Source organism: Balaenoptera musculus, chromosome 1, assembly GCF_009873245.2.
Source record: "Balaenoptera musculus isolate JJ_BM4_2016_0621 chromosome 1, mBalMus1.pri.v3, whole genome shotgun sequence".
NCBI classification, from domain to species: Eukaryota; Metazoa; Chordata; class Mammalia; order Artiodactyla; family Balaenopteridae; genus Balaenoptera; species Balaenoptera musculus.
Window position 1 is genome coordinate 33,494 of NC_045785.1, and position 65,094 is coordinate 98,587.

The 65,094-nt window shown below is 63.0% G+C and overlaps 5 protein-coding genes across 18 annotated transcripts; 3 read left to right on the plus strand and 2 right to left on the minus strand.

Moving 5' to 3' along the window:
- The first annotated feature begins 5,087 nt into the window (after positions 1-5,087).
- Positions 5,088-24,803, plus strand: SAMD11 (sterile alpha motif domain containing 11). Of its 3 annotated transcripts, none has more exons than XM_036871451.1 (14): positions 5,089-6,022; positions 7,123-7,214; positions 10,204-10,382; positions 11,715-11,765; positions 16,121-16,245; positions 19,353-19,442; positions 19,619-19,753; positions 21,478-21,640; positions 22,581-22,696; positions 22,916-22,994; positions 23,083-23,597; positions 23,803-23,927; positions 24,241-24,351; positions 24,467-24,803. In XM_036871451.1, exons 1-14 carry the CDS (start codon positions 5,506-5,508, stop codon positions 24,710-24,712), a joined length of 2,544 nt encoding a protein of 847 aa, XP_036727346.1. In that variant the 5' UTR covers positions 5,089-5,505; the 3' UTR covers positions 24,713-24,803. The 3 variants fall into 3 exon arrangements, with proteins under 3 accessions (XP_036727367.1, XP_036727346.1, XP_036727356.1); XM_036871461.1 differs by having other exon boundaries at positions 19,643-19,753; XM_036871472.1 differs by lacking the exon at positions 19,353-19,442 and having other exon boundaries at positions 5,088-6,022; positions 19,643-19,753.
- On the minus strand, positions 24,804-37,302 carry NOC2L (NOC2 like nucleolar associated transcriptional repressor). Of its 3 annotated transcripts, none has more exons than XM_036871533.1 (19): positions 37,221-37,302; positions 36,925-37,077; positions 35,574-35,748; positions 35,367-35,486; positions 34,635-34,755; positions 34,458-34,548; positions 32,713-32,791; positions 32,492-32,602; positions 32,046-32,159; positions 31,183-31,371; positions 30,859-30,998; positions 29,875-29,986; positions 28,965-29,078; positions 28,611-28,712; positions 27,279-27,422; positions 27,060-27,173; positions 26,104-26,251; positions 25,719-25,784; positions 24,804-25,427 (listed from the first exon to the last, which is right to left on the minus strand). In XM_036871533.1, the coding sequence occupies exons 1-19, from the start codon at positions 37,244-37,246 to the stop codon at positions 25,321-25,323; spliced, it is 2,226 nt and encodes a 741-aa protein (XP_036727428.1). In that variant the 5' UTR covers positions 37,247-37,302; the 3' UTR covers positions 24,804-25,320. The 3 variants fall into 3 exon arrangements, with proteins under 3 accessions (XP_036727428.1, XP_036727436.1, XP_036727447.1); XM_036871541.1 differs by having other exon boundaries at positions 24,836-25,427; positions 34,635-34,752; XM_036871552.1 differs by lacking the exon at positions 32,492-32,602 and having other exon boundaries at positions 24,838-25,427.
- A 1,319-nt stretch (positions 37,303-38,621) lies between these two features.
- On the plus strand, positions 38,622-48,246 carry KLHL17 (kelch like family member 17). Of its 3 annotated transcripts, XM_036871568.1 has the most exons (14): positions 38,622-38,950; positions 39,807-40,066; positions 40,154-40,275; positions 40,436-40,657; positions 41,131-41,247; positions 41,428-41,641; positions 41,922-42,066; positions 42,151-42,318; positions 42,738-42,826; positions 42,909-42,982; positions 43,182-43,363; positions 43,711-45,274; positions 45,618-45,717; positions 48,205-48,246. In XM_036871568.1, exons 1-12 carry the CDS (start codon positions 38,640-38,642, stop codon positions 43,937-43,939), a joined length of 2,133 nt encoding a protein of 710 aa, XP_036727463.1. In that variant the 5' UTR covers positions 38,622-38,639; the 3' UTR covers positions 43,940-45,274; positions 45,618-45,717; positions 48,205-48,246. The 3 variants fall into 3 exon arrangements, with proteins under 3 accessions (XP_036727463.1, XP_036727474.1, XP_036727485.1); XM_036871579.1 differs by lacking the exons at positions 43,711-45,274; positions 45,618-45,717; positions 48,205-48,246 and having other exon boundaries at positions 43,096-43,320; XM_036871590.1 differs by lacking the exons at positions 43,711-45,274; positions 45,618-45,717; positions 48,205-48,246 and having other exon boundaries at positions 42,909-42,969; positions 43,182-43,255.
- On the plus strand, positions 45,311-52,764 carry PLEKHN1 (pleckstrin homology domain containing N1). Of its 4 annotated transcripts, none has more exons than XM_036871604.1 (16): positions 45,311-45,518; positions 45,618-45,717; positions 48,205-48,351; positions 48,438-48,518; positions 48,639-48,711; positions 49,011-49,138; positions 49,211-49,342; positions 49,457-49,537; positions 50,304-50,379; positions 50,498-50,646; positions 50,782-50,910; positions 51,106-51,246; positions 51,414-51,545; positions 51,729-51,938; positions 52,172-52,241; positions 52,323-52,764. In XM_036871604.1, the coding sequence occupies exons 1-16, from the start codon at positions 45,436-45,438 to the stop codon at positions 52,433-52,435; spliced, it is 1,845 nt and encodes a 614-aa protein (XP_036727499.1). In that variant the 5' UTR covers positions 45,311-45,435; the 3' UTR covers positions 52,436-52,764. The 4 variants fall into 4 exon arrangements, with proteins under 4 accessions (XP_036727499.1, XP_036727508.1, XP_036727520.1 ...); XM_036871613.1 differs by having other exon boundaries at positions 45,312-45,518; positions 49,247-49,342; XM_036871625.1 differs by having other exon boundaries at positions 45,314-45,518; positions 52,193-52,241.
- Positions 52,765-52,905: 141 nt separating this feature from the next.
- Positions 52,906-58,609, minus strand: PERM1 (PPARGC1 and ESRR induced regulator, muscle 1). Of its 5 annotated transcripts, none has more exons than XM_036871520.1 (3): positions 54,916-58,443; positions 54,216-54,275; positions 52,906-53,954 (listed from the first exon to the last, which is right to left on the minus strand). In XM_036871520.1, exons 1-3 carry the CDS (start codon positions 56,930-56,932, stop codon positions 53,869-53,871), a joined length of 2,163 nt encoding a protein of 720 aa, XP_036727415.1. In that variant the 5' UTR covers positions 56,933-58,443; the 3' UTR covers positions 52,906-53,868. The 5 variants fall into 5 exon arrangements, with proteins under 5 accessions (XP_036727415.1, XP_036727408.1, XP_036727389.1 ...); XM_036871513.1 differs by having other exon boundaries at positions 54,216-54,341; positions 54,916-58,440; XM_036871494.1 differs by lacking the exons at positions 52,906-53,954; positions 54,216-54,275 and adding an exon at positions 54,348-54,674 and having other exon boundaries at positions 54,916-57,080; positions 58,059-58,609.
- Between the last annotated feature and the right edge of the window lie 6,485 nt (positions 58,610-65,094).

Sequence of the window (65,094 nt, forward strand, 5' to 3'; positions counted from 1 at the left end):
GGTCCCTGAGGGCAGTCCTCAAACACTGACACATGAGTTTGTCGGAGGACAAACCAAAGCCCTGCTCGCAGGGAGCTCACATTCGGCAGGAAGTCCAACATATAAACGGTCACTGCTGGGCCAGCCTGGACTCCCTGCACAGCCTGGGAGCCCCTCAGAGCTGGGCCTGGGGGCAGTGACTTCCGCCCCCAACCAGCGCCTCAGCTCCAGCTTCCCTCGGTCTCGAGGGTCCCTGCCTGGATGTCCTCTCTTCTTCAACTTGCGCCCAGCGGCCTGGCAGAGAGCCCGCCTGAGCCCCCTCTTCCACAACCCCCTCCTACTGCCCCCAGGGTCCCTGACTGGTGCCCTGTGGCTGAGGACAGCACAGTGGTGTCTCTGGGGGCCCTGGAGGACTCTATTCCTTCCCTTTGCTTGGCCCCACTTTTGGGGGGAGCCCTCCAGCTTCTGCACCCTGAGATCATTTATGGAGGAAGCATGTAGGGTATGCCAGGCCCCCTCACCGTACGGCCCAGGGACCCTGCAGCCACGTTTCACCCTGACCGCTCTGCTCCAAGCCAAAGGGGACCCCACAGATTTTGAGGCCCTCTCTCATTTTCAGATGGGGAAACCAAGGTCACGATAAGGGCAGAGGGGGCTATGTCGCACAGCGGCCAGCCAGGACCCAAGTCTCAGGCCACTGCAGGGTCTGCTCTCTCCACCGCCTGCTTCAGCCTCCCCAGCACAGCTCAGGCCCAGGCAGGGCCACAGCGCCGAGCAGGCTGCCCTGAGGCAGAGCCTGCTCTCTGCCCCCAGTGACGCCAGTAAGGGGGTATTTTCACTCCTACAGAGGGACCAGGCATGCAGAGCCAGTGGCAGCCAAGAGTCCCACCCATGTGAGCAGACAGCTTCCTCTGTGCTGACGTCAGTGGACCCAGGGCACCCCGTGGTGTGTCAAGCACGTGTGTCACTGCTCGTGTCTGGGGTCACTGCATCTGTCTGAGAAGGTGTGTATATGTCAGCATGTGTAACATAGCCGGTGAATATCATGGCATATGTAACCGACAGTGTGTGCCCTGTGGGTGCCCCAAGTCTGGACACCAGGCCCTAACTCTTTGCTTCTTTAAATGACATAAGTTAAGGTCAGTGGACAGACCAGCCTCAGAAACACCTCATTTCCTGAGGGAGAGGTGGCATGGCCTGCAGCCAGCTCACAGTTGGCCAAAAGCAAAGCATGTCCCAGCAGGGCAGCCCCTCCTGTGTCTGACCTGGAGCCAAGAACAGACACATTCCTGGAGGCTCTGACCACTCTTGCAGGGGTGTCTGACGGAGCCCCAGCCAAAGTACCACGAACCTCTGACCTCCCAGGCTAACCCTTCCTGGTGGAACGGTGCTACACACCAGACCCTTGCACCAGACAAGCTGTCTTGGACATGACAACTCTATCCATCTGGCATTCATGCTGCAGGCCCGTGTGTCTATGTGTGTTTTGTGCACAGGTCTTGGTGGTGTCTTCGATCTTGGCTGCCGTGTAAGTTAGCACACACACTGTCTGTGCATGTTTGTGGCTAGGATGTCAGCATCTATGCCTGCACCTGTCCCGTGAGAGCAGCTTTGGGAGCTGCTGTGCATGCATGTGGGTGTGAGCACACGTGTGGGCTGCTGTCTGTGTGCTTTGAGAAGGCATGCATGTGTTGGTTGCCGTGGGTGCTGTGTGGGCATGTGTGTGTGTGCTGTGCCCACACCCGTGGGGCCCCTGTGATCTGTCCCTGCATGCCTTCCTGTGTCTGGGCAGGTCTCGGCCTCCGCTCCCAGCCCTTCAGGCACCCGGGCTGAGCACAGGAAAATGGAGGCTGAGGGGGACAGGCCCGGCCCTGCACCTGTGGTCTCAGGGACACACTGCTTTCCTCTGCATCTCTCTTCTTCCAACCTCACCTCTGGGTTTCTCTTCCTGGGGTTTTACCACATCTGGTGCTCAATAAATGATTGATTGGTGAACGAATGGATGAGAAGGGGGCTCCAAGGGGGCGGTCTGGCGAGGAGGTAGGCGGGCACTCCCGGATGGGAGGGAGCACCAGCTCTGGACAGGCCGGGCAGCGCCAGAGGGGCGGTCAAGGCTGGCCGAGCCTGGGTTGGGGGCAGCAGGGTCTGTGGGCCGCCCCCGCGCTCCCCGAGGACGTCTCGGGTCACCGTCTGCACCGCCGGCCGCGCCGGCCCGCGGGTTATTTATGACCCCCTCTCCCTCCCTGGCGGCGGCTGCGGCGGCGGCGGCGGCGGCGGGCCCCGCGCGGGGGGACCGCGAGCAGCGATGGCGCCGCGGAGGCCGGCGGGCGGCCAGGGGCGGAGCTCCGCCGGCCGGAAGAGGGGCTGCAGCCACCGACCCGACCTGTGTTCTCCGCGGGGCCGCCAGGCCTGAGGGCCAAGCAGCGGTGATCCTACCTCCAAAATTCTGTCCCTCTTACCTCTGGTTCCAGTCTGAGAAGTACAGAGGAACGTGCGGGCTCAGGTGCCAGACCTGGACACCAATGGACAGGCGGGAGGAAGTGAGCAGATCCTCCTGCGAAGAGTATGATGTCCAAGGGTGAGGATGCCTGGTCCCGTCAGCGTGGGAATGTCGCTCTGAGCCCCGTGGGCAGAGGGCGCTCTTTCCCAAGGACAGGGGAAACGTGGGGGTGGCGGTGAACTGCCCTGATCAGCCAGACCCCCGACAGCCCCTGGAAGGAGGTCTCCTTGGAGTCAGCGAGTGGCCCTAGAAGGAGAGAGCGTCCTGCAGAGGGCTTTGGACCCAGTCACGGTCCTTTCAGGAGGGAACCCTGGTCCTCCAAAGAGGGCTGGAGCCAGACGGTGGCGTGGAGGTTAGGCTGGGTGAGCTAGGTCCGCCACCACACCTTGCCAGCTGGACCCCTCCCCTGAAAGCCAGAGTTGGGGCCCCCCCATAACCATTGTGGGCCAGTGTGTGATGAAAGAGGCCAGGGGTGAGTGAGGGGTGGTCCTGCAGAAGGGACGGGAGGCCCCCCTTCTCAGGCTCAGGACAGAGGAGAGGCCTGGCCTGACAGCTGCCTGGTACCTTCTCACATCTAGAGACGTGCTTTGCCAGCCTCCCCTCCCCAAACCGCAGTGGGAAGGTCAGGGGTTAGGAGGCCTAAGGCGCAACAGACAGGTGCAGGCAAACATTAGAAGGGCTGGGTGGAGGCTGTCTTTTGGCAGCAGGGTCAGGGCTGTGGCCAAACAGTGGGCACACAGGCCCACGTGGCCTCCAGCTGAGCCCTGGTGGCCTCTCCACGCTGAGCTATGACCACGGATTAACATGAAGGCTCCTCCGCGGGCCTTGGCTCTCAGGCGAGGACAGCCTCCTGCATCCATTTGACATGGAGGCGTCACACCTGAGAGCAAGACGTAGGCCACAGAGGCTGGGTGTGGGGGGAGCTCCCTAGCTATCACTCCTGGGGCCAGGTATGTGCAGGTGTCCGGGTTACAGAGAGGGCAGTGGGGCTGAGAGTGGTGAAGTAAGGAGGGGTCACTCACATTCACACCCATATTCCCACCTGCCCCTTAAACTCCCACAGACAGACAGACATACAAGGAGTAAAGGGGCAGAGGTTCCCAGACACATTCCTGGTCTGAGCCCAGACCTCACTCCCCAGGTTGGTCTTGGGGCTGGCTGGTACCTTAGCTGAGGATGCGGTGGGCAGCATGCATTAGCACACGAAAGCAGAGTGGTCCTCGGCAGTCAGCCACATGCCCAGGTGGTGCTGGCGTCTGGTAGGAGAGGGGTGAGGTGGATTGTTCCCTCACTCCCAGCCCCTCCCTTGCAGAAGGTGCGAGCGCTCCTATGATCCAGCTCAGCAGCCCCCCGCCCAAGCCTGGTCAGGAAGATGCCCACGTGGGTGCCCTGCCAGGTGCATCTCAGAGGGGCAGGGGCAGGGGTCTGGGAGCTGGGTTGGGATCAGAGGCTACTCTCTAGCTTGTCCAAAATGGCACACCAGAGAAATACAAGGTCTCGCCAGCTACTATCAAAACCACCGAGGTTCTCAGTTTCTCTTCCTAGTTATCCCACTGCAAGGCCACCATGCTGACCTGCAGGGAGGTGTGGGTTGATCCCAGGGGACAGCTGCCCTCATACCTGGCCTAGACCAAAGCTGACCTGCTCCCCCCAAGGCACGGAGGTGGACGTGGATGCGTAGGTCCCTCGTCCCCAGACTTGCACATGGCAAGGAACAGCAATATGCTCAGGTGCACAACCCCCCATTCAGCTGCCCCTCCTCCTCCCCACGTCCCCCACCCCTCACCCAGATTGGATCTAGCCCACTTTCTTGCCCCATCCTATGGCTCAGATACTGTTTGTCGTGGAGGCAGACAGCCTGGATTTGAAACGTCAGTACAGTTACTTGGCCTCTTTGTATCTCACCTTCCTCATCTGTAAAATGGGGATAATAAAGGAAAACTCGTGTTGGGATGATCAGGTGAACTAAGTTGTGTGAAGTGTATGGTGAGGGGGCAATGGTTGATGGAACTGTTATCGTTGTTATTCACAGACCACGAGCCCTCCCCAACACCTTTGCCGAGGCCACACAGCGCACACCCTGTAGAGCAGAGGAGACCACGCATGCCCTCCCCACTGATGCCCACCACCTACCCAGAGCTGCCGGCTCACACACACCCGCCAGGCAAGCGGCGATTCCGATCCCGGATCCGCTCCTTCGCAAGGAGCCAGCCCCTGCCCCACGTGCAGTCCAGGACTCCGGCTGGGGCGCCCAAACAGTGACTCCCTCAGCATCGGCGCGGTCCATGCGCGCCGCGTCTCGCTGGCATCCGTCCCCCGCACCACCACCCCCCCCCCCGCACACACACACACCAGTCTCCTTTCCTCCTGTTCTCTCCCACTCGGGAATAGGGCAGAGGGTGCAGCCGGGGCCCGTCGGGTGCCCCGCGTGAGCCCAGTCGGCCGTCACGCACCCCCTGCTGGAGCCCATGCCGCCCGCCCGCCGCGCCGGGGCCGTTTAAATGGGCCAAGTTGTGGCGGCGGCGGCGGCGGTGGCGGCGCGAGTCTCCCAAGTCCCCGCCGGGCGGGCGCGCGCTGGAGTACGCGGGTGCGCGGCTGGGACGGCGGGGCGGGGGCCTGGGACCCTCCGGCGGGGCGGGGCAGGGCACGCGGCCGGAGGCTCCACAACTCCTCACTGCCCGGCTCGGCCCGGCGGGCGCAGCAGCAAGCCGGGCGCGGGGCCGCCCCGGGGGGCGCGGGCGCAGGTGGCCCAGCGCCCTGTGGAGCCCCAGGGTCCTGGAGCTGCGGCGCTGGGCAGGTCGATCGGGGATCGATACAGCTCCGGCAGCACCATGTCTCAGGCAGCAGAGGCCCCGCCAGCCGGCCGGGCAGCGGTCCGAGGTGGCCCGGCTGGGGCGCAGTAGCGGCGAGGACGGGTGCGCGGCCAGGAGCCTCCCAGGCCCCAGCCCTCGAGACCCAACTCCAGCCCGGGCCGGAACTAGTTGGGCCGGCTGCGGAGAGCCAGGCTGCAGGACCACCCACCCACCATGCCGGCGGTCAAGAAGGAGCTACCCGGCCGCGAAGACCTCGCCCTGGCTCTGGCCACCTTCCACCCGACCCTGGCCGCGCTGCCACTGCCACCGCTGCCCGGCTACCTGGCGCCACTGCCCGCCGCGGCCGCCCTGCCCCCGGCCGCCTCGCTACCAGCCGCGACCGCGGGCTACGAGGCGCTCTTGGCCCCGCCGCTCCGCGCCCCGCGCGCCTACCTGAGCCTGCACGAGGCCGCCCCGCACCTCCACCTGCCCAGAGACCCTCTGGCCCTCGAGCGCTTCTCGGCCACTGCGGCCGCGGCACCGGATTTCCAGCCGCTGCTGGACAACGGCGAGCCGTGCATCGAGGTGGAGTGCGGCGCCAACCGCGCGCTGCTCTACGTGCGCAAACTCTGCCAGGGCAGCAAGGGTCCGTCCATCCGCCACCGCGGCGAGTGGCTCACACCCAACGAGTTCCAGTTCGTCAGCGGCCGCGAGACGGCCAAGGACTGGAAGCGCAGCATCCGCCACAAAGGTGCGGCCGCCGTGGGGGCGCGGGCCTCTCCGGTCCCTCCCCTCTGCTCCCCGAGGACCCGTGGGTCCGGACCCCCCTCGTCCTGCCACCTGGGAGACTCCATCTCTGCCTAGAGAGGGCGCTGCGACTCCGGGGCCACCGCAGAGACGCCCCCTCCCCCCGAGCACGGTCGCCTTGTGGACCCGGGCAGAGCGCCCTCGGCCTCCGCGGTCCCCCCAGCGCTGGCCGCACGAGCCGGCGGCTCCTTCCGTCCGGAAGGTCTTTGCGGGATTCCTGGGCCTGAGGCTCCGGGGAAGTTTACGGGAACTCCGGAGAGCGGGCGGGAGGCCGACTGGGCGGGATACTCCCCTGCGGGGTCGAGGAGCCACCGGTTCTGGCGGGAGTGGAGGGGCACACGTGCGGCCGGGTGCGGACGCGCGCTGGTAAAGCGAACGGCAAGGTGCAGGGGTGGCGCAGGCAGGTGGGGGGCGCGGGGGCGCGCGTCGGGGCGGGAGCGCGCGCGGAGCCGAGCGGCGGCGGGGCTGGGAGCAGCCGCTGGGGCTCCCGCAGGAGTCTGGCTCCGAGGGCGCGACGTGCGGGCGCCAGAGCGGGCATGCGGTGGGGGAGGGGGGGTGAGCGCCAGGCCGGGGGTGGGGGGTGGTTAGAAAGTTAGGGACCCAGTCACGCTCGTCGACTTTGGGGCTCCCGGCTCCACGAGGTCAAGCGCAGTCCCGGGTCCTGACCGCGCCGCTCACCTGCGCCGGGCCCGACCCTCCTCCGCCCAGCTCCGGGTTCCGGCGGACCGGCTTGGAGAGGGTGGAGCGCGGGAGGAGTGGCGCAGAGTTGGGGGAGAAAGCCGCCCTTCGTCAGGGGAGGGCGCTCGCCGGATCTTGAGTTTCTGAGCTCTGCAGATCCCCGCGGCGTCCGCGAGGGTGGGGTGAGCGGCGAGGCCTGGCGGTGGGTTCGGAAGTTGGTCGGAGGCGGGTGTTCATAGTCGTGGTGGGAGAGAACCTGGCCTTGACCCTGACAGCGCCCCGGAAGCGTGCCCGCGTGCCCGCGTGCCCGGCCCCACCTGTGCCCGCCCCGCTGCCTCACTGGTCCTGCCTCGGCTCTCCTCGCAGGGAAAAGTCTGAAGACGCTTATGTCCAAGGGGATCCTGCAGGTGCATCCTCCGATCTGCGACTGTCCCGGCTGTCGAATATCCTCCCCGGTGGTGAGATGCGGGAGAAAAGCTGGGGCTTCGGGGTCTTGTTTCTCCGCTGCGGAGCTTGTGCCTGTATTTTCTAGGATCAGTCCTAACCTCGACCCTGCCGATGGGCAGGAGGGAGCCCCCAGGGACTAACAGAGGAGATGGCTTTGGGTGGGAATCCCGGGGCACAAGAGCCCTCGCTCCCTTGATGCAGGGCAGGGTCCTGCCTATCCTGGAACCTCTCCTTGGGAGTCTGGGAGCTGCTTCTCCTGAGGTCCTGGGGACAGCCCACGGTGTGAAGGATTCCTCCCTGGACAGTGTCACCTGACTGGGGCTTGGGGACTTTGCCTTGTCACAGGTCGGGAGGGGGTCACCATGTCAGCTGGCCCAGCCTGGGAGAGGGACCGGTCCTAAGGGAATGCTTGTTCTGGGATGTGACAGTGTGACAGTGTTGTCTGGCCTGGATGTACATTCTGGGGTGGCCACAGGCTTGGATGTGAGTGACGTGCATCTCTGGGTGCCCAGGGTTGGAGCCCTACAGGGCAAGGTTCTAGATGTCCAGGAGTGTCTGAGGATACAACCCGGCTGGGGGCACAGGAGGTGCAGTGTGGGCCTTGGGTGTCAAGAGAACTGCAGCTGGGAGCTGGTGTGGGGCCTCTAACCCAGTGTAGACGTCTCTTGACCCCTCATTAGTCTAGGGGAGCAAGAGAGATGGGGCCTGTGCCTGCCCCTGCAGCACTGCCTTCCCCATCGCATGCCCGCCAGGCAGCAGTGGTTGGAGGGTGGACCTGAAAAGGAAATTTCGCCTTGAGGGGGAAAGTTTGAGCTCCTGGGGGAGAGCCCATTAGGGCCATGGCTCCTGGCACCATTCAGTAGCCCCCTCTGCCAGGAAGGCCTGAGAGGACCCTGCAGGCCGCCTTCAGCTTGTTTACTTTGGACTGGCGGTAGGGTGGGGGAGGGGATGTCCTGGATTCCTTGTGGGCCCTGGGGGTGGGCAAGCTGGGAAGCCACACACAGTCCTGTAAAGACACACGAGTTGTGCAGGGGAAGAGGACACAGCTGAACCTCCCCACGTGCCCACCCCACACACTGTCTGGCATGAGCTCGCCATACTCACAGGCATGCCCGCCCACAGAGCCCCCCAGACAGAGCATGCACACAGGCAGCCCCCCTTCGCCCGCTGCCACCATACCTGCCTGGGGCAGGAGGCTGAGCTCTCGCTCCCCTTCTCAAGCAGCTGGTGCCCAAGAGGACACTCTCCAGGCTGGTCTGGGTTTTCTGCTCGGGTGGGAGGAGCCCTGCCTCTCCCATCATCCCCTTTTGAAGGTCTCCCACAGGAGGGGGGTGGGCAGGTGGCCTGAGCACAGCATCAGTCCCCTCTAGGACATTGCTTGGCAGGGCTGCCTACCTGTCAGGGGCTCCCAGGTCCCTGCCCTGCATGAGGGATGGCTCAGACCTGGGCCTGCCTCTTCTGAGCCTGGTGCCTCCCAGGCCCATCCCTGCACCCCTTCCTTAGGAAGGAAGGAGCTTCATGGACCCCCTTGTCTTTCCAGGCCCCACCTTTTCCACAGAGAGACTGTTTTCCCCTACTCCCCATGGCCAGGTCCACAGGTATGTGCACACTTCATGGTCACAGAATATGGGTGTGCACACGGTGCAGGGGTCACGCAGCCGGCCTCCACACACCCCCCCTTGCTGGCTGAGGAGCCAGGGCTTGGCTGGGGCAGGGGCTTAGCACCCAGTTCTTAAATTTGTGCACTGAGCAGGGGCGAGCAGCTGAGGTCTCGGGTGTGCGTGGGAGGCACGTGTGTCCCCTGTCCTTGGCCGGGGTCAGCAGGGCTGCCCATCCTGGTCCCTCTTCCTCAGCACCCCCCCCCCCACTGGAGCCATCCCAGGCCACCCTAGCTGGTCTGGCCTCACCCCAGGTGGCAGTCGTACTGCTCTGTTTCCCTCTCATCTTCCTTGTCCCACAGATGAGAAGCAGAGAGAAATACATTTACTTTTTTTGTAAGAGAATAGTTTAATTAGAGCGGAAAGGCAGGAGAGGAGGTCCTTTTGCTTGGGCTACAGCAGGCTAGAGGAGGGCACAGCTGAGGGGACTTGCAGCTGAGCACGCACCTGACAGGCCAGGGCTGTTGGGAACCCTCCCCCAGAGCCTGGCCTGAAGAGGCAGGGGGCCCAGATGGGCAGTCACCCCCCTCCCGCCATCCCGCCTGGCCCGAGCTCTGCTGTCGCTGGTGTAGCACCGAGCCAAGGCCAGGGTCTTACAAGCACAGGGCGAACCACCTCGTCTTGCAGGCCTACCCCGGCTCCTGCCGCCTCCACGCCACCCGTCCCCAGCGCCGCCCACCACGCCACCCGTCCCCAGGGCTGCCCATTCCATCTTGCTGAGTGTGTGTTGCAGAGCCGACCACGGGGGGCCTCCTGGGTGGTTGTGTGAGGGCAGGTGTGGCAGAGACTGTGGCTCCCAGACCCTGTCAGGGGCACTGCCCAAATCTGGGGCCGGGGTGGGCCGTGTGTCTGGAGGTGGGTGGTCTGGGTCTGAAGAGAACCTCTCCTCTGGAGGATAGCTGCCCTACAGATCCAGGGCGACGCTGTGCGGGGAGGGGCGAGAGCCCCCTGGACACCTTCTTCCCCAGGCCCCTGCGTGTGGCGGGGACACGTTGTCCTGGCAACAGGAGGGAGGGGCCCTAGCGTCCCGCGGGTACTCGCAGCCCCTCGGGGCTCCCTGGAGCTGGGAAAGCCGCGTTGGTCTCCAGCAGACGAGTGCCTGTGGAGGGGCCTGGGCTGAGTGTGGAGTCCCAACAAGGCACTGCCCACACCCCAGCCCCCCAGGGTGGAGTGGAAGGCAGTCTCTGGAGGGGTTCCTGGTGGAGGCCTTGCCTCGCTGCTCTTGTCTTGGCCTCTGGCCGCTTGTGACGGTCCTGGAGGCTGGAGGCCCCTCTTCTGTAGGCACCCAGGAAGCTGGGCGACCCGATTTGGCCTAACCTTCCTCTCCCCCCTCCCTGTCCAGAACCGGGGGCGGCTGGCGGACAAGAGGACAGTTGCCTTGCCCCCTGCCCGCGTCCTGAAGAAGGAGCTGACCCCAAGCTTCTCAGCCAGTGGTGACAGTGACAGGAGTGGCCCGGCCTGTGGGCAGCGGCTGGGCTTGAAGCAGGAGGACGACCCACATGTCCGTATCATGAAAAGAAGGTGCTTCAAGGGCCAGGGTGGGAGGGCACGCGGGCAGAATGGGGACATCAGAACTGGGGTCTCCAGGCAGCTGAAGGCCACATCAGGCTTCGGGTGGGGGGCCTTTGCCCTGGGGATAGGGCCCCGGTTTAGGTTGTTGTGTCTCCGTGGACGCTGACAGCTGTCACGGCTGAAACAGAACCTGGACCCCCGGGGACATGCCGCAGGATGGCTTGCCCCCGCCTGGGGGCCAAGTGTCGGGCCAGGACTCGGTGGCATCGCTGGGGAGCCGGCACCGGTGGTCACCAGTAGTCACGGCCAGAGCAGGCCAGGGAGGGCCGTGGGCGAGGAGGCACGGAGCCACTGGGTGTGAGGAAGGGAGAAGTCTCTAGGAGGAGGGTCTGGTGGCACCACAGCCAGCGGGGAAGGGGGAGCTGGGCGGACCTCACGCTCGCTCTCACTGGAGTGGCCGCTCCCTTGGCTCCTTACTGACCCTCCCAGGCTTGGGGCCACCCTTCCTGACCTCCCACCTTCTCCCCTCCTGACAGAGGCCCCCCCCCTCTGTCCACTCACCTGTTTTTCCATCCATCCATCCATCTGTCCATCCATCATCTGTCTGTCCAGCACGTCTTGTGCATTCCCAGAATTTTAGGCCCTTTCTCTTCCTGCTTGGTCTTTTAACATGTTCCAATTTCTCCTACCCTAACCCTAACCGTCTGGGCCACCTGAGACACACCCCCCCCCGCCATCCCCCACTCCCACCCGTGCTAAGGTGAAGCACCATGTGGGCCTCCCACTGCCCTCTGTCAGCCCGAGGGCCTTTTCAGGGGTACTGCTGTGATGAGAGTGCGGGCACAGGGCAGAGCCATTTCCTTTCTCGACCTCTCCTGCCTCTGCTGCGTGATGGTCACTTTCAGGAGGCAGGTTGGCAGCAGCTGGGACCCAAGGGCCACCACTGGAGCCGGCAGTGGCCACGGGGCTCATTCCCTGCCCGGAGCAGCTCTAGCAACTAGGAATTTGGGTTCAGTCACACGAGTGACACGTGCAGAGGAAGCCGCAGCCCCACCCCCAGCACAGCATGGGGGCTGCTCTGGTTCCACTGCAACAAGCAGCAGAGACTCGGGCTCTCAGTTCTGCGCTTCCGATTCCTCTGTCTGGTGAGGCCAGGAGCTGGCTCCTGCCCCGCAGGCCTGTCCTGGCGGCAGCCGCCGGCCTGTTGAGGGTGCTCTGAGCCAGCCCAGTTCCCTTGAGGCTGGCGCTCCAGGGCAGACACAGGGCGTGCCACACACACGTCCTGCTGTCCCCATGCCGAGCCCTGGAGGCCACACTGACCCTCTGCTTCTCTCTTTGCAGAGTCCACACCCACTGGGATGTGAACATCTCCTTCCGAGAGACGTCCTGCAGGTAGGGCCGGGCCCGGGCCAGGCTGCCCCCACATGCTGGGCATGGGCAGGACAGAGCCTTGTTGCTCCACGTCCCCTGGGTCTGCTTCTAAGTCTCTCCAGCCTCCCTCTCCTCCTCCTCTCCTTAGTCCGTCGTCTGTCTGTTGACTTGTGCCTAGGCTGTGACAGCAGCACGGCCGTGGGTGCTGGACTGCCCAACCCTGAAGCCAAAGTGCGCTCCCCCTCGCACATTGAAACCCGTCTGCCCAGAGCTAAGGCCGTGACCAGCCCCTCCCACCCTCCCAGTGGGATGTGAGAATGGTGATGTGTGAGTGGGGTCTTGAAGGATGCATAGGAGTTCACTAGGGAAAGGGGATGTCTGCAAAGACATGGAGGAATGAGGGAAGGGAATGTGGGAAGGGAGGAGGGGAAGCTGGTAGGCCTGGCTCAACTGGATGCTATAAAGGGCCTTAGATGCTGGGACTGTTGGCACTGTCCTTCAGGCAGTGGGGAGCCACTGAAAGTTCTTGAGCAGGGGAGTAACCACTGTATGTTTTGACAAGGTCCTGCTGGAGGCCCTGCGCAGCAGGTTGGGGGTTTGCTCCAGTCCATGGTGATCCAGGTATGGTGGAAGCAGAGAGGCTGAGGGGGCTGCCAATCCAAGATGTAGTAAGGAGATAAAAATGAGGGGACCTGGGCTTCCCTAGTGGCGCAGTGGTTGGGAGTCTGCCTGCCAATGCAGGGGACACGGGTTCGAGCCCTGGTCTGGGAGGATCCCATATGCCGCGGAGCGGCTGGGCCCGTGAGCCACAATTACTGAGCCTGTGCGTCTGGAGCCTGTGCTCCACAGCAGGAGAGGCCGCGATGATGAGGGGCCCGCGCACCGCGATGAGGAGTGGCCCCCACTTGCCGCAGCTGGAGAGAGCCCTCGCATGGAAACGAAGACCCAACACACCCATAAATAATAAATAAATAAATTAAAAAAAAAAAAAACAAAGAAGTGGGGATGGATGGTGCCCGGTTTGGAGTTCAGAGCTGTCTTCCGGGAGCCAGACTCCTTCTGTCTTTAAAAAAAAAAAAAAAAAAAAGGGGACCTGATGAGGAGGTTGGGGGGTGTTGGGGAGACCCAAGTTCCCCGTTTCAGAAGGGCAGGCGTGGGCAGTCTGTGGGCAGAGCCCAGGCTGTGGTGCCTGTGGTGTCTGGTCAGTGGGGTCAAGTCTTGGCCCAGCGCTTCCAGGGAAGGCACAGGAAGGGCCCAACCGAGCAGGCAGTGGGCGTCCAGCACTGAGTGGCCCCACTTGCTGCCTGGCTTTGTGCCAGATGTGTTATTATTATTTATTTATTTATTTTTTGCGTTGGGTCTTCGTTGCTTCGCGTGGGCTTTCTCTAGTTGCGGCGAGCGGGGGCTACTCTTTGTTGTGGTGCACGGATTTCTCATTGCGGTGGCGTCTCGTTGCAGAGCACGGGCTCTAGGCACGCGGGCTCGGTAGTTGTGGCTCGCGGGCTCTAGAGCACAGGCTCAGTAGTTGTGGTGCACGGGCTTAGTTGCTCCGCGGCATGTGGGACCTTCCCGGGCCAGGGCTCGAACCCATGTCTCCCGCGTTGGCAGGCGGATTCTTAACCACTGCGCCAACAGGGAAGTCCCAGATGTGTTATTATTTACATTTCTGAGAATGTCTGGATCCTGGAGCCAAATTACAATGAAAACGTCTTTAAACTTATCTCCACCTCATTTTGAAGTTGCCCACTCAACTGATCATTTTTATGAGCCGTCACGAACACTGATGACATTTTATGAGCCTTTTACTTGGGAAGCTACATGATAAACTTGTCAGCGGAGCCTGTAGGGAAATCCCAGGCTGCTCCTCCCCTGCCTGTGGCCCCCCGTTCACCCCACCTGGCCGTGGGATGTGGGAGAGGGCCCAGGCATGCAGACGCAGGGAGCCCCTGGCGAGCGGCCAGGCCCCAGGGTGAGGGCGCGCCTTTGGCCTGGCACAGGCACTCAGAGCAGCTGGGCTGATTTCCTGGACTTCACCAGAGGGGAGACTGAGGGGCTCAGCCGAGAGGACTTACAGCCCATCTGCACCCCCAGTCCCCCACTGCACACCCCGGCGTCTGGCCAGGGAGGGCCGGGCAAGCACAGGGCCCAGCAGCCTCACACTGCCCCCACCCCGGCTCTGTCTTTGTCTCTTCCTGGCTCCTTTTGGCCCTGTCCATGTGTCTTTCTGTCTCTCGTCTGCTGTCTGTACTTCAGGCTCTGTCCATCTGTTTGTCTGCTGTTGCCATCCTTTCTGTCGGTCCAGTAGCGCCTGTCTGTGTCTGTCTGTCCATCTCCGTCTGTCTGGTCATCTGACTTCATCCATCGATCTTCGTCTGTCTGTCTGTCCATCAGTTCCATCCGTCGGTCCATTCATCCCCGTCCCTCTGTCTGCATGACTGCAGTGAACCACCTGCCTGCTTGGAGCTCCCCCCCAGGCCCCATGCATCCTGGGCAGCAGGCCCTCCTGAGGCCCCTGAGCTGGCCGAGGACTGGACAGTGTAGCAGGCACTGGAGGAGCCCGAGGGGCCCCTCGTGGGGAGATGGGGTCTGAGGGGTCACACGTATTCAGTCTGGCATGTACAGAATTTCTTCACAGCTCTTTATATAAAGCCTGGCGTGAATGACACCAGGCTTTATGTAAAGTGAATGACGGAGTGACCACACAGGTTTTCTGGGGCCGGGCCAGCCAGGCTGTCTTGGGGCCCGTGGGGCAAACCGTCAAGGCAGGGAGCAGGGGTTTGCTGGGTGGACAATGCCCTGGTTCTCAGTAGGCATCACCTCCATGGGGCTGCAGCACCCCCCGAGTGCCTGAATGACCACCGCGTGAAAGAACTGTTGGCCACGGTGGTGGTGAGGGGGGCAGACCCAGACCCTGCGTGGGGCACTCGGCTGAGGATTCACGGGGAGCAAACTGGTGGGGCCTGACCCTACTCCTCAGTCTCTGGGGAGTCAGTCCACCTCCTGCAGGAGTCCTAGGGACACCAGAAGGGGGTCCCCTCAAGGGAGAACTCCGTGGCAGCAGCAGCCCTGCCACTAGGCACCCGCCGCCCCCTCCCTGGTGCTGAGGACAGCACTTCTCTCTTCCACCACCACCCCACCCCCCCGCCCCGCATCGATGAGGATGATAGAGGGGGTGAGAATTGCTGCCAATTAATCCCATAAAGTACTTATTCCCACCCCACCTGCCCTCTTGTTTGCATGGGGGGGGCCTTCTCGCCTCCAGGGAAAGGGGGTTGGGGGTGGGAGAGAGTCTGCATCAGGGTCTCCCAGAGGCTCTAGAGCCCAGCCCTGGAGGCTTTGGAGCTGAAACTGATCTGCTTAGGGGCCAGCTCTGGATTAGCCTGCTCCAGCCACCCAGGCTGGGGGGAGGGGGTGCTGGGGGCTATTTAATGAGGTTTAGGGTTGGTTCCCAGGTCATTCAGTGGAGGCCCCCCTTGCAGTGGCCCAGACAGGAGGCTGCTCCATTACAGGTGGGCTGGGGAGCGAGGGTGCTGGGGAGGGAGTGCTGGCATGTCACAGGGTGCACTGGGGTCCCTCCCTGCTCCTCTTCTGTCGTATCCCAACTTCCTGCCACTCCTGGCTGCATCTGCAAGGTGGTGAGTGGCCCTTCCCTGTGCTAAGGGAGATGCTCTCAGAGCCCCAAGAGCAAATGGGTTGGGGGACCATTCCCTCCCTCTTTTCTCTGGGGTTCTGTGATACAGGCATTGAGCTGATTTGACAGGAAGAGAAATGAGGGAACAAAGTTAAATTTGTGTTCATCCCAAGGTTCTTGGCGGGGAGCCCTGGAGAGAACAGAGTGTCCTGAGCACGGGCACACTGGGAACCACGGTGCGCGTCTGTGTCTGTGTGTGTCTGCAGGCCTGTGTGAGTGTGCGTGCGCCCGTGTGTGTCCCTGGACATGCGCACACCTCATTGGCTGCAGACTTTGGTCTCAACCTCGGTTTCCTTATTTGAAGAAATCGAGAGTCCGTGGGTGTTGCAAGTTTAGCACGTGCACAGGAGTAAGTGCTGGGCCTCTCTGGCAGCCTGCACCCCAGGAGCAGGCCCCCCAAGGCAGGAGGCAGGGACACCGTGGCCGGTCTCTCTGGAGAGAGCACTGCAGGACGGGGCCAGCCCTGCACTCCAGACAGACCCTCCCTGGGAGCAGCAGCGGGGTCTGAGGGCGAGGCCTCCACGTCCAGCAGACACTTGGCAGGTCCTGGTGGGCCCAGGTGGGGCCTGCGTAGGTCAGGGTGCGAGCCCACAGCCACCAGGGAATGGAGGTGCTCACGGCGCGCACACGCAAGCTCAGTCAGGAGCCCCACGGGGTCTCACCTTCCCCGTCTGCTTCGCTGCAGCCAGGACGGCGACCTTCCCACCCTCATCTCCAGCGTGCATCGCAGCCGCCACCTCGTTATGCCCGAGCATCAGAGCCGCTGTGAATTCCAGAGAGGCGGCGTGGAGGTTGGCCTGGGAGCCGCAGGTGAGGAGCCAGGGCAGGGCGGGGGGTGAGGACGGGGCTGCCAGGGCCATGGCAGCTCCGTGTGAGGACGGCCGCCCCACAGCCCTCCCTGCGACTCTGCTCATCGGCTCTGGATGCCGCCGCCACCCCCAGCAGCCTTGGCGGGCAGCCAGGGAGGCCAGCGGAGGAGGCGGGAGGCGGCGAGGCCGGCTGTCCCCCGGGGCTCTGTGTGATGGTAATTGTGTTAATCCCGGCCAGCCGGGCAGCGGGCAGACAGAAGGCGGAGGCGGTGGCTCCGCCGTGGCTGCTGCTGGGGTGGGCGTGGGGTGGCCGAGGCCCCAGGGGCAGATGGAGGCAGGACAGTCAGGGAGGGCAGGCCTCACAGAGGCTCAGAGGTGCACGCCTGGGAGTGGCTCCTGGACGGGCAGGGACACGCTCTGCACGCACGGAGTACCCACCGACCCCACAGAGCAAGGGGCCCCAGGAGGGAAGGGGACCACGCCCTGAGAGAAGGGGGGCTGGGGCCTGGACCTCTGCAGGGATGGGGCAGGGGGGTGCTGGCCCAGGAGCTCTGTCCCTGAGGGGGGGCGGCTCCTGGTGACAGCGGGAGCTCAGAGGGAGGGACAACTTGGGGACCCATGAGGCACCACTGCAGAGAGTGGGGCACGGCTGAGCTGTGGCTGAAGGTGGGGGGTGGTGCTGAGAGGAGGTGGCAGGGGTCCCTTGCTGCCCTATGGACCAGGGCAAACCCGGGAAGTTCCCAGCAGTGGCTGCAGCTCTCAGGAAGGCTGGGCAGGGGATAGTCCACCGTCCTGGGACACCTGAGTACCCCCATCAGGGCCTCCAGGTGTGCCTGTGCCTAGGTAGGCCTCTGGGGGGTGCTGCTTCTGGAGCCGAGCTGGGGGCGCCGAGCAGGCGGCTGATGAAATCTAATTGCTCCATCGATCGGGCAAGCCTCCGGAGCCCCACAGTGACTGAGATATTCTGAGCCGCCAGGTCCCCTGCTGCCTGCGCACGTGGAGGCCTCCTCATGGTGCGCGGCCTGAGTGTGCGTGTGCGCCCTGCGCCCGGCCAGAGGCCTGGGTATCCACTCACACCCTTGTGACCCGCGTGTATCAGGGTGCCCTCACTCTCTTCATGCTCAGGTGCAGGGCCCGCATATGAGCACTTCAGGGGTCCCACGTGGTCTGCATGAAGCACCACGTGTGTCCTGTGTCCAGGTTTCGTCCGAGTCCTGCCCTCTTCCTGGGACTCCGCTTCTCACCGGCTTCCACACCTTCCTGCCGGCCCCTGGGTGGAGGCCTTCGCCCATCCTCACCTCCTCCTCCCCAGGAGCACATGTCAGTCCTGTTTCCACCTGGGCAGGAGGGGGCGGGAGGAGAGGGCTTGGGGCGGCCCTGCAGACATCTGGTGACTGTGTGTGTGTCTGCTTCTGGCTGCCCCGGGTGCGTCTGTGAGTAGATGTGGCCTCACGAGGGCCCGGTGAGCCCCAGACCCCCACGGCAGGAGCCCCCTGCGGCCACGGGCCTGGTTCTCACCGTGGGTCCCCCCCACAGGGAGGTGCTCCCCAGCACTTCTCCCAGGCAGAGAGGAGCCCCGCCCCCAGTGTGGAAAATGGGAAACAGATCGCAGGGAGCTGAGAGCCCTGGGTCGTTCTCGGGGTCCAGGAGGCGTGCGTACAGGGTGGGGTGTGGGCAGCAGGTGTGGACCCAGCCCAGACCCACCTTCCCGCCTGGCACACCTGGACGCTGCAGCCCTGCTGGCCCTGCTGGCCGGAGACCCTTTTGCGTGCTGAGGGGCCTTGTGCTGGTTGAGCACCCCCCACCCACCCTGCTAGGTCACTGAGGTAGGACCCTTCGTCTGGGCAGTGGGGACCTCGCCCTCGTCCCTCTCTGGGCAAGGCCTGGGGCTAGGCCACTGGGCCCCGGCCAGTGGCAGGAGGTAGCCGAGATCAATAAGTTATTAGCACCATTCTGTCAGCTGTAAAGTGGAGATTGATCGGCACTCCGCTGCCGCCGCACTTCCCCACCTGATAAAAATGACAGATTAAGGGAATAAGGAAAAGGAATTAGGCTCTGGAGCTGACGGCCGGGGCTTCTCGGGAGCTCCCCTTGCCAAGGTGTCATGGCGGGCCTGGGTCGTAGATGGGGTGGCCCCTCACCCACCCACCCACCCAGAGCCCCGTGAGGATGGAGAGGGGGCCAGGAGCACGGGGTCTGGACGGGAGGCCAGCACTGTGGTGGGTTAGGGTAGGTAACTGTGGTGGGTCCAGGAGCCCGAGACCATCGCTGAGCTTTTCCGCAGAGACCTCCCAGGACTTCGGCTCGGAGGGAGCCTGGCGTCTGGGTGCAGGGGCTGGGAGGGAGGGGAGCTGGTGCCCGGGGATGGATGAGCATGGTTTGGATGTGGGACCTGAGAGAGGACTTCAGGATGGGGCGGGGGCGGGGCCTGGGCCACGTGAGGGGCTGTACGCAGTGGGTGAGGCTGCTTGGGGTGCCCTTGGGGGCTTAGACCAGCTGGGCAGGTGAGCATGTGTGTGACAGGCCAGGCCAGGGTGGTGGCTCGGGCTTTCTGGGGGCAGTGAGGGGTGTGGCCTGGGGGCAGGGGCCCAGGAAGAACGGATGTGGCAGGTGTGCTGGGGCCTGTGGCCTCTAGGAAGAGGTTGGGGTACCCTGGCATGGGACCCTGCACTGCCGGTCCTCACCCCTCTCCTAGAAGGAGAGGTTGGTTTCCAGTCAAATCAGGGTGCTGAGGAGGGCTCCTTATTCTGCAGGGGAGACTAGTCTGGCTGGTGCGGGCAGCATGGCACCTGTGGGGTCCCGAGTTGCTACCTGAGGCCGTAGCTATGAAATCTCCCATCGTATCTACGCACACACAGTCCAGAGCCCAGGGTCTGGACCGTCCCAGGCCCTCGCCCCGTCCCGGCCCCGCATGAGGGACCCCGGGCTGAGCACAGCTTTAACCTGGCCAGGACCCACAGGCACCCCTGAGGAATGAGGGGTGTGGTTCCGGGCTGAGCTGGAGCTGGGCCGGGACTGAGGCCGGTATTGGGGTGGGCCTGAGCTGTTCCCGCCCTGGCCCCTACGAGCCCTGAGAGGCAGGGTGGGGTTCACTCTGCCCTCTCCCAGGTGACCTGTTGGGCAAGAGGCTGGGTCGCTCCCCCCACATCAGCAGTGACTGCCCTTCGGAGAAGAAGGCCCGAAGCAAGTCCCCTCAAGGTGTGAGCCCGACCCCTGGGGGGTGGGGGCACAGGCACTGGAGAGGAAGGGGGACAGCCTGGACCCTCTGCAGGGCAGGGTCAGCACAGCAGCAGGTTCTAAGAGGGGAGCCCCTGCCTCTCCCCCTCGGCTGTATCTGAAGGGGAAGACCCCTCTCCTGTGCTTGCCCAACACAGAGGGTCTGTTGCTTCCGGAACTAGGGCCCGGCATGGCCCCCGAGGATCATTACCGCCGGCTGGTGTCCGCCCTGAGTGAGGCCGGCACCTTTGAGGACCCTCAGCGTCTCTACCACCTGGGCCTCCCCGGCCACGGTATGTCGCCCCTCCCCACGCGTGAGAGGCCACCACATGCGCTGGGCTCGCCCTGTCCTGAGAGGTCTCTGCTCACCCTGAAAAGAGGCCCTGGGGTCTTTGGCTGCTGACACCAAGGCTGGGATTGGATGCAGGTCTTTTGGCCCCTCAAACCTCGAAAGCCCTTGTAGGTGGGCAATGAGGCCCACCTCCTCCTCCCTCTGCCCAACGCAGCCGCTTGTTTGGGTAGATCTGGGGGAGTCGCCCACCAACAGGTCTCCCACGGACTCTCCCAGCCGGGCCTCGAATGGCCGCTGTCATTTCACAGATGAGCAAGCTGAGTCTCAGGGGAGCCCACGCGAGAGTGGGAGGTGGGGGTTTCCCCAGGCCCAGCACACGCAGGTCCCCGTGGCCCCTGGTCTGGACGGCACCGTACCCCTCCTCGGGGAGGCCAAGAGCAGGGCAGCAGGCAGCCCCTGAACGTCCACTGTGGACGTCCGTCCAGAAACAGGATGGGCGACGGTTCAGGTTTGGTCGCCCTGCCTTCACAGCCTTCTCTGGTGGTCAGGAGGAGCTCCGGCCAGAGGCGCCATGCCCATCCCACCCAGCTCCCAGACAGGACGCTTGGAAGCCCCCCTACCACCGCGAGGGCACAGTCCGGCACCCTGTCCAGCTGCACCCGGGCTTTGCAGACCCCAGTCCGGGGGCTGGGGCCGGGCGCTTGCCCTTTCTGGCTGGAACTGGGTGAGAGGGTGCTGGGAAAACGGGCCGGATTTCCTCTCCTTACACAGGCACTGTCCCCCAGGGCAGTCAGGCACCGAGAGCCTGAATAATTCACCAAATGTTAATAATTTAAAAATCTTCCTTTTTAATTGCTTTCCCTGCCCTGCCTGGGGCCGGCTCCGCTGGCCTGCGCGGGGAGGGGCGATGGCCGCGGGGAGCGGCGCGGAGTCGGGCTGTCAATCAGGCCCCCGCCCGCCGCCCCCGCCCCTGCCCGGAGCCGACGGTAAATAACCCAGGCCGCGGGCGGGCGGGGGCGCGGGGCCCTGCCGGGATCGATGCGGGCGGCCGCGCCGGCTGGGCTCTGCGGCCTGGCACCCGGCCCCGGGCAGGACCCACCTCCGCTTTTCGGGTAATTAATTTATAAACAGGCGGTGGCGGCGGAGCCTGCACAGTGGGGGAGCTGCGGGGGGGGGGGGGACTCTGAGGTCCGGCCCTGAGCAGGACAGAGGGCCAGGGGTGGGGAGCAGAGTGCGTAGACCGCACAGTGGGCCCGGGTGTTACCTAGGAGGGGGTTGGAGCCCCGCCCCAACTCCTGGACAGGTCCCACTGCCCTCACTCTGGGGCCTTTGCACGACCCCTCCCCTCATGGGCCCTGCAGCCTTGCTCTCGGCAATCTCAACTCTGGTTCCTGCACCACCAGACTCCCCTGCGTGGGACCTTTCCCTCTCTCCATCCCAACCACTTTTTTGTTCCTGACATCCCCATATCCCTTACAAATGCTCACCTGACCCCCCTCCCAAGACCGGTGGGTGCCACCAGCGGGCCTTGCGCTGGGATGTCTGGTGTCAGCCCTGCCCTATGGCCTCTGCTCGTCTTTCTGTCTCGGTGACGAACCAGCAGGGTCGGGAGAGAATGTGCGCCGGGTCTGCGTGTCCTTGGCCAGTGTACCACAGGGTGTGGGAGACGTGAGGGCCTGGTGGGGGCTGGCCTCTGGGTCACTGCTAGTGCCTGCCCCTCCTCAGATCTCCTGAGGGTCCGGCAGGAGGTGGCAGCGGCAGCTGTGAGGAGCCCCACCGGCCTGGAAGTCCACCTGCCCTCATCCACAGCTGGTCAGCGTCGGAAGCAGGGCCTGGCTCAGCACCGAGACGGCACCGCCCCAGCTGGTGCCCCGTCCTTCTCAGAGAGGTATCGGGGTGCCTGCATTTCAGAGAGACCCCTACATTCCCTGTGCTTGTTTCGGGGCCACAGAGCTGCAGTTGGCAGACCTGCATCACCTGGTTTCTGCACGCGAGGTCCACAGCCCGCACCTCCCCTTGGCCGCTGTACAGCAGCAGGGTCCTGAGTGAACCGGGCACTGTGCTCGGGCCTCGGTTGGTGGCAGCTGGGCAGAGGCCCAGAACATTTCTGGGGTAGAATGTGTGGGGGTGACCATCCCTCTGGGTGGGGTGTGTTTCCACGGAGCAGCTGTGGGGCCCGCTGAATCCAGGTGCCCGAGACAGCTGAGGGCTTTGCTCCCCCAACAGGTAGGTGAGGGGGCTTGAGGCAGATGAGGGGGAGCAGTGCGAGGTCTGGGAACCCCGAAGTCGGAGGAGAGCTGGGGGCGGGGAGAGCCTCCCAGCAGCACCGATTCAGACACCGGAGCCGCTGGCAGCACAGACGAGGCCGCCGGGGGTTGTAGGGGCCGGGAGACCCCAGGAGGGGGCGGGGGCGGAAGGACTTCGGAGGCTCCCCTCCCCTCGCGCCGGGAGTTGTTCGCTGCAGCCGCCGCCTCCCGGACCGCGGCTAATTGCGCCGCGTCCGCGTAGGGTTGGCTAGGGGCAGGGGCCGCGGGGGCGGGGGCCCCAGCGCGGTAATTACCGCCACAGTCGCCGCCGCCCGCCGGGCCAGCGCCTCCGCGCCGCCGCCGAGATTAATTGGCGCCGCCAGCGGGGGCGGAGGCGACCTGAGCCACGGCGGGCGCACATCGACCGCCCGCAGGGCCGGCAATTAGCAGAGGCGGCCGGAGCGGGGGGCCGCGGGGGCGGGGGGCGGGGGGCGGGGGCGGCAGTTCCGGGAAGAAGGGGGCGCGCGGGGAGGGGGCCCCCGAGCCTGCGGCGCGCGCGGCTCACCACCCTGCCGTCCACAGGGAGTTGTCGCAGCCGCCCCCCTTGCTGTCGCCGCAGAATGCCCCCCACATCGCCCTGGGCCCCCACCTCAGGCCCCCCTTCTTGGGGGTGCCCTCGGCCCTGTGCCAGACCCCAGGTGAGGAGTAGGCTGGTGAGCGATTCTGTCCCCCGGAGGTGGTGGGGGGGGCTGTTGGTGCGGGGCCATCCGGGTTCATCTGTCACAGACCGCGTGTCCATCAGTGCTCTCGGCGAACCCGCCCCTTCCCCTATTGAAGCCAAGGACAGACCAGGGCGGGCTTGGGTGGCCCTGGACCACTCGGCCACCTGGCCTCGTGGTCTGTCCCCTTCCCACCAGGCTATGGCTTCCTGCCCCCTGCCCAGGCGGAGATGCTCGCCCGGCAGCAGGAGCTCCTGCGGAAGCAGAACCTGGCCCGGTAGGTGCCTCAGCTGGGGGTGGGGCGGCGGGGCGGGAAGTGTCACTGCCGAGCTGGCTGATACCCTGCGGTCTGTCTCCACGGCCAGGCTGGAGATGTCAGCAGAGCTGCTGCGCCAGAAGGAGCTGGAGAGCGCCCACCGGCCGCAGCTGCTGGCACCCGAGGCCGCCCTGCGCCCACCCGACGGTGCCGAGGAGCTGCAGCGGCGCGGGGCCATGCTGGTGCTGAGACACAGCTCCGCGCCGCTGCTGGCCCTGCCTCCCCAGGGACCCCCGGGCCCCAGCCCTCCCACCCCGCCCCGGGAGCCTGCCCACCGAGCTCCTCGGAAGGGGGGCCCCAGCCCTGCCTCAGCCCGGCCCAGTGAGCCCAAGGAGATCACAGGGGTTGGGCTCTGGGCACAAGACAGCTCTGAAGACGAGCCCCCCAAGGACTCAGACGGAGAGGACCCCGAGATGGTGGCTGCTGGGGGCCAGGGCCCCATCCCAGGCCAAGCCCCAACTGGAGGAGCCAGCTCTGAGGGGAAGGGGCTTGCCTCAGGGTCCATGCTGCCCCCTCCACTGCCCCTGGGCCTGCCCTACACAGTCAGCCCCTACTTCCACACAGGTGGGCACCCCCGCCATGCTTCTAGCGTCCTCCAGTCCCCCATCCCCCACCCAGGGTCTCAGGGAGAGCGTCCACGGGGACAAAAAACCCCTTCAGTCATCAGTCCAACATTTCTGAACAATTAGGGCGAGCAAAGGTCAGCAGACAGGGGTGGGAGCGTAGGAAAGAGCTGGCCAGAGTCCTAATAACACTACCCCCAACCCAGGCGCCACGGGGGGCCTCTTCATGGATGGCGAGGAGGCCACAGCGCCCGAGGATGTCAGCAAGTGGACAGTGGACGATGTCTGCAGCTTTGTGGGCAGCCTGTCCGGCTGTGGAGAATATGCACCGGTGAGGGGCCCCACCCAGGATGGTTCTGAGCACCCCCCACTACCCAGCGCTGCTTCCCACCCCAGATTTCCCCTTCTCAAAGACTGCGGGGGTGGGGGCACTGGTGCACCCCACCCCCCCCCCGCATTGTCAGTGTTTCCGCCTCCAAGGTGGGACATGCGCCCAGCACAGAGGAGACCTTCCATTTGACGCTTTTTCCTGCAAGCTGCACCAGCAGCTCCTCTGGGCTCTGCTTTCTCTGGAAAGCTCTGAGGCCACCCCAGGACGCACAGCCCCGGCACTCACGCCCTGACACTGTGCCCCCCACCTCCAGGTCTTCAGAGAACAGGGGATTGACGGGGAGACCCTGCCCCTGCTGACAGAGGAACATCTCCTGACCACCATGGGGCTGAAGCTGGGGCCTGCTCTCAAGATCCGGGCCCAGGTGAGCGCCTACTGGGGGCAGCGGTCTCCAGACAGCAGGGGGGCAGCACTGAGGCTCTGCGTGGGGCTGCAGGGTAGCAGGCCAGCAGGCCCCATCCAGGCCCGTCTCTCCACAGGTGGCCAAGCGCCTGGGCCGAGTCTTCTACATGGCCAGCTTCCCCGTGGCTCTGCCGCTGCAGCCACCGACACTGCGGGCTCCCGAGAGGGAGCTCAACTCAGGGGAGCAGCCCCTGTCCCCAGCACCGGCCCCCTCCCCGTACGGGGGTGCGCAACCCCCTGCCGGCCGAGCCTCACCCAAGCAGGAGAACGGAACCATGGCTCTGCTCCCAGGGCCCGCGGACCCCTCACAGCCTCTGTGCTAAGCTGGTGTCAGACACCCCCATCCTTCACTGCCGGCTGCTCCCCGGCAAAGGCCCCCGACCCCACAGCTTATCCTCCTTTCGGTTTTGGATGCAAAAACACAATTTTTAAAAGGAAAACACATGATTTAAGAGGAAAAGAATGAGTTTCCAAAGACTCTCTGGGGGTGCCTGCAGAGCCCGGTGCAGACAGCGCGGGGACCGAACCCAGGCCCAGGGTGGGGGTGCTGCACCCTGGGCGGCTGCAGACAAACCAGAGACGGAGGAGGCGCAGGCGCACCCCAGGCCCTGCAGCGTCGGCCATGCCCACAGCAGAGCCCTGCTCGAGGTCAGCCTCCTTCGTGGGGTAGGTGCGTTTCACCCGCCACCATAAGCTGCGGCAGGAGGCCAGCCTCACGGTGGTTTACGTCCCCACGGCCGCCGCTCCAAGACTTGGAACAGCACTTGATCTCTTATGTTGTAAAAATAAAGCCCTATCCACCATCTACGCCCCGCGTGGGCACGGACCCCAGGGCCTCGGCTCAGCCGCAGCCGGGAAGCAGCACACCTGACTGCCTGGTGAGGTGGGAACACCACACAGCAGCCCCCACGAGGCTCCAGGCAGGCAGCCCTCAGTCGTCCTCGGAGAGCTCTAGATCCTGCAGCTCGTCCTCCGGCCCCTGGGCCAGCCGCCACGGCTCCTGGGGGTCCGGCCCCGCCTCTGTGTCTGGGCTTCCATCTGCAGGGAGAGCGCACAGAACATAAATTCTGCTTTATCAGGAAAAAGCCAGCCTGGAAGGTTACTCATCACTAATTAATCACAGCACTAATTAATTTATCGCTGCTGCTGTTGCTTGAGGCCAGAGCCAGCGGGGATGGCGCAGCTGGCCCAGCATCCCCGGGGGCGGGGGCGGGGGCCCAGTTTAGAGCCGATGGCCCTGCCCACCCACAGGATCCCCCATGACAGTCTTAGGCTCCAGACAGATGGGCTCAAAAACCACGGCACCCTGCATTCCCAGGAACCACTTACCCTCTGAGTCGCTGACTTCCTCCTCCTCCTCCCGCCTCTGCCAAGCTCTTGGGGACCCAGGCGTCCCTGGGGACCAAGCACAAGAGCCCATGGGGGTGGACCCACCAGCAAATGCACAGAGGGGCAGCTAAGGCAGGACGGGGGCTGGGGCACAGCCCTGGACCCCACTTTCCCTTAGGTCTTCTCTGTTCAAGTGGGAGAGGACCCAGAACTGCCCTGAAAGCTGGTGGTGGTGGGAGGGGGTGACACAAGGCCTGGGGGCCCCCACCTCAAAGCCAGCCCCATGGCAGGAGGGGCAGAGGAGTGATAACAAGTGCCCTTCCTCTGGTTCCATGAGGTGGGAGGCCTGCCAGGCCCACCTGCTCCCTCCTCCCCCAGGCCCCACCTCTCTCTGGGGAGTCCGGGGCGTCCTCGTCCTCGTCCTCGTCCTCAGTGCTGTCCAGATCAAAGAGGTCCTTGAATTCTGCCCTGTCCTCATCCTTCCCGTCCGCCACCTTGCGGCGCTTCACCTCTGGGAAGTTCAAATCTTCCAGCTGGAAGGACAGGGACCCCGAGCTGCAGGTGAGGGTGGGCGCTCAGGGCTGCCCACCCACCAGCCACAGCCCAAAGCACGGCCCAAGCCCAAGCCAGACTCACATTCCCAGTGACGGCTTTACCCAGACCCAGTCCTGCTCCCTCCTGCCCCGCGAGCCCCTCCTCTAGCCTCCAGCCCACCCCCTCACGCCAGGACCCTGCTTGGCCACTTTCGGGACACTTGGCATACTGGGTAGGGTTCCTGGACAGCCGCCCTACCAGGTCAGTGCGGAGGCTGCTAAGGGACATCACAGCTGCAGGCTCCAACCGTCCTACTTCCCTAATTTTCAGCCGTCACTCCCAGAACAGATGGCCTGCCCATACTGACACCAGGACAGGGATGCAGACAGTCATGCCACTTGGCACAAAGCTGTCCCCTCAGGTCACAACGTCACGCACACACGGATCGGGCCCAGACCCAAAGACAGAGCTAGAGGTCTTCCTGTTCCTCCCTGCTGGCCCTCCTGGTGTCCACAGGCCGGCCTAGGTGACGAGGTCAGCCCAGCACTCGCTCCCCCAAAAGCCCCAGCCCGTCAGGCCTGAGGGGCAGCAGCCTCTCTGCCCCAGCACAGCCCTGGGGCCTCTCCACCTGCGGGTCGTGGGAGAAGCCCCCAGACTCTACCCAGTTCTGCCCACCATCCGCCCCATCAGAGCAGCACCAGCACACGCTGCAGCTAGGGTGGCCAGGGACAGCACCCACCACCCCCTGCTGACGTCCTCCCAGCTGTGCCCACATCCCCGACGCCCCCCACCCACCCACCACCATACCCGCTCTTTGCCACTGATCTCCAGCTGGATCTCACGGTCCCTCAGCTTCCGCCACTGGCTGTAGTACTTCGTGAGCGGGGTCCCCTCCTCCCGGGTCCGCTTCTCCCAGGCATCCTGTGCAGGGAGATCCAGGGTCATGTCCCACCCCGGGCAAACCCCCAAACCTCAGCCGCACACTGACCAGTGGCCCCCGGGCCCGGGCCCCGGCCCCCAGCTGACCACCGCGCGCTGGTCGGACACGCCGAAGGAGACCCTCTGGCGGAGGCTACGGACGTGCTCTGCGTTCTCCTGCACCTTCTCCAGCAGCTGGCGCACCTGACGGCAGTAGTTGGCCACCTTGCACTCCCGGAGGAAGGATTTCAGCTGCAGAGGAAGCAGGGCTCAGCCTAGCCCCAGGGACAAGGCTGCTCTGCACCCCGCGAGCGGTGACCGCAGGCAGGCAGGGGTGGGGGGGGGTCATGGGTTCCTGTGTCTCAGAGCCCCGGGGGACGCACCTGAGTGGGGGGAGAGCCCCAGTGCAAGTGTGTGGGTGGGGTGGGGTGGGGTGGGGGGACTGCGTGACTCTATGGCCCAGCCCTTAGGGACCTGTGGGGGTCGAAGGGCTGATGGGAGGATGCCCACCAACCCCGTGGGCCAGGCAGAGGGGTGGGCAGTGGCAGGGGCAGGATGGAGCCACCCTCCAGGCCACGTCCCGCCTGCTGCCTGTCTGTAAATAAAGTCGTGCTGGCACACGGCACACTCATTCGTTCCTGCGTTTCTGTGAATTTTTTTGCACTTCTGTGGGAAAGTTGAGCGGATTGAGAAACCCCGTGATTGCAAAGCCTAAAATATCTACCATCTGACTTTTTACCAAAAACATTTGTTGACCCTCTTCTAGACCCTGATCCCCAGGACTCAGAGAGAGGACAACGTACACACACCTGTCTGAGCAGCCCCGCCCCACTCACCACCAGGCCAGATGGGCACGGGCCTCCCTGAACTGAGAAACGCCTAGGCTGAAAGTAAACGCATCTCCAAGGGGCTTCTGAGAGGGAAGACCGCCCCATCCCACCCCAAATATCGCCTGAAGAAAAGCTGAGGTGGGCGGCCAGGGCTTCCTGTGACCCCCTCACGTCTCCTACCTCCTCACCCGGCCCAGGAGCACCTGGGAAAGCATGCACTGAGACCAGCCCGACCCAGAGCCGGGGCCAGTCCAGCCTGCTGAGCCCCAACACCCCCAGGAGCCCTCACGGCTGGTCCGGTCCCTGGGCTGTAGCAGGCTAGAGGGGGACTGACAGGTCCCGGGGTCCTCCTGACGCACCCGGGCCAGCGCCCTCCTCAGGCTCCACACCCAGGCAGGTACCCCAACACCACGGCCCCGGGGACCCAGCTGCCAGGTGGCGCCAGCAGAGACCCCAAGCTGACCAGACTCTGCCACTGGCCCTGTGCGGCTGTGACAGGGCTGCCTTGCTCTGGCCCCACGCGAGGGGCGCCAGCCCGTCAGGAGGCGGTCTGGTCTGCTGAGGGGTTGGGCCCACGGAGGGACTCGGGCGGGGGGCAGCAGGCACACACCTGCAAGACAGCGGGCAGCGCCAGCTCGGGGAACGCAATGCTGTGGGCCTGACTGTGCAGGTACTCCAGGCTGAGGTCGTACAGCTGCTCCACCAGGCCGTCCTGAGGCAGCGAGGGAGGGGACAGCGTCAGGGCAGAGGGGAGCTCAGACCTCGGAGCCACGCTCGGGCTCGGGCTCACTGGGCTCCCCCAGCCCCGGGAGGCCCACAAGGTTCAAGCCTGGAGGGCAGCGGGTCTTCCCCCATCCACACTCGTCTACCTCCAGTCACCCCGCAGGCTGACCTCGGTGTCCTGCGACATCCTGCCGTGACCCCCCACAGGGCGTTCCCGGACCCCTTTGGAGGCTGGGCTCACCCGGTACGCCTTCTCCTGCAGGTTGACCTTGGACAGCTTCAGGATCACAGCAAAGTTGATGGGCCTGGAGCTCATGCGCCCCGGCCTCCTGTTGAAGTCGACCTGCTGGAAAATCTGCCCCAAGGACCCGTCAGCCCAGCCTGCCCACCCCAGTACCCTGGGTCTCTGGAGACCCATCTTGAGACCAAGGGCAAGTGGCCAGACACAGTGCCAGCCCCGCGGCCTCACAGACACCACCCCTCCCCCCACAGTCTGCTCACCTTCCAGATCTCTGGTCCCCAAGGGAGTCCCTCTGCCCTAGAGCAGGGCCCTGGCCAATGGGGCGGGACCAGGCCACACCCTTACACACTGCTGCTGTCCCCCTCCTGAAACTGGGCCAGGAAGCCATGAGAACCAGTGTCTGGAGACAAAGAAGGGTCCCTCCTGCACAGGGTCACCATCACTGCAATTTCCTCACCCACGATCGCATCCCCACAGCCTGGTCCCGGCCCTAGTGGATCTCTAGCCTTTGGACTGAAGCCTCTCCCTACCTAAGCTACGTGCACACGTATACACACAGGTATACATGCACAGAGGCAACAAAGGGAACACGGCTTTGGAATCAGACGGGGCTTCCAGCCCAGCTCCGCCACTCACTCTAATCTTGGGCAAACACCCAGATCAACCCAAGTCTGTGCCCTAAAACCAGTACCCTCGGGCCAGCCCAGCAGAGCAGCTGTACTCACCTGCGGTGCCACTCTTGCCTATCGGGCAGGCACCGTGCAGAGTAACGCCCTCACAACACCTGTGTGCTATGGGCGAAGAGCCAGCACTCAGGAGAGCTGCACCGAGTTGAGGAGTGGTCGGGCCACACGCGGCAGGAGGCGTCTTCCCTCCCGCACCCTCCGCCCCACCTCGAGCACCTGCTCACCTCAAGGATGAAGGGCAGCACGGGGATGAAGGTGCCCGTGCTCTCCGAGAGCAGCGTCAGGGCGCGCACGCAGTGCATGCGCAGCGGGTAGAAGCGGGCAGTGGGGACCAGCCTGGGGATGTGGGAAGGCGGGAGTGAGCAGAGCCCCCAGACTCAGAGACCCCCAAACCAGCCTCACCCGCCTGGCCCAGCTGCCTCTGAACTCTCCCCACCCACTGGGCTCCAACCTCAGGAGGGGCTCCTCCCCGGCAGGGTCAGGGGCCACAACAGCCTCAGACAGATAAAAGCAGGACCAAAGGCCCCAACCGAAGTCGCAGTTCTAAGGACCTGCCTCCTTGCTCAGTTACGGGGTGGGGGTGGGGGGACCACACCCCACCCGGCTAACGACTCAATTTCATTTTAACACGTGAGACAGCAAAGCGGTGAGAGTTACTCGTTAAAACTTTTCTTTCTTCTCCCTTCAGGAGGACAAGGATGCCCTCTGCTGGCCACGTGTGGCTCCGCCAGTCTCCACCCCCAGAGACCAACACGATATTCACAGGCAAACCACAGCATGTCACTCCAAGCCTGCTCTGTCCCAGACGTCCAGGCAGGTAACCCCAAATCCCTTCAAACCGCACAGTCCCCTCTACCCCGCGTCCCCAGAATGCACGTGTGTGTGGCATCCTGGACTAAGGTACCAGGTCACAGGCAACCGAGAGGCCCAGCTGACAATGATTCTGGGATGCCGGGGACAAGGCCACGGACAGCCTCAGCCCAGACCTTCCTCAGGTGCTGCCAAGTCACAGACACCACACCTGGAGGCCCCAGCTGCCAGGGGCACTGGCCAGACCCTCTGTGAACAACCCTGACCCTACCCTGACCTCCAGGACAGCCTCCTGTAACCTTCTCCCTGTGTGACCCTGGCCCTGACCCCCAGGACACCTATGTAACGCTGGCCCCACCTCCTTCGGCCCTCGGGGCAAACCCCCGGCCCCGACTCACTTGATGCAACCGATGACAACCTGGGACAGGGGGTAGATCAAGGGCTGCAGAGCTTCGCTGGGGCAGATGGTGCTGAGGGCGCGGCACCACAGGTAGAGGCAGTGCACGAACTGCCAGTTGTACACTGACTGGTACGTCTCCTGGGCAGAGTGAAGTCCACCCGGGTCAGCCCTGGGGTCCCCTTCACCTACTCCACAGCCCCTACCAGCAAGGACCCTGGCGCCACCAAGGGGCTGAGCTCTCTCTCGCAGGAGGCCCGGCCCCCCCCACCCCCCACCCCCGCAGTGGGTCAGGCTCCGCCCCCCCTGCCCCGCCCCCGCCCACCTTCTTGCGCGTGGTCATGGCATTGCGCAGGTGGATGGCGAGCTGGCGGATGTAGAGGAACGCGTGCTGGTAGGCAACACCAGCGTCCAGGGCCAGCAGCTCTGTCAGAGTCCGCTGCATGAAGCTGACGAGGGGCAGGGTGCTGGGGGAGGTGAACCTGCAGTTCCTCACGTACGTGATGTACATTTGCTGCCGAAAACACCTTAGTCAGAGCCGCCTCTGAGCTCCCAGGGCCCCATGCCCCCACCACCCAGCACCAAGCCCCCTCCAGACACCCAGGCCTTTCCCTCAGAGCTGGCCTCAGCAGGAAGCACAGCCCAGCCACGTCTGCCGCAGACCCCCCTCCGCTGCACGGCCCTGCATCTCGAGGCCCCACTGCTGCTCAGCCCACCAGCCCCGGGCAAAGTCTGCAGTGCCGAGGGGAAGGGTCTTACGGGGAGGCCTAGACACCCAGGAAGGAGGGAGCTGCAGCATGAATAACCGTGGGAACGGGCAAGTGACGTGGATGGACCAGAAGGGAAGGAGGCAGAGAAGCCCCTGCTGCCCGCCAGGCTGATGCAGGGGGCTTCCAGAGGGTCCTGTGCAGGGCAGGCCACCCCAGGCTTACAACCAGGAGGCAGGGTCCCCGCCCACTGAGAGGAGAGCTGTGCGGGCCAGTCCATGCGGAGCCCCAGGGGGACCAAGGGCTCCTGTCCCCGTGCTGTCCCATCCCCCACTTCTCTTGGAGGAAGCCATGACGAGGACCTGGGTCTGCCCAGGGTCACAGCGCCCGCAAGAAGCACCGACCACAAAGGCAGCCTGCCCAGCCCTCAGGTCGAGACTTTCAACCCAGACCCTGACGGAAGAGCCGGGGGCACCGCTACCTTGAGGACGGGGCCCAGGAAGACGTCCTTCTTGTGCCGGCAGACCTTGACAAGGACCAGGAAGGCCAGCACACGCAGCGTCTCCTCACCCGTGCCCCACAGGACCACCATCCTCTGTGGAGGCGAGCTGTCACCGCCTGCCCTGGCCAGAGACAGCCCTTCCCACAGCGCCCCGGGGAACTCCCCGAGTTAGAGCTCGGTCGGGGAGGAGGAAAACCAGAGCACTTCGCCCCTCCTGAAGGCCGTACGGTGAACGCTGACCTCTGTTGTCCAGCGCGCGTATGCACGCGGGTGCCAGAAGGCCGCCCCCCACCGCCCAGGGGAGCCCGTCCTCGCGCGACTGGGCTGTGCTGCCTCGAGTGTGCCCCCAAGACAGAACCCCACGCGCTGGCACAGATGCCCCCTGCACTCCAGCCGGCAGCAGGGCTGCCCCGAGGCCAGCGCACCTTGAGCAGCATGCGGCACTGCTTGGGGAAGGTCAGGAAGTAGGGCACGCAGCTGCTGACATGCTGGAGGACGGCCGCCACCACTGTCGCCTCTGCCACACAGGCCACCAGCTGGGGAAGCAGGAGAGGTCAGCGAGGCCCAGGATACGAGGAAGGACTGGACCGGTGGAGGCAACCAGGCCCCCATGTGACCCGGCAGGTCCCGCCCCCCAGAACCGCACCTGTATGACGGAGCTCAGGTAAGCCTTGATGTCCAGGCGGAGCTTTCCCCACAGCGGGCTGCTGGATGGCTGCAGCACCCTGCAGGGAGACCGCACCCTCCAGCTCAGACATGAGGCCACCAGGAGGCCACCAGGAGGCAGGGGTGTGCCCCAAGCCACGTCCCATCCAGGACACACAGTGTCCAGGACGCAAGGGCACATGGGCCCTGTGGTGAGACCCCCCCCCATCTTTCCCACGAGTTCAGGGACCTTTCCAGCTGGACGGACACAAGAGACACACCAGGACTCTCTCAAGGGTGGCCCATAGCTACGCCTAAGGAGGGGTACCACCAAGCCCCAAGCCCCCCCACAGGCCACCCCACCCGGCCAGAGGGCTGACCATCCTTCCTGTCTGAGCCCCGAGACAGACCCCTGGCCTCCAGCTCCCCACACCTCTCAGGCACCCACACCGTGCAGTCCCAGGTCTGACCCAGGCATCGCCAACCAGCATCACAAGCTGTCTTCCTTTGGGCCACATACAGTTTTTGTCGTTGTTGTTACCCTTGCGGCTTACGGGATCTCAGTTCCCCGACCAGGGATTGAACCCGCACCACGGCAGTGAAAGCACCGAATCCTAACCACTGGACCACCAGGGAACTCCCTGGGCCACATACGCTTTACAGAGACCAAGTCATTTACACCTTAATCTCAGCAGCAGTGGCTGATGCTTCGGAAGTTTCTCAGAGACATCACCTCTCGACGCTTGCGGAACTCAGCACGTTAAGTGTCTGTTAACTCCACTAACGTGTGCAAAAGAACCAAGGACGGGGCCCCTGGTAACCTCCCCATCGGCAGAGGCCGGCTGCTGGGCACCTGGAGCCACGACCCAGGCGGCGCTGCCGCTTCCTCCCGAGCCCACTGTCCTCCTCGGTGACCGCTCTCCCCACTGCAGCAGCCTCACGGGAGCCCGCACCCAGCCAACGCCAGCACCACTTGCACTGCCTCTTTGCTGCCCACTCACTCACTGCCTGTGGCCCTCCGCTCTCGCCGGCCAGCCAGCTGCCCTGTCCCCACCTCCACATGGCCGCACCAGTCCAGCCCCGACCACCACCACCAGGCCCAGGTGCTCCCATCCCCGAGTCCCGGCCGCCTCCACCTCCCCTCCAGGTGGTCCCGGCGAAACCTCTCCCTGGAGCTTCTCCCTCCCTCTGAGCAGCGTCAGGGCGAGTGTGACCCTCCAAGCCTTTCCTGCCTCCAGGGCACGTGGCTGCAGGCTCCCGGGAGCCCCAGTGGAACCCACAAGCTGCCAAATGTCGGCTGCTCCTCTCTCCCCTCTGAAAACCTTCCACGGCCTTCTCTGCTCAACTGACCTCTAACACGGAAGTCAAGGTCCTCAAACCAGCATGGATGGGGCCCCAGCCTAGACACACACACTCGCACCAGCCAAAGAGCAAGGAGAGCAGACGAGACTTGACTGGTCCAAAGAGAAAAGAGAGAATCCTGACCAGGGAAGACGGGGAAGCAAAGCCAAGCACACACTCTGTGGCCCTTGAGGAATTCTGGGCGGGAAGGAGGAAGGACAGGGCTACGCCCACAGGGCCCTGAGTGTCCAGCCTCTCCCAAGAGCCCTACAAAGAGCCTGGCTCTGTCCTCCACATCCCTCTGTGCCAGCTGGCTCTAGAGGGAGCCCCTAGGACGCAGAGCCCCTGCCTTCCCCAGTGCAGAGCCCTGACCACGCCTCCCCATACCATTCTCTTCTCTCTTACCTGCTACTGTCCTTTGGGGCCTTTCTAAACAGCAGCTCCTGGAGACAGCCAAAGAGATCTCTGATGCAGAAAGTGACCAGAGCGTTGAACACTGCAATGAGGGGACCAGAGATGCCACTCTCAGGACAGAAAATGGAACATAGAGACTGTATCCCTGGTCCCCTCACCCCAGCTCACCAGCACTGTCCGTGACCTGGAATTTGCTGGTCTCAGTGCCTTCCTGTTCTCCTTGGGTGGTGGCCACGGCTGCTCGAAACGCCTGCACAACTTCGTGGAACAGCTTTGGAGTAAGGTGCTGCTAAAAGGGCAGAAGGACCCAGAATGTTGGAGGAGCAGTCAGCTGTGCTCGGCAAAGCGAGAGGCAGCCAGCTGGGGCTCCAGGAACCTGCTCTGTGAGAGAAAGGCATGCTCGGCCACATCCTCAGACCAAGAGCAGAGGTGGGAGCAGTGTTACTGAGCCAGTGCAGGGAACAAAAAGAGTCCAGAATCCTCCTGGAAGGGCCATGGGGAGCCTGGATCTAAACGATGGCCAGCTCCAAGTGGTATCTGGAGTTCTCCCTTTCCATCCCGTCCTTTCTTTTCCCTGCAGAAACCACTGCAAGGCCCTCAGAAAGGCCCTGGCTCCACCAGCGAGCAAAGGCACAGAGACTATGTCCTGCCCACAGTGGACTTCAGAGAGCCCTGGAGAAAAACAGAGAGGAAAGGAGAAGGCAGAGGCCCTAGTCTCTGAATGAAGGTGAGAATGCAGTCCTGAGCCCTCCTAGCATGCAGGGAAAACTGTGAGATTCTCTCGTGCTGAACCGGCTCAGAGAAGGGCTCCTCCCACCTGCACTGCCCCAGATAAATGAAAGAAAGCACGGGGGCCGGAGCTGGGGCGGGGTCAGCGGCCCAGCCCACGCCACTTCTCACCTTTGCTGCCTGCTTCCATCTCTCAACCATGGCGAGGGTCACAGAGGCAGAATCCCTCCTCTTCCCCGCAGGTCCTCTGGGGGCCCTGTCCTCCTCATCTTCCTCCTCCTCACTTGCTTCCTGCACCAGACACAGAGGGCCCCACTGGACCAGATGCAGAGGCCACAAATATGCCCCTGCCCCCCCCCACTGTGCACAGGCTCTCACTTCCAGCACGTCCGGCAGGGGGTGGAGCCGATCCTCTTCGTCCTCAGAGCTGTCCGAATCACTGAAGTTCAGCAGGCTCTGGTCATTCTCCTGCAGGAACTTGTAGAACTCAGGGTCTTTGTCCTTCAGTCGAGAGAGCTGGTCCTTGTGCTCAGACGCACGGCCCTTACACCGGCTGAGAAGGTGGGGGTCAAGTCTGACCGGCAGGCACAGCCAAGGCCAAGGGGGGAGGGGGGATCAGGCTTCCTGTCCTCCTCAGAGAACCTATGAGGCTTAGTCTGCTCCCTCCACGGCAGCTGCCAACGACCAAGGCAGGGGGATTTCCAGAGAGTAAGTTTTCAGCAGATCTCTCTCCCCCCCAAAATCCAGACTCATACATCCAACAGCCTCTGCACACGTGTTTGAAACCCAACACATACAATGCTGAACTTGCAGCTTCCCCCGAACTTATTCTGCCCACACACTGCTCTACCTCAGCTGTCGCTAACTCCCCCTTTCCAGGTACTCACGTGAAAGGTAAACCCTCTCTGTCTCTCACACCCAGCATGCACTCTGTCACGAGATCTCATCATCAATACTTCCAAAAGTCTCATGACTCCTCTCAAACCAGCATCATCTCTCAATTCGCTTGTCCACTCCGGCCGCTTACAACCTGCTCTCAGCACAGCAACCGGAGGGACCCATCCTGTTACATGTCACACGACGTTACTTCACTACTCAAAACCCTAGGATAATTTCCAACTGTACTGAGACGCCATATAAACGGTCTACAAGATCCAGCCCCATCACCATCTCTCCAGCTTCACCTCCTACTATTCTCCTCGCATTCCTGCCACGGCCATGCTCAACTCTGCGTAAGGCTCACTCTCAACTCAGGACCTTTGCTGTTCCTGCTGCCTGAAACACCCAGACATTCTTTCCCTACTGCTGCAATTTACTCCCTCAGGTTTCCTAAAACGGCCTTATCCACTCCACCTAACGCTGCCGCAGATTCTCCCACCTCTGCTCCCGATTCCTCCAGCTCCTTCTGCTTTTCCTTCCTGTCTGCAGCACTTATTTCTTCCACCACCCTACACGCTGTGATTTATCCAAGGCCGAGTAAGCTCTCCTAGGCCAAAAATGAGTACTATTCTCCAGCGTTTCCCAACACCGGGATGACTTGGCACAGAGCAGTCATTCCGTAAATACCGGGTGGAAAAATAAACAAGCCGAAAGGTCTGGGGGAGAGGTTAGAGGTCTCTAGGCCTCAGTCCTGAGGCCCCAGGAGTGGTCAGCACCCTTCTGGTGGGGCGGGCCAGGACGGTTAAGTGGGTTCTGCTTACACACGGCCCGTAGAAGACGCTCCACTCACCTGGCCAAGGAACTCCCACCTGGCCCATCCGGGCTCCGGGCCGCTCCGCGCGCCGCCCGCGTCTCCGCCTCTGGGGCTCCTTCGGGCTCCGAGTCGGACTCGGAATCAAAGCCCGAGGCCAAGAACTCGTCCACCGTCAGCTCCGCCAGGCGCCTGCGGGCCATGCCGTTGGAGTCACGACTCCCCGCCAGCCCGCTGTGCCCCAGCCCGGCCGCCCCAGGAACACAGAGAGGCGCAAGGGGAGCCTCTCTGGATGCAAGCGCCCGCCGGGAGGCCTGATCGTAGCCTCAACTCACCGCTTGCCGGCCCACGCCGCCGCCATGACTGCAGGCCCGTAGCGTGCGCCCCACTTCCGGCCCCAGCAGGCCTTGCGCCAGGCGCACTTCCTTCAGGCAACCCCGCCCCTGGCCCCGCCCCGCCGCGCCCCGCCAGGTGGCTTTAAGGTTCTCCAACCTTGGCTGCGGCGGCATCCAGGCGGGAGGGCGCGTTCAGATCTCTTTTTGGGCGGGCGGCGCTCGGCTTCCCAGGGTGGCACGCGGGACGAAAGCACCTGGCGCAGGCCTGGTTCAGTCACGGCTCCCGCTGGCTTCCGCTGAGGGACAGACTGCGGAGCTCCAGCACCCGGCATAGGGCGGAATCCCACCATTCCGCTTACAAATCTGTGACGTTTACCAAAAAAGGCACTAATAACGACACCGACCTGGGGGAGGGCCGGGCCGGGTCACCCTCGCCCAGCCCAGCCCACAGCACCCCCCCCGCCCCCACCCCGGGTTCCGTGAACACGTGCCTGTGAGGATGTCAATGCATTGACCACGGAAAAAATGCATGGGGGGAAACATGAGTCAGAGAGGACTTCTATACAAAGAGCTATTAGAAATCAATAATAAAAAGCCAACAATCTTTAGTAGAAAAAACAAACGAAAATAGAAATGGTGATGCTATAGATGGGCTGTTTGCGAATTGATAAATGACACTCTGGTGAGGATCAGAACGATGAGAGCCGTTTCCACTTCACTGGACAGCCCCATAGCACCTGCGCTGGGGGAGCGGGAGGGGGCAGACAGCGGACAGATCCGAGCACTGTTACTGAAACCAGGTTGGCCAAATCTCCCTGAAAGAGGATGGCTGATATTTCAGTCCAGCGAGTCCTCTGCTGGGAATTCAGCTACGAACACATCTGCCTAAGTCCCCAGGCCGGCCCGGGCGGGGACAGCCACTTTTGCTCTGCCCTATCTGTGGAACAGCCTGCAGGTGCAAAGGCCCAGAGGCTGGAAGGTTGCCTTGGGGAAGGAAAGAGGTGGGGAAGCCAACCTTTGCCCTCCCCTCCCCCCCACTCGTCCTAGTGGCGGAGGTCCGCGGGCCTGGACAGCCAGATCCCAAGACAGGGGACCCCACAGCGCCCAGGGCGTGCATCTCACCCCCTCTCCCGCTCTGCAGCCAGCGTCCAGATCAAGGCCAGACGGCAAAGTGGCCTGCGTGGGGTTGGAGAGAGGAGGGCAGACGCGGCCCCCGGCTGGCTCAGGTCCCAGGGGCATCACGTGGGGCCATTCGGCCCCCCAGGAGATGCGGAGCCCCGGAAGGGGCGAGGGGTGCTTCCTGAACGAGTTGAGGCGGGCGGAAGGTCCGGGAGGTTTCTTGGGGATAGGCGGCGGGCGGGGCCCGGGGGGCTTCCTGGAGGAGGAGACGGAGGGGGCGCCGAAAGATTGGGAGGATTCATGCGCTACGCGGCGCCCCCGAAACCTCGGGGGAGCGCGGGAGGCGGAGCGGGCGGCGCCGAGAAACAGCGGCTGCGGGCAAGCGGCGGGAGCGAGGAACGCGGAGCCTGCCGCCACCGCCGAGCAGCCCTCCAGCCGTCCGGCGTCCGCTTGTCTGTGCGTCCTCCGCGGATCGGCGGCGGGCCGGCGGCCGAACCCATGCAGCCGCGCAGCGAGCGCCCGGCCGGCAGGACGCAAAGTCCAGAGCACGGCAGCCCGGGGCCCGCGCCCGAGGCGGCGCCGCCGCCGCCGCCGCCGCCGCAGCCGGCAGCGTGAGTGGGCCGGGGGCCTGGGGACCGTGACTGGCCAGGGCCGAGGAGGAGAGCGGGGGGGGGGAGGGAGGGGGGGAGGGAGGGGCGCGCCGACCCTGGCAGGCTGCCGGGAGGGGACGGCCTCGCGCCCCGCAGGCTCGGCCCGACCGCGGAGGGTCCAGGCCCCCTGCGTTACCCGCGCACACGTTCGGTGCGGGGCAGGGCGTCCCGACTAGGCTGCTCCCGGAGGCTCTGTCCCCTCCCGCCGCCCTTGAATTCCGGCTGCGCCGTTCAAAGACGCGGGCGGCCTGTCTGAATGATGGGGGGGTTGGCGGTCAAGAGAGGTCACGCCTGCTGGTCGGTGTAGGGGTCTGCTTCAGAGCCACCGGTCAGTACGGACCAGTTTCACCTCGTGCACTTCCCGCATGCCCAGCCCGTGCCGAGGACACCGGACTCTGATGGGGGCACGGGAAGGGTTGCCAGCGATGGACAGAGAGCCTAGTCCCGAGGAGGGTCTAGAGAGCCGGGTTCTGAACGGAGGCCCCCGGGCGGAGGGAAGTGTGGTGCTTGAGCAGGGGTCGTGGCAGAGGAAGATGTACAGGTTCAATGACGGACCGGGGTCTGGCGTGGGATCCGACCTCACTCTGGCAGCAGGTTGGAGCAGAGTCTAGTTGGACGCCCTGGATGCGAGGGAGCAGAGTGGGGTGGCGCCTGGAGAGCAGGGGAGGTCCTGAGGGGAGTGGGTCCCTGATGGAAACCTGGTTCGGGCTGCTGGGGGACGGTGGCCTCCTGGGTGCCCAGGCCCTGCCCAGGGTCTCAGGGGTGGGTGAGCAGCTCCCTGCAGAGCACACCGTGACCGGGCACTGCCCACCTACAGCCCCGAGGCAGAGCGTGCCCGGCCCCGGCAGGCCCGGCCCACGGGCCCCATGGAGGGCGCAGTGCAGCTGCTGAGCCGCGAGGGCCACACGGTATCCCACAACTCCAAGCGGCACTACCACGACGCCTTCGTGGCCATGAGCCGCATGCGGCAGCGCGGCCTCCTGTGTGACATCGTCCTGCACGTGGCTGCCAAGGAGATCCGGGCACACAAGGTGGTGCTGGCCTCCTGCAGCCCCTACTTCCACGCCATGTTCACAAGCAAGTACTGCCCCATCGGGTCCGGGCACTTGGGGGACTCTGCAGCTCTCCCAGGGTGGGGACCAGCCTGACCTACTGTCCCCACAGATGAGATGAGTGAGAGCCGTCAGACGCATGTGACGCTGCACGACATCGACCCTCAGGCCTTGGACCAGCTGGTGCAGTTTGCGTACACGGCCGAGATTGTGGTGGGGGAAGGCAACGTACAGGTGAGGCTGCCTCACCCCTCACGTCCCGTACCGCTACCCTGCTTGTGCCTCCGCTCTCCCCACGCCCGCAGCATCCCCTGTACCGCTGCCACCCCTTCAGTCCTCACGTCCATTTCTCTGTCCCTGCTCCCCTGGTCCTCTCTCCCACCTTGCCCCATAGACTCTGCTCCCGGCTGCCAGCCTCCTGCAGCTGAATGGGGTCCGTGACGCCTGCTGCAAGTTCCTGTTGAGTCAGCTCGACCCCTCCAACTGTCTGGGCATCCGGGGCTTCGCCGACACACACTCGTGCAGCGACCTGCTCAAGGCGGCACACAGGTACGTGCTGCAGCACTTCGTGGACGTGGCCAAGACTGAGGAGTTCATGCTGTTGCCGCTGAAGCAGGTAACGTGGCAGCTGGAGCACAGCCTGGACCTTGACTCGGACCCCGACCCTGACCCAATCGCCAGACCCCAGCACCAGCCTTGGCCCCCCTGGCCCCCATCATCTGGGCCCATAAGACCTAGTCCTTTGCTCCTCAGTCTTTATCTCCAGTCTCTGACCCACGTTCCAACCCCACCACCCATCCCCTGGGAACCCCCCACCCCCATTTTCTAACCCCACACAAGCCATCACCATTGATACCTGACACTCTCCTGTTTTGATCACATACCTGCCTACATTCTCCCGTCCCTGGTTCCGTATCCCCAGGACTGCTCTGGAGCTAGGCCCCCGGGAACTGGATCTGTAACTCCTGACCCTGCTTGGCTCCTCCTCGTAGGAACACCCCCTTGGACTCTCCCTCCCAGGCACCTTCAGGGCTCCATGGGCCCCCCAGCCCCTCCCCAGATCTCAGGTCTGAGGGTCCCCACCCCCAGGTGCTGGAACTGGTCTCTAGCGACAGCCTGAACGTGCCTTCAGAGGAGGACGTCTACCGTGCCGTCCTGAGTTGGGTCAAGCACGACGTGGACGCCCGGAGGCAGCACGTTCCCCGGGTGAGGCCAGGCCCTGGGGGGCCTGCGGTGCTTGGGAGGGGACGCAGTGGCTGAGGATGAGGCGTGCCTGGGCTCTTCCGTGCCCAGAGGTCCCCCAGGGGTGATGCAGGCACGTGTCTTGAGGAGGGTCCAGGACACATGAGCAGGCCTGACCGTAGCAGGCCTGCTACCACACCCCAGCTGATGAAGTGTGTACGCCTGCCCCTGCTGAGCCGGGACTTCCTGCTGGGCCACGTGGACGCCGAGAGCCTGGTGCGGCACCACCCGGACTGCAAGGACCTGCTCATTGAGGCCCTCAAGTTCCACCTGCTGCCCGAGCAGAGGGGCGTCCTGGGCACCAGCCGCACCCGGCCGCGGCGCTGTGAGGGCGCCGGCCCTGTGCTCTTCGCTGTGGGTACGCCCAGCTGTCCCGTCCCATCCGGTCCCCCATCCCTGCCCCGTGTCCCTAGCCACAAGCCCAGCACAAGCCCCCCCCACCCCCCCGCCCCATGCCGTTTCCATCCTGCGCTCACCCCACACCTGCTCCTCCATCCCCCGTGGTGTGACCCACTCACCGGTCACCGGCCCCACTTGCCCTTGGAGCCTCCCGGCCCTCAGCCTCGAGCTGCGCTAGAGCCTCCTAGCCCACTGCGTCCCTGGGCCCTTGTCCTGCCCCGTCACCTCTCCCTCCCTAGGTGGTGGGAGCCTGTTCGCCATCCACGGGGACTGCGAAGCGTACGACACGCGCGCTGACCGCTGGCACGTGGTGGCCTCAATGTCCACGCGCCGGGCCCGGGTGGGCGTGGCGGCAGTCGGGAACCGGCTGTACGCCGTGGGCGGGTAAGAGTGGGGGCTGGTCTCGGGTCAGGGGCTTGGCACGTGCCCACTGGGCCAGCCCTGACCAGCAGCGAACCCCTCCCCTAGTTACGATGGGACTTCAGACCTGGCCACCGTAGAGTCCTACGACCCTGTGACCAACACCTGGCAGCCTGAGGTGTCCATGGGCACAAGGCGCAGCTGCCTGGGTGTGGCTGCCCTGCACGGGCTCCTGTACGCGGCCGGTGGCTACGACGGGGCCTCCTGCCTCAACAGGTAGTGGCTGGGGTCAGGGCCGCGTGGCCTTTCAGGGTTGGCTCAGCAGGCGTGGCTGCGTCAGGACTGCAGAGGTCCTGCCTGAGGGGAGCCAAGGGGGACCGTGCCTGAGTCAGGTCACCAGGGTCCCCTATGCCTCTTCGTCTGGGCTAGGCCAGTGGCCCCTTCTTTCCTCTCCGGCGTCCTTCCCACCAGGCCAGGGGCTGGGCCCAGGTGGACACTTGCCCAGCGTTATCCAGGTAGCCCGTGGCCTGTGTCCACCCAGTAGGCCCTGCTTCCTGCTCCAGTGGGACTCTGGGGTCAGCCTCCGTGACTGCCTAGCACAGAATTTTAGTCATTCCTCGGGGGAGGGCAGGTCCTGGGGCCGGGACTGCTTTTCTGCCACCGCTCGAGGTCAGCGGCCGTCCTGGTGTCTACAGCGCCGAGCGCTACGACCCCCTGACGGGAACATGGACGTCGATCGCCGCCATGAGCACCCGGAGGCGATACGTGCGCGTGGCCATGCTCGGTGGGTGACTGCTGCGTGTAGCGCCCGCCCCAGGCACGCCCGCACGCAGCAGGTGCACCACGGGTGTGTTGGCTCCCTGCAGATGGGAACCTGTACGCCGTGGGCGGTTACGACAGCGCGTCACACCTGGCCACCGTGGAGAAGTATGAGCCCCAGGTGCGAAGCACCCCAGTCACACGCTCCCCTTCCCAGAGCTACTTCGCGTCATCACTCTCTGGCCACCCCTGTCCCCCAGAGGGTCATCCCTTTACGTCCACCCTGTCCCACAGACACCCCACCCTGGAGTAGAGTCCTGCACGTGGAGGCGGAGGGAGGCTGGTAGTGGGTCTGCCCCCAGCCCGTCCCTCCACCGCAGGTGAACTCCTGGACGCCCGTGGCCTCCATGCTGAGCCGGCGCAGCTCCGCGGGCGTGGCGGTGCTGGAGGGGGCCCTCTACGTGGCTGGCGGCAACGACGGCACCAGCTGCCTCAACTCTGTGGAGAGATACAGCCCCAAGGCGGGTGCCTGGGAGAGTGTGGCGCCCATGAACATCCGAAGGTGCGCCGGCCCCCACACCTGTCACCACCACGGCGGTCTGCACCTCCGACCCCGACAGATGTGTCCCAGGCTCTCACCCCTGCGCGGCGTGTCCCCCCACCTCCCTCCCAGGTCTCCCCCTCCGGGGCCCCGCCCGGGCCCCGCCCCCACTGCTCCAAGGCCCCGCCCCCATCATGCCAAGGCCCCGCCTCACCGGCTCATTTCCCCCACCCATCCGTCCCGCCCCCAGGATGCCTCCCAAGGCCCCGCCCCCGAGGCTCCTCAGATGGCTACCGCCCCAGACCCGGCCCTGCCCCCTCCTCACCCCCAGCCTCACCCCTTACTCCTCCCCGTCGCCCTGCCGGCAGGAGCACGCACGACCTGGTGTCCATGGATGGCTGGCTGTACGCCGTAGGGGGCAACGACGGCAGTTCCAGCCTCAACTCCATTGAGAAGTACAACCCGAGGACCAACAAGTGGGTGGCCGCGTCCAGCATGTTCACACGGCGCAGCAGCGTGGGCGTGGCAGTGCTCGAGCTGCTCAACTTCCCGCCGCCCTCTTCGCCCACGCTGTCCGTGTCGTCCACCAGCCTCTGACCCGTGGCGCGGCTGCACAGAGGCCCGCCCGCGGCCTCCCACGTGCCTTAAGCCCCCTGGGCCCAGCGCCTCCCTCCCCTGCGCATGGGGCGGGGCTCGGCCCCCACCAGGAACGTCCGGGGCCGTCTGTCCAGTCTCCGCGCGTCTAGGCCGTGGGTTTCTGTGTTCCTTCCTCAGTGTTTGTGTGTGTGCCGTTTATTTATTCACTCGTTTATTTATTGATTGGTGGCGAGCAGGCTGCAGCTGCCAGTTTCTCCGTTTACTCTTAAAGTGTCGTATCTCTGGGACCAAGCTGCCCTCTTGGGTGTCCTCCCACTGTGCTGGGGGCACTGGGGAGCGACAGGGTGGGCACTGGCGTTGCCCGTGGGTAAGGGGCCAACTTGGACTCTGTAGACCTGGAGGGACCAAGGGGTGATGCAGAGCAGTTATTGGGGGGGGGGCTTTCTGAGCAGGTGCAGACCCCCAACCTGAGCTTTGCACACCTCCTTGCCTCGCCCAGCCAGGCACACTCCTGGCAGGGGGGCACGAATTGGGCTTCCTTCCCGTGGCTGTGGTGTCATTTCTGGATCCTGCACTGAGCTGGGCACACGTGCACCGCAGACCGCATACAGCAATATGAGCCACTTGAACAATAAACATGTTTCCTGGGCTCTGCGGGCCTGTGGCTGTGTCCATCTCTGTCTTCCAGGGTCCTGTCTGGGGTGACCGGGAGGGCCTGGGGTGGCTATGCGGCTGGGCCGAGATGCTGTGTTGGCACCTGGGGGCTTTGAGGCAGCACCATCACATCCGGGGGCAGGGCTGTGGTGGCCAGTGTCTTACTCCAGGCTCTGCATGGCATTTCCCCTCACCATGGCTGTCCCGGGCGCACCTGGGAGGGTCATGGCCTCCCTCCTGGATTCTGGTTAAGCCTTGGGGACCCTGACCTTGATCTGGGGTGAGGATTGGACTGAGGCAAGAGAGGAGGCTGCGGGAGGGTCCTGGCTTCCCCTTACCCAGTTGCAAATTCCTGCTTCAACAGCTGAGAGTAAGCACACATGCCCTTACAGTCACTGGTGACTCAGCAACAGGCATTTAGGTGGAAACAGGATGTGTGCTCACATGGTGGGGAGGTCTGGAAGGGGATCTCTGGGCTCACGGAGCTCCAGCTCTAGGCACCCCCAGTCTGACACAATCACAGACTGGCCTTTGGGCCCCCTCCTCTACAGACTGGGGGCTCTTCACTGGGCGGTGAGAGGAGGGGAGCCTTTCCTCCCCATCCCCCCCCCCCCCCCCCAGGCTGGCTGGCGTGTGTGGAGGACCCTGGACAGGGAACTGAAAGGCTCAGCTCAGCCTCAGGTAGGGGCCAGGTCCCTCCCAGAAAGGCTCCGCCTCCACAGCCCTTGGGTACAGGACAGGCTGCCCCAGAGCCCCGCCCCAGGAGGTGGGGCAGGAGGCTCGGGACAGAGGGACCCAGACCTGTCGACCTGCTCTACTCGGGCCAGCTGCCACCGCCGCCCATGGGGAACAGCCACTGTGTCCCTCAGGCCCCTAGGAGGCTCCGAGCCTCCTTTTCCAGAAAGCCCTCGTTGAAGGGAAATAGGTGAGGCGGGGCAGGGTACAGCTGCGGCCACTCGGTCACAGGATCTCCCTCCATCTGCCTCGGGGGCCAGGCTGTGAGCACCCCTTCCCTTGTTCCCAGAGAGGACGGCGCCCGGAAGCTGGTTGGCCTGTTTGGCACCGAGGCCAGTCCGGATGGGGACACCACTGCCGACAAGATCTTCCGCTACATCCCTGGGACGGTGAGCAGCCGGGCTCAAGGGGGTGTGGCAGTGGTGGTCTGCGTGTGACTGCGTGTGACTGCGTGTGTGTGTCCTGCCTGTGCCGGGCCCGGGGTCTTCCCCGTCGGACCGGGGGAGTCAAGTCCACAGCACAGGGAGGAAGTAGGTGCAGCCCTGCCCTGGGAAGCTCATCGGCCGAAAGTCTGAGCAGAGTGAAACTGAGACCCGGCCCTGAGTCAGTGGGGCGGTGGGGCGGGGCCTCCACGCCTCGCCACGTGCCAGCCCTGCCTGGGGGCCCTGGTGTCCGCCCCCCGCCCCGGGCCCTGGCCCAGGACAGCGTGTCTGGGCACGTTGGAGCTGGACAAGCACGCGTGTCTTGGCTGCTGCCGTGTGGGCACGGGCGTCAGGCTGGTGACGGGGCCGTGAACCGCCACGCCCCGCTGTCACTCCGAGAGCTAGGGGCTTCGGGTGCGCAGTGAGCCGGCCTCTCCCCTTCCCTCGGCCCCGGTTTCTCCAAGGGGTGTCCCTTCAGTGTCCACCGCTGCCTCGTCCCCCAGCAGCCCCTGCGCCCCGCCCCCCAGGCCCCGCCGCGGGGACGTGGCTCCCAAGCCCACGGCAGGCCACCCCGAGCTGAGCACGACCCCAACCCCCTGCCCAGCTGGCCGAGGGGGAGAGACGCCCGCCCTTTAACCCAGCATGGCAAGGGGCGGGGCAAGGCTCTGCTGTGTGCAGGGGCCCTGGGGTGTGAGGGAAGTGACCCCCCAGGTTCTTGCCCCAGACACAACTGCCCTGCACCCCTCGGTCCTCACAGCAGCTGGTGTGGGCTCCCGAGCCAGCTTTCCAAGTGTTCCAATCAGGCTGTCCCCTCTCCTGCTCCCTGGGGTGTCCTGGGCTCCCTGTGGCCAAGTGCTGGCTTCAGAAACCGGGCTGCCTCAGAGAAGTGGGCAGAGCACTTTTGACAAGTCCCAGCCGGCGTCCCTCTGTGTGGCCGCGTCTCAGACCTCAACTCCTTCTGTCCAGGCCCAGGGCACATCGTGTGGTCCTGGTGGTCCTCTTGGGCCAGGACATGGCGGCCGGCGAGGGGACCCGGCTTGCTGAACCTCGGGGGGTGGGGCCGAGGGAGGAGCCAGCACTCCTGGAGCCCTGCCTGGGCGCGGGTTCTACACCCAGACGAGAGCCTGCCCAGCCACGGCCCCAAGGCTGAGCCCAGGCCACAGGGCCAGCTGTGTGGCCCTTCCTGCTCCGTGGCCTATTTTTCATGGGTCCCATCCGGCATCATTCCCCGCACTGGGTGTGGGTGCAGGAGGCCCCACCCAAAGGCAGGGACGCCAGCAAGCTGTGAGTCTGTCTGTTCACATTCCTGGGCTTGCCCAAGGGGTGGCTCAGCTTGGCCAGGGCACAGCAGCCCCTGCCAGCTCCCCAGCACGCCCTGATCCCAGACCTCAGCCCCTCCAGCCCCAGTTCAGCGCCCATCCCGGTCTGACTCCATTCTGACAGTCAAGCCCCTGTTTATAGAGGATTCTCTGTGTGCCAGGGTCAGCTGTTGGTGGGCACTGACCCTTCCTCCCTTCAGCAGACAGGCATTGAGCCCCCAGCACACTCCAGGCCTGTCCTAGGCCCTGGCCCAGCAATGGGCCCTGTTCTCGTATCGTTCTCACCCCATGACCGAGCCAGGTGATAAGACAAAGAAGTAAAAGACAGAGTAGGCCAGATGTGGCCAGCGCTGAGGAGAAACGTACAGGAGGACCAGTGGGCGGGGGTCAGTGAGGCTAGAATGTTGGAAGGGCACCCAGACAGGGGCTTACAGAGAAGGGGGTCTGAGCCAGGCTCTGGATGGGGTGAGAAGGGGCTGGGCTGAGTGGTCCAGGCAGAGGGGGCAGCCTAGCAAAGGTCCTGAGACGGGCACGTGCCTGATGTGAGGGGAGAGGACCCCTTGGCCGTTGTCAGGACCTTGGCCTCCGCTGAGAGGGAGATGGGGGGCGTGCGGCAGTGTGCTGGTGGCTTGAGGTGGGCTGTGACGAGAGTATTTACACCAGGGAAATTGGCAAATGCTACAAATCAGCCCCTCCCCCCTTTCTTGGTAGAACCAAGTTTTAAAATGTTAGTAGCCAGCCCTGAGGTGTGGGAGGGATTCGAGCGTCGTCTCATCTGGACACCTGAAAACCCCTCTGACCAACAAGTCTTGGGAGGTTGAATAACCAAAATAAGGGAACGCAGTTAGGAAATAGCGAAGCTAAGGGTTGTATCTCCGTTGAATTGAAACCTCGCTGATTCCAAGACTAGACCACAGAGTTGTGACCAGCATGGAGGCTGTGTGTGTGTGTGTGTGTGTGTGTGTGTGTGTGTGTGCTGCATTGTTTTCACGTCAAGAGGCTGTGAGTGTGTACAGGGTTCTGTACACACGTGTGATGCTGTGTGTGCATTCTTAACCCGTGTATTGTGAGACTGGGGGCCGGGGCTGCTGGCCGCTGGTCAGGCCCCCTCCCCTGAGCTCTGCCCCCACCCCAGAACATCCCGACCCTGGAGAGCCAGCAAGAAAACCTGGAGCAGCCTTTCCTGAGTGTGTTCAAGGCAGGGCAGCGGAGGGCGCCCGTGAGGAGCCTGGGCAAGGTTGTGCACTACACCAAGGTCCAGCTGCGTCTCCAGCACAGCCAGGTGGGGGCCGGGCCGGGAGGGGCATGCTTGAGGGCCACCCTGGGGCCTGCCCCTAGCCCTCAGACCTTGGCCCCACTCTCCCCCAGGACATCAGCGACTGCTATCTGGAGCTCTTCCCCTCCCACCTCTACTTCCAGGCCCATGGTTCCGAAGGACTCATTTTCCAGGTGAGGGGAAGTGGGCAGAGGGAGGAGCTGGGGGAGAGAGAGAGAGCAGCCCCTTGGGAGGCACGTGGCCCAGTCCTGCTCGGGGTCCCCCAGCCCTTCCCTCCTGCTGTGCTCTGGCAGGGGCTATTACCACTGATGGAGCTGAGCGTCTGCCCGCTCGAGGGATCCAGAGAGCATGCCTTCCAGATCACAGGTGCGCAGGGGCACGGGGGTGCTGCCAGCGCGGACCTGGCCCTCAGGAGGGCGAGAGCACTAAGGCTGCTCAGTGAGCCTGGCCGTTGACCGGGCCCCAGGACCTTGGCGGGGCTCTGAGCATGTTGAGGGCTCCTGGCTTTTCCTCTGATGGGCACACGTGCATATGCCGGGCTGGGGCGGAGGGCAGTGGGTTGGGGGCCTCCAGAGCTGTGCGTGTGGTCGTCAGTGGCTCCCCCCAACCCCTGAGGAGCCTTTCCTGTGGCCGCTGGCCTAGCCTACTCTGCCCCTCCCCCGCAGGCCCGCTGCCCGCCCCCCTTCTCGTGCTCTGCCCCAGCCAGGCCGAGCTGGACCGCTGGCTCTACCACCTGGAGAAGCAGATAGCCCTCGTGGGAGGGGTGCCGCGCTGCCACCCAGCACCCCCTCAGGTCAGTGCTGGGAACCCCACGCCCCTTTCCACCCCCACTCTCCTCCTCCTGCCCCTGACCCCCTTCTACCAGGGCCCTCCTGAGAACGAGCTCCCCTGGACTCTGCAGCACAGGCTGACCCCGCTGCGGACGGCGTCAGGGCTCCAGGTGGTGGGCACCGCCGTCTGTGCCTCAAGGGTCAAGCTGCAGCATCTGCCCTCACAGGTGGGTGGAGGGGCGCAGAGGTGGGAGGAGGCGGGGGAGGGGTGCAGGCAGCAGGTGGGGGCCCTGGGTGTGTGCTGGTGGAGACCCTACTCCGCCCTGTGACCCCCCGCACAGGAGCAGTGGGACCGGCTCCTGGTCCTGTACCCGACCTCCCTGGCCATTTTCTCCGAGGAAGCAGATGGGCTTTGCTTTAAGGTGGGTCCCTCCCCACTGTGGATCCGCCCCAGGGACGCGCCCTCTGCGTGGGGGTGGGAGGGGGCAGCAGCTCAGGAGGAACCTGTATTTCGGGGCCTGTTGGGGCAGAGAGCACTGGCCCCACCCACCCAGCCCACTGCCCTGGTCAGTCTGGTCTTAGCCTGACGTGGGCAAGGAAGGTGGGTGCCCTGCCTCAGCGTCCCGTGTCATCCTAGAGGGTCCTCAGGCACCAGCAGACCCATCACCTGGGGTGGGTGGCATGGGGGCCCCTAGTGCCCCTGAAAGGGGCCTATACCTCTGAGCAGGCATCTTCCTGGTGCCTGAGGCTTCTGCGTGTGCGTGTGCACGTGTGGGCATGGGCGTGGGTGTGAAGGTCCTTTGGGGCCAGAGCGAGTGTCATGTGCGTCAGGGTACGTTCTACTCTGGGGGTGATCGTGGCTTTCAGTCACTGAGAAACACACGGGGGGCTTCCTCGTGATTCCTTCCCACCCCACCCCCCATCTTAGCGGGTGGCCCAGGGGACCAGTCCCCGACCGGTCCTGTGTCGGCCATTGGCTGGCGAAGGCCCCACCTGGAGACCGGGGGTGAAGGCATTCCCCAAGGACAGACGGGGAGTGCCTGGCCTCCCACGGGGTGTCGGCCTTGGACCTGCCTTGCCCTCTGCCTGGCGTCCAAGTGCCCACCAGCTCGGGAGGACAAGACGGGGCAGTGGGCACAAGGGTTGCTTCCCCTGACTAAGGCCTCGTCCCCCCTGGATGCCCCGCAGGGGGAGCTCCCGCTCAGCGCCATCCACATCAACCTGGAGGAGAGGGACAAACAGATCCGCTCTTTCCTGATCGAAGGTGGGCAGAGGCCGGGCCTGGGAGAGAGGGTGTGAGCCTAGTGGGCACCCAGCTCTGCACCGGGGCTTTGCAGGGGGCACCCTGCCTGCCAGGCCCCCTCACGGCATCTGTGTGCCAGGCCGTCTCATCAACACCATCCGTGTGGTGTGTGCCAGCTACGAGGACTATGGCCACTGGCTGCTCTGCCTGCAGACGGTCTGCCGCGGGGCCAGGGCCTCCCCACCGCCCGGCCCCGAGAGCTTCCCGGGGCTGCAGGCGCCCCCACAGGTGAGGAGTCAGCAGGGGAGGTGCCGCCGGGCAGCGCCGGGCGCCGGATGAATCGGGAGGGTGGGCCTGGGCTCGGGGAGGTGGGGGGAGGGGCCCTGCCATCCGGCTCACCCTTACCCACCGCCGGCCGCCCAGGTTGTGGGCAGTGGCCGAGGCTCACTCTCCTCTGACGGACGGACCAGCTGGGACTCGGGGTGCCCAGCAGCCGCCTCCAGCCGCTCCACGCCTGAGTCCGCCGCAGGCTGCCCTGCCCGGCCCGCACCGGTGAGTACCTGGGGGGGATGGGCAGAGGACGGGGGCGGGGGACAATGAGGCGAGTTTGTGTTGGGGACCCCACTGCAAGTAGGACCCTAGTTCCTCAGGGGAGGGGACTCAGACCGGAGGGGCTCTGTGTAGCCTCAGAGGGGTATGTGGGAGAGGGCCCCGGGGAACCTTCTGGAAGGTCCTTGGTCCCCACAGGAGCAAGCCAGCCCTGGCTGCACCAGCGTCGGTGGGCACAAGGCAAAGCTGAGACGGGCCGGCAGCAACCGATCACCCAGGAGCAAGGCCCAGGGCGAGGGGCCCGGCCCAGCCATCCCACTGCACCTGGACCTGACCAAGGTGGGCCCAGCACGCTGACCCCGGCTCCAGGCATGGCTCTCCCTCCCGCCCTCCATCTCCCCGGCCTCCTCGGTCCTGGAGCCACCCAGAGGCCTCTTGCACGGAGAAGGGAGGGCTTGGCCGCTTCCAGCTCTGGCGATTCTGTCTGTTCTGTCTCTTGCCTGTAGCTGAGGCTGGAGGATGGCCCTGAGGCCCCAGACCATTCTCTGGAGACACCGCACTCCCCGCTCTACGCTGACCCCTACACACCACCTGCCACTTCCCACCGCAGGGTCACAGACATCCAGGACCTGGACAAGGTCAGTCCCTTGCTGGGTGACAGAAAGAGCTGGACGTGGCCACAGCCTGAGGTTGAGAGGGTTCCTGAAGCCTGAGATCTGCTCAGGCTGCCGCGGGAGGCTGAGGGGGTTTCTGGGGCAGGGGCCCCTCAGCTGCATGGAGGTCCCAGCCCAGGGCCTCGGTCACCAACGCTCTCCTGACAGTTCCTCAGTGCGATGCAGAGCTCGCTTGGACCTGAGCCCTCGAACCCATTCCCCTTGGTCCCCGTGTCCGTGCCTGTCTCTGACCCCAGCTCTGGACTCTCCGGCCCCCACTTGCTCTCCGAGAAGGGAGTCCTGCAGGCCCGAGCCTCTCAGCGGCATCGCGGCTCCATCAAGGGCCGGGGGTCCCGGCCCCCAGGCTCCCCTCAGCTTGTGAGTAGCAGCCCCCACCCCGGGCAAGGGGTTCTGCAGGGGAGAGGAGACCGCGTGGGGCCTCCTGGGACCCTGAGGGAGCAGGAGAGATGGAAACGGGGGAAGGGAGGATGGGCGGAGACCAAGGACGGGAGCAGTGGCAGGAAGGGGGTGGGGGCAAGAGGAAAGGTGGGGGTGGGGTCTGGCAGGTTCCTGAGCTGGTCGCCAAGCCCGTCCTAGGGCCCATCCCTCAGACTTGTCATTGGGGTCCCCAGGTCTCTCCTGCGAGGGAAGTTGCGCCCGAACCCCCGCCACCTCCCCCAGGTGAGTGAGGGCCCTGCCTCTTCCTGGGGAAGCTCTGGGTGTTGCTTCCTGAAGGCACACAACCTCTGCCCTCCCTACCAGACGGCCGCCCCCCAAGGAGCTACGACAGTGTCTGGGACAAAGCTCTGTCACCTTCCCACCAGCGGTGGCCTCGAGCACCTGAGGCTGAAGGCGGGCTCGTCCAGTGGATCTGACGGCCACCAGGAGGCTGCTTCTCGGGACCACCTGCCGGCATCGACCCCGCAGGAGGGGCTGAAGCAGGGCCTGGGGCTTTTTAGTGGGGCCACAGGCACCCAGTATCGAGTCAGGGTCTGACCCCAGCAGGTGGAGGGGGCCTCCAGAACCCTGAGTTACCCTGGGCTCTTGAGGGGTCAGGAGGGCCTCATCCTCAGGACACCTTGGCCCAGGTGACTGGACGCCCAGAGGGGCCAAACCTCGGCCTGCCTCTCAGGGAAGGAATGAGGGAGGGGACTCGGGGAAGGGGCTTCACCTGGGAGAGGGAGGATGGCACAGGTGTAAAGGTCAGAGGGCTGAGAAAGTCAGGTTAGCGAGAGTCAGAGTATGTGAGGCCAGAGGGCACAAGGGTCTGAGACATCACAAGCAGAGGCAGGAAGGTGGCCTGGGCGCATGTGAGTGGGATGGTCGGGAGAAACCGGCAAGAGACTAAACGAGAAAGAAAGAGATTTTATTGGTGCTGTGTGTCCACGCATTCTGTCCTGAACAGCCAGGAGTCTCCTGCGTCCCGGGGACCCTGTATGTGCTGCCTCGGAGCTGGACGCCCACCCAGCACCTAGGCTGGCAGCCCCCTTGCTCCACTACTGCCCGCACCCTGCCCACCTTCCTGTCCCATCTCCGGCTCCTGTCAGCTCTGGGCGAACCCAGGTGTCCCGTCCCTCCACCTGATACCCTTCACTTCTGCCTCTGCCCCTCCTCCAGGGCTCCCCAGAGGAGGGGCTCCAGGCTCTGCCCTACAGACCCCCAGCCTGCAGGGCCCCTCTGGGTACCTGCTCACCATCTCAGGCAGGAGCCAAGGAGGTCTTGACCACAGACCCCTGGGGTTCAGGGGTTAGAGAGGCCTTAGAGGCCTCCAACGGCCCAGCCCACTTAGAAACAGGGCAGAGGGTCCCGGGACGCCGCCCCCCAGCCTCAAGGCCCTCTGCCCAGATCTCCAGCTGGGGCCTCGCTGCTGCTCTGAAGCCCCATCATACCCCTCCCTCCAACAGGATAACCACATAGGATTAGGACTCTGATTAACTCTGGTTTCAGATAAACCACAAATAATTCCTTAGCATAAGTAGGTCTCATACTGCGTGTCTGAGATTCCAGTTTCACTGGACACCTTGTGTTTTTTGTTGCTAATCTGGCCACCTTACTAACCAGCTCCCTGCTTGGCCTACCCTCCCAGGCTTCCAGAATCTCCCCACTCCCAAGTGTGGAGCACAGCCTCGGCCTTGGCCACGGGCTGGACCCTCGGGTGGAGTCCAAGGGAGCCAGGACCAAGGACGCAGGCTCCTTCCTAGACGCCGCAGAACACAAGGGTCAAAGGGCAAGGCCTGAGGGCAGCACCTCATCCTGAGCACCTGTGGACATTTCCTCATGCTGCGTCTTCCTGGGCGGAGCCTGGGTCCTAGGAGCTGGGGCTGCGGCGCCCCCGCCCCACCTGCCGGCGGAAGTACCGGATAGCGGAGATGGTGCCGATGTTGGCCAGCAGAACTGCAGGAGAAGCACAAGACCTCCTGAGTGCCGGCTCCATTCCGGCCTGGTCACCACCCTCCATCCACACGGCGGGGTTCTCAAAGGATGGGGGGAGGCCAGCGGGGCGAGAGTGGGTCAGCGACGCAGGAGATCAGTCAGGGAAGAAACCTGCGCCTCCCCACGTGCCCCTCATCCCTGCTGGCCCAGCAGCTGGGACACCACCACTGCCCCTCCATTTGACTTCTAGACACCAGCCCCCCACCCCCCGGGCCCACAAACCTGTTTTCCAGGCGTCTGGGGCATGCAGGTCTGATGTTCTCACAGCCCAGGTAGCGAAGGCTACAAACACCAGGCACATGTCATTCTGGCTGAAGGTAAACGAGGTGAGGGGACCCCAGGGTTCCCCTAGGAAAGAGAAGCGTGTCCTGAGCTCCTGCTGGTGTCCCACTCAGACGCACCTGCCCTGGGACATGTCTCTCCTGGCCATGTCTGTCCTGAGACATGTCTGTCCTGAGTCACATCCTCCCCGTGATACCTTTGTCCCAAGACACAGGGTAGCATGTGGCATAGTTGAGTCAGGCTGACTTGGGCGAGTACGTGTGGGGCACCGTTTCCTGGTTTGTAAAATATCTTCCAGAGGGAATTTGAGCCTGCTCTGGCAGGCGGTGTGGCCTGAGCTGGAGCTGCCCCAACGCCTGCCTGCTACAGGCTGGGGGCAGGCACTGCTGTTATCTGGACCTGAACACAGGGTGACGGTCAGTGTGGAGCCAAAGCCCTGCTCGACTTGGGCTGCCCCACCTGGACCGGGTCCTGGGATGGCCAGGAGCTGGTCCTTCCTGCCCAGATCATCCCTGAGGGCCCCCACCAGCTCACAACCCAGGGTCCTGGCTTGCCCCTCCCCAGTGGCCCTCTTGGCCCAACTCCCTGGACAGTGTGTACCCAGGTCCTGGACAGGCCATGGGGTCCCCGCAACACACACCTGCTTGCCTGATGGCCGGGGTAAGCTGCTCCGCTGAGGCTGGGCTAGGCCCTGGTGGGGTGCCGGTCCCCACTTCCCCGGGGACTGACCTGGGGGGCTCCGTGGCCTGCATCTGGAGAAGGGCAGCCGGCCCCAGCGTGCTCCCTGACGTGTCCTCCCAGAGGAAGTGTTCATAGGCCTCGGGGATGGAGATGGGTATGGGATCTCCTGGTGGAGGGGCCGGCAGAGGCTCAGCCTGGAGGGGTGGGGCCTGGGCGTGGCCTTCCCGGTGCCTCGACCTCTGGGCTTGGCCATCCTGGAAGAAGAACTCGCACACATCCGGCCACTGGACTTCGGCCAGAGCCTGGCTAGCCTCTGCTTCCTCCTCGACATCTTCCTCCTCCTCCTCAATGGTGTCACAAAAGAAGAACTCATAGGCTTCTGGGAGGGTCACCGCAAAGCAGCAGCTGGGCCCAGGCCCCGCTGAGGCAGAGGGGGCGGGGGGAGGCAGGTGCTTCAGGATCCGAGGCTGGGGGGTCCGGGGTCCAACGGCCACAGCGTCCCAGGCTCCAGACGCCGTGCGGCCCCCAGCTGCTGTCCTGGGGGCTGTGGCTGGGAAGGCTGGGCCCGAGGCCTCTCCTGACCCTGGCTCCTCGGGGCTGGGCACAGCCATGGAGAATCGCACTTTCTTCTTCTTGGGGGTTTGGATAGGGCCTGGCGGGGGCTCCCCAGTGTGGTGTCCAGGGGCACCTGCTGAGGGCTCCGCTCTGGGCTTCTGTCGGCCCCCCTCTGGAGACCGAATAGGGCTCGAACCCAGCTTGGCCACTGGGGCAAGCTCCAGCTCCACCCTGTCAGGCCCAGCCTCGGGGACGGGGACGGGAGCAGGTGTAGACACACCCACATCAGGCCCAGCCTCAGGAACCAGGTGAGGCAGAGCTGTACGTGGAATAGCCTTTGAGACAGGCGTAGATGAATCCACCTCCAGCTGGACCACTGGGCCTGGCGTAAGCAGGTCCACATCCAGCCTCGGCTTGGAGGCAGGTGTAGACAGAGGCTCCTCGGGTTGCGGCTCGGAGGTGGGTGTGGAAAAAGCCACGTCTGACTTAGCCGTCGTGACGTCTAGAGACGCCCCCAGGTCAAGCGTGGACATAGCGCGTGGCTCGGTTCTGAGGGTCATTCCGCTTAGGTCTGTGCCCTGCTCAGTGGTAGGGGCGGATGTAGACAGGTCCACACCTGGCCCTTGCCTGGCCACCTGCCCAGGGGCTTCTGGAGACTCTGGCCCCAGCTCCATCTGCCCAGCTCCTGCTGTCTGCCCTGTTGTCCCCACCCGGAGACCCTTCCCCCTGGACCCGGCCAGGCCAAGACCGTCCTCGGCTCCGGCCTCAGGGAGCAGTAGGGAGCCCAGCTGGGTGGGAGCAGGGCCTGGGTCACCCAAGCGCCCACCCGCCTTGGTGCCTGCAGCCCGCCTCTTCTTTCGGCTGGGGCTGCGCAGCAGGGCTCCAGGGCTGCCAGGGGGCCTCTGGGGGGCAGCACTGCGGCCAGGGGAATCGGGGCTCCGAGCGGGCTCACCAGGGGGAGTAGGGGCAAGACCCCGGGGGGCTGGCCCCTGCAGAAGCCTCTGCCTCTCGCCTCTGGAAGACACTGGCCCCAAGAGGGATGAGCCCTGGACCAGAGGGGCAGCACCAGGGCTGAGGGACGGCCGAGCTTCTGACCGTGCGGACATGCTGGGCATCTGCTGACCGGCCTCTGGGGCCAGCACGGGCTCACGCCAAGACCTGTTGACCAGCTGCCGGGTGGCTGCCTCGTCCTCCTCCTCAGAGCCGGGCCAGTCACTCCCCCTGGGGGCCAGCTGCCCCTCAGGAAGGGGCGGGGGCCCTGGGGGGCTGCTGCCACTGCTGTCCCTTTGGTCAGTGTCACTGGACAAGAGCTCATCCCCAGAGGCCAGGCCAGCCTGCAGGAGGCCACACTCTTCGGCAGCGGCTGCAAACTCAGCCCAGTCCTGCTCACTCAGCTGGATGCTGTACTCAAAGTTCTCCATTCCGGGTCAGCAGAGGCACGTGACCCACAGACCAGGCTCTTCACGGGCCCAGGCCCGGGGCCCTGGCCGGCGCACACTGCCCCCACCCCACCTGCCCCCTGCGCATCCCATGCCTCCCTGACTCAGGGGCCGGCACTCCATCTCCGTCCTGAAAGAAAGCAGAACAAACAGAGAATCCAGAGGGAAGCTGTGCTGATCTCGAACCTGATGGCTTCCTGGAGCTAGAACGTCCGAAACCCACTTTCCGTGCTCCCAAACTGACCGCAGATGATAACGTTACAGTGACATATCGCTGCAGTCCTGCATTCAAGCTGGTGAAGTTCACTGAGAATAGGGTTCCTCATGCTTGAGTTTTCCTCCCCAGGAGGAGTTTTCCTCCACAACGTTACGCATCTTCTGTTCAGCTGGGTCAGCCTCCAGCTTTCCTGCAGAGTTGTTGGTACCAAGGCCAACTCTATATAGCAAAGCCCATTTCAAGGACCACCCACCAGGGCTCAGTTTACCTGGGCGATAGCGCTGGACTATCCAACATGCCTCAGGTGGCAGCTGGCCGTGGGGGGAGGAGCTGCAGTGTCCAGCAGGTGACCAGTCTTTGGTGATGACCTTCCACTGGCCTTGGCTGGGACAGACTGCTGGGCTTCCTCTGAGCTTACCAAGGTCAAGCTAGTGCTGGCCAGAGCCTACTCACGGGTCATCAGGGAGAGCCTGGCTCTGCCCCTGCCTGGGCAGGAGGTCCCAGAACAGAAATGAGCCTCCTGATTCCCACCAGCCCCCCTGGGGCCATCCTCAGTGTCTGTGCCCCTGACCAGATCTGCCCAGCCGGCAAAGGTCCCCTCCCCGCGTCTCAGTGAACTAAGGCAACCCTACCTGGCTGACAGCCCCTAATCTCTCAGCCCCCTACAGGGGGCTGCCCTTTGGCCCTTGGTCAGCTGCCACTGGACCCAGGGCGGTGGGAGGTCACTCTGGTCAGGCACGTCCTGCGATGGAGGTGCCGTGAGACCAGGGCACTGTGGCTTCCTGACCCCGCTGCACCTCGTCCCCCTCTCTGGTCCTAGGGGAGGTCCCTGTGGGGGCTGTCTGCCTTGGGCCCCCTTAGGGTGGGAATGAGGGGTTGACAGTACTGTACCTGGGACCCCACAGCCAGCCGGGGCAGCGGAGCTGGGCATCCAAGCTGCCTGTCCCAGAGCGGCATGGTGCAGGGCTCGCCACGCAGGCCCCACCCCCATTGCCCAAAATACCACAGCCCCGCAGTCACATGTCTCCTGCCAGGCGGCAGGGTACAGGCCACAAATAGATGGCATTTGAGGGGCTGCCAGCTACGTGAGGGACGACGCCTTCCTGGTCAGGTCAGATGCCAGTCAGAGAATGCTGACCAGCAGTCAGGCCCACAGGACCTCCCTTTCCCAAGCTGAAGGCTACTCTGCTGCCCGCCCTGTCCGAAGGCTGCCCTTTCCTCTTAAAGTGGCCCCGCCCACTGTGCGAACTCAGCCCTCCCCGCTCCTCCTGCCACCTCGCCTGCTGGCAGCCCCCCAGACCAGCCCAGGTGCTTCTGGGTCCCAGAGCTTCACCCTGACACCTGTGGGGAACAGAGGGAGCCACCAAGTGATGAGCCAGGAAGTGACCGGTCCTGGAATGTTCCTAGAGGTCATTTGGACGTGGCCACTGCCAACCTGGGTCAGGGTTTGCACCTCCCTGCTCTGGCCCCTCCCCTGGCAGCATCGTGAAGCTGCCGGTGGGGCTTGGGAGACAAGTGGGGTCCTTGAGGGCTCTCAGTGCAGGCCCCCACATGGGAGCGGGCCTCTGAAGAGGGCTGGGAGGGGTCAGGGGAGAGCTGGTCACTCCTGCCAGCACCTCTCCCGACCTAGGCTCCTGCAAGCCGGGCCCAAGGCGGGGGTGGCAACGCAGTCTGTCTCTCCAGGGGCAGGGGTCTGGCGCTGCCACCCGCAGGTCACCAGGAGGAGCCGGGCAGGAGACATGGCCTCTGAGAACAGCCCCTTACAGGCACCACCCTGCCCAGTCCCCTGAGCACTTTTCCAAAATGTGTCCATCCTGAGAGGGACGCCAGGAGGACCCTCTTTCACAGTTGAGCTTGGTAAGGCACAGAGAGGGTGAGTGAGTTGTCCATAGCCACACAGCTAGTAAGTGGCAGAGTTGGGCCCCAAAGCCCTGCGCGGAGCCATCCTGCCCTCGAGGCTGGTGTTGCCTATCCGCAGCCTGGCCACTGAGACACACACGCCTCCCGCTGGGGACAGAGGAGGGAGTGGGGGGGCTGGACAGCAAACAGCGAAACTAACAGGTAAACAGGATCATTTCCGACAGCAACACATCTTAAGAAGGACCTAGAGTGAAGAGGAGGGTGGCCTCTGAGGAGGGTCCAGGGGATTGAGACCGGGCAGGTGGGGACCACGACAGCCGAGGCTTCAAGTGGAGGAGGCCGAGTCACCCCGGAAGAGCAAGGTCGGGTGGCGTTCTCGGCCACCCTGGGTGGCAAGCCTGGTCTGGGGTCTCTCCTCGCTGCCTCTGTGTGTTGGGAAAACCCAGGTTTCCCTCCTGTGTCTCTCCTGTGAGTCTCCTTTACTGGTCGCCAAAAGTGTGCGTGGGGCGGGGGGGGGCTGACCCACGCCAGGCAATTCGGTGACATCAGCTGCGTGTCCGACAGGTTAACTCAATTCTGATAATATCTGGAGATGCTCAGGGGCTCAGTCCCACAGGCTGCCCCCAGCTTCAGACGCCAATGGCAAGGAGCAGGTCCCCAGGTCACCCACCACTTCTGTCCGACTTGGCTACAAATGTGAGATTCCCACGACCCACTGCCCCTCGGATTCAATTAATTTGCTAGAGGAGCTCAGAGAACTCAGGGAGACGTTCACTAACGCTCACCAGCTCATTATAAGAGGGTAGGGTGAAGGATGCAGGTGAGGGTGCAGGCTGGGAGACGGGCAGGGCTTCGTGGGAAGGGGCGTGGACGCGGCTCCACCCATCTGCAGCGCTCGGGGTTTTGTGGAGGCTTCTTCACACAGCCCTGATCGATTATTAACCCCATTTTCAGCCCCTCTCCTTTCTCAAGAGGATGGGGGCGGGGCTGAAAATTCCACGCTTCTCATCAGGCTTGGTCTTTCTGGTGACCAGCCCCCACAGGAGCCTCATTAGAACAAAAGATGCTCCTGGGCTCTCAGCAGGAAATCCCCAGGTTTTCAGGCACTCTGTGCTGGAACGGGGCGGAGACCAGTACCCCTGTCTTCTAATCACCCCACAGTCCTCTTCCCTGCTCATCAGGCTCTGAACTCGGTGGCTAAGGCTGTGTTGGTCAGCTTCGCCGCTGAGGGTGGTCCGTGTGTGACCCGTGCATCGCCTTCCTGTGGATGGAGACTCGGGTCATTTCCAGTTTGCAGCTCTTCCGAGTCATGCTATGAACATTCTGGAACATTCCTTTTGGCGGGCTTGGAGGGTCGTGGGGTCCGAGGTGTTTGTGCAGCTCTAGAGGACACTGCCCAACAGTCTTGCGGGGTGGCTGTGCCCTCGCTCCAGTGTGTCTGCGCCCACACTGCCTACGGCCTGTCACCGCCTGGTGCAGCACTTCCCTTAAGAATGAAGTTACTGGGACTTCCCTGGTGGCGCAGTGGTTAGGAACCCGCCTGCCAATGCAGGGGACGTGGGTTCGAGCCCTGGTCCGGGAAGATCCCACATGCCGCGGAGCAACTAAGCCCGTGAGCCACAGCTACTGAGCCTGTGCTCTAGAGCCCGCGCGCCACAACTACTGAGCCCACGTGCCACAACTACTGAAGGCCGTGCGCCTAGAGCCCATGCTCTGCAACAAGAGAAGCCACTGCAATGAGAAGCCTGCGCACCGCAACGAAGAGTAGCCCCCACTCGCCGCAACTAGAGAAAGCCCACGCGCAGCAACGAAGACCCAAAGCGGCCAAAAATAAATAAATAAATTTAAAAAAAAAAAAAAAAAAGAAAAGAATGAAGTTACTGGCCATTGTCATTTTCTTTTTTAATATTTATTTATTTATTTGGCTGCACCGGGTCTTTAGTTGCGGCAGTCAGGATCTTCGTTGCAGCGTGTGGGATCTAGTTCCCTGACCAGGGATCGAACCCCTGGACCCCTGCATTGGGAGCACAGAGTCTTAACCGCTGGACCACCAAGGAAGTCCCCACTGGCATCTTCCTTTGTGAAGATGTCTCTTCAGTGCTTCTGCCTCTTTTCTATGCCTTTTTCTTATTGATCTGTAGGAGTTTGTTACCCATTCTGGGTAAGGATTCTGTTTTGAATATTTGTACTATGAATATCTCCCCCCCATCTCAACTTTTCAACCTCTTAACAGTGCCTTTTGATGAACAGAAGTTTTAAATTTTAACATAGTCCAAATTATCAACAATTTTCTTTATGCTTATCACTGTTTCTGTCTTTTTTTATTAATTAATTATTTATTTATTCTCGGCTGCGTTGGGTCTTTGTTGCTGCGCGCAGGCTTTTCTCTAGTTGTGGCGAGCGGGGGCTACTCTTCGTTGCGGTGCGCGGGCTTCCCCTTGCGGTGGCTTCTCTTGTTGCGGAGCACGGGCTCTAGGTGCACAGGCTCAGTAGTTGTGGCTCACGGGCTCTAGAGTGCGGGCTCAGTAGTTGTGGCTCGTGGGCCCAGTTGCTCCGTGGCGTGTGGGATCTTCCGGGACCAGGGCTCGAACCCGTGTGCCCTGCATTGGCAGGTGGATTCTTAACCACTGTGCCGCCAGGGAAGCCCTGTTTCTGTCTTTTTACAGAGCTCTTTGCCTGCCCCCAAAAGTCACGAAGGTTTCGCCACACCCTTCCACGTTTTTAGAGCTCCACCGTTTTACCTTTCTCACCCACCGCGACTACAAACTGCATGGTACTGATTTTCGTGGATGGTGGGTGATGGGGGTCCTGTCACACCTTTTGTTTCCACGTGGACACCAGTTGGCCCAGCGCCACATCACGACTCCGTGGCGCACACGTGTGTGTCTGTCTACAGGGCCACAGCAGCAGAGCCCCCCATGGACTTCCCAGACAGAGGAAGCTGGGAGGGTTTGGGGCAGGGGCTTTTCTACAGTTGCCATGGCTGCCCTGGAAGAAGCCAGTACAGGACCCGAGGGGAGGCTGTGGGGAGGGCGCGGTGGAGCTGGTTCCTTCTGAAGACCAGCTGTGGCTGGAGTTACCCGAGGCGTCCCCTCCGTCTCCTCGCCCCCCAATCATGGGCCTCCTCGTGGGAAGGGCTCTGGAGCACACGGGCATCTGCGCGCTTCTGACCCAGCTCCGCGCTGGGGGCCTTAAGTCTCTGTGGAGGCCCGCGAGCGGGTGTAGACGGACGGGCTGGAGGAGCCGCCGGGGAGTGGTGTCGCCGGGCACGCGGCCTGCGGTACCGCCGGACGCCACCAGAGGGCGAGCGGGCTCCACCGGAAGTCGGCAGAGCAGAGCCGTCGGCGCCTGGCTCTGAGAGGGCGGTGCGTTTGGGGGCGCCAGGGCCCCTTCCCGAAGCCACTTAGCCCCCTTTGAGCCCTTGACCTTGAGACATAAGCCCTCAAAAATAAGAGCCGACTTTCAACGAGCAGCTATTACACGCCTGGAAGTCTTAAATGCTTTACACAGATTATGGGTTTTTGACTTTTCATCTTTTAATAGTTTATTGATGTATAATTTAATATGATAAACTCCACATAAACTTTACACTTTAAAGTGTAAAGTTAGCTAAGTTTTGACATGTGTATTCACCCAGGAAGCCATCACCACACTCCTGAGAGTGAAATGCCCGCCACCCCAAGGGTTCCTGTGCCCTTTCTGATGCCCCCCTCTGCCCAGGCAGCCACGTGGGCCTTCTTTCCCTTCTGTCACTGCAGTTGGGTGGCACCGTCCAGAACTTCATGTAAATGGGATCATACAGTAGGCACTCGTTGGTGTAGTACAAAAGAGTGCAGTATGACTGGCTTCTGTCACTGAGCATAATTATTTTGAGATTCATCTATGCCACTGTGTATGCCAATAGTTCTTTTTATAATTAATAAGTAGTGTCCCATTGTTGGACATGCCAAGATTTGTTTATCCCTTCACCTGTTGATGGACATTTGGGGCTATGCTACAAACATTTGTGTTTAAGTCTTTGTGTGAACATGTGCTTGCATTTCTCTTGGGTAAACTGTTTTCCAGCGTGGTTACCATTTTTTCATCCCAACCAGGAGTTCCTGAGAGTTCCCGTTGCTCCATATCCGCACCAGCACTAGGTCTGGTCAGACTTTTTAACTTTACCATTCTAGTAGATGGTTAGTACTGTCTCATTGTGGGGTTTTCTTGTTTTTTGTTTTTGTTTGTTTGCTTGCTTTTTTTTAAACGATTATTAAAGAGGGTATTTTATTTTATTTTTTAATTTTATTTATTTATTTGGTTGTGCCAGGTCTTAGTTGTGGTAGGCGGGCTCCTTAGTTGCGGCTCACTAGCTCCCTAGTTGTGGCACGTGGGCTCATTAGTTGTGGCATGCAAACTCTTAGTTGCAGCATGCATATGGGATCTAGTTCCCTGAGCAGGGATCGAACCCGGGTCCCCTGCATTGGGAGTGTGGAGTTTTAACCTCTGCGCCACCAGGGAAGTCCCTCATTGTGGTTTTAATTTGCATTTCCTTAATGACTAAAGCTGAGCATCTTTTCCTGTGTTTAAATGCATCCAAGAAATTCCCTGGTGGTCTAGTGGTTAGGACTTGGCGCTTTCACTGCCGAGGGCCTGGGTTTGATCCCTGGTTGGGGAACTGAGATCCCACAAACTGCGTGGCAAAAACATTTTTTAAATAAATAAATAAATAAATGCATCCATATATCTTCTTCCATGAAATGACTGATCAAATCTTCTGCCCATTTTCTTCATTGGGTTATTTGTTTTCTTATTGTTGAGTCTTAAGAGTTCTTTATATATTCTTTACATAAGTTCTTCATCAGTTACGTGATATGAAATTATTTCCTTCTAGTCTGTGGCTCATCTTTTCATTTTCTGAACAATATCTTTTGAAGAGCAGAAGTTCTTAATTTTGATGAATTCCAATTTATCCATTTTTTATCCATTTTTCTCTCATGGATTGTTCTTTTGGTTGTATCTAAGAAATCTTCGCCTAACCAAAGATCACAAAGATTTTCTAAATTTTCTCCAAGAAGTTTTTTTTAGTTTTAGGTTTTGCATTTAGGTCTATGATCCATTTTGAGTTAATTTGTGTATATGGTGTAAAGATATGGCTCCAGATTATTTTATTTGTGTATGGATATCCAATAGTACCTATACCATTTGTTGAAAAGACTCTCCCCTTTCTCCACTGAATTGTCTTAGCACCTCTGTTGAAAGTCAGCTGACCATATAGGTATGGGTGGCTCTGTTTCTAGGATTCTAGGTTGATAGTTTTTACTTTCAGTAAAGATGTAGTTCCACTGTCTCCTCACATGCATTGTTTCCAACAAGAAATCAGCCATCATTTACCCTTGTTCCTCCGTATATATCATGTCTTTTTTTCCATAGAGGCTCTTAAAACCTTCTCTTTACTGCTGTTTTTACAGGGAAGGGGTTAACAGTTTTATTGATATATAATTTACACCCCATGCAATTCACCCGTTTAAATTAAATAGTTTTTAGTATAGTCAGAGTTGTGCAACCATCAATATAAACAAATTTAGAACATTTTCATCACCCCACAAGGATACCCCATACCCCCATATGTAGTCATTCCCCATTTCCCTGGACCTCCACCCCACCTGTGGGCAACCACTAATCTACTTTATACCAATTTGCCTATCGTGGACATTTCATGTAAATGGACTCACACAGTATGTGGCCGTTTGTGTCTGGCTTCTTTCACCCGGCATAATCTTTTCAAGGTTCATCCATGTCGTAGCATGTATCAGTACTTCATTCCTTTCTGTTGCCAAAGAATGTTCCATTGTATGGATATAGCACATTTTATGTGTGTTTAGGTATGTAAGATATGTAAATAATAAGATATGTAAGATATGTAAATAAATTGTATGTATGTATGTATGTATTATTATTTATTTATTTATTTATTTATCTTTTTGGCCATGCCGAGCAGCATGTGGGATTTTAGTTCTCCAACCAGGGTTTGAACCCACATCCCCTGCAGTGAAAGCATGGTGTCTTATCCACTGAACTGCCACGG

Excerpts from the sequence above, each read along its gene's own strand:
- KLHL17 (XM_036871568.1), top strand. The coding sequence starts at position 38,640 with ATGCGCTACGCGGCGCCCCCGAAACCTCGGGGGAGCGCGGGAGGCGGA. Across the intron at positions 40,276-40,435 it reads TGGGGGAAGGCAACGTACAG|ACTCTGCTCCCGGCTGCCAG; the intron begins GTGAGGCTGCCT and ends CTTGCCCCATAG. Across the intron at positions 42,827-42,908 it reads CGTGCGCGTGGCCATGCTCG|ATGGGAACCTGTACGCCGTG; the intron begins GTGGGTGACTGC and ends GGCTCCCTGCAG.
- PERM1 (XM_036871494.1), bottom strand. The coding sequence starts at position 56,932 with ATGGAGAACTTTGAGTACAGCATCCAGCTGAGTGAGCAGGACTGGGCT. Across the intron at positions 54,675-54,915 it reads CCCGGCCATCAGGCAAGCAG|GTCCAGATAACAGCAGTGCC; the intron begins GTGTGTGTTGCG and ends CCCTGTGTTCAG.
- PLEKHN1 (XM_036871604.1), top strand. The coding sequence starts at position 45,436 with ATGGGGAACAGCCACTGTGTCCCTCAGGCCCCTAGGAGGCTCCGAGCC. Across the intron at positions 45,519-45,617 it reads CCCTCGTTGAAGGGAAATAG|AGAGGACGGCGCCCGGAAGC; the intron begins GTGAGGCGGGGC and ends CCTTGTTCCCAG. Across the intron at positions 49,343-49,456 it reads TGCAGCATCTGCCCTCACAG|GAGCAGTGGGACCGGCTCCT; the intron begins GTGGGTGGAGGG and ends CCCCCCGCACAG.
- SAMD11 (XM_036871451.1), top strand. The coding sequence starts at position 5,506 with ATGCCGGCGGTCAAGAAGGAGCTACCCGGCCGCGAAGACCTCGCCCTG. Across the intron at positions 19,443-19,618 it reads CCGAAGCAAGTCCCCTCAAG|AGGGTCTGTTGCTTCCGGAA; the intron begins GTGTGAGCCCGA and ends TGCCCAACACAG. Across the intron at positions 19,754-21,477 it reads CCTGGGCCTCCCCGGCCACG|ATCTCCTGAGGGTCCGGCAG; the intron begins GTATGTCGCCCC and ends GCCCCTCCTCAG.
- NOC2L (XM_036871533.1), bottom strand. The coding sequence starts at position 37,246 with ATGGCGGCGGCGTGGGCCGGCAAGCG. Across the intron at positions 27,174-27,278 it reads TGTCCGACCAGCGCGCGGTG|GATGCCTGGGAGAAGCGGAC; the intron begins GTCAGCTGGGGG and ends CTCCCTGCACAG. Across the intron at positions 25,785-26,103 it reads CCCGGACTCCCCAGAGAGAG|GGACGCCTGGGTCCCCAAGA; the intron begins GTGGGGCCTGGG and ends CTTGGTCCCCAG.